Here is a 72,089-nt window from a genome sequence, read left to right as displayed (position 1 = left end):
TCTATTGCTGGAGCCCTATATTTTAACTATTATCTAGATACATATACACATTGATTTTAAAAACGTAAAACATATATATATATATATATATATATATATATATATATATATATATATATATATATATATATATATATATATATATATATATATATACACCGAAATCAATTGAAATGTTTTCTTCTCTAACAAGATCAGAAAATCAACCACCTTCAAATGATATTATAGTCTCCTCTGGTTCCATCTCTTCAAAGCTTGCAACTGACATTTCCCCTTTGTATTTAGTTTTGTATGTTGCCAAGGTTTTACATACATATTGTTTTCACAAACCTCATTGAAGTCCTTTGTGCAAATAGGACAAAGATAGTAATGTTTTCCTTTATCAAAATGCAAACACATTTCGGTAATCCTTTGTTTTAATTGAATGCAATTTTCGAGTCACTTTTACTGTTTCAGCTTCATATGTAATCGATCTATCTACATCCTTGACTCCAATATGCCAAAAAAAACTATTGTAAATTCAAACAACAATTTAAATATTTTATTTAAAATACAATCTATATATGTTGAAGAGAATCATTGTCATATTGTTTAAACTATATAATTTATAGATGTTTAAAATTAAAAAAATAATAAAAATTATCATATATTAAAACTATATACAAGTTAATTTGTACATATATGTACATACCTTCGTACCTCCCTTGATGGGTTAGTTTGATATCTTAGTGTAGCGTCGCACCATTGAAAAACTTGTTTAGCTGAAATAAGTCTGTCTACAAAGTGGTCCATTTGATATCTTCAAAGTGCTCATTTTATACATGACCCTCCACTATCATGTTCTCCTCTTCCATGACCAGTCTCAAAGAAATTCCAATGATGTTTAATGTGGGTTTGCTTATGAAGACGACACAACCAAAATAATGATCTTGAAGATTTGAATTGCCCTGCGCATCCATCTAACCATATCCAATGTTCATTTAATTTTATCCCATGACCTTTCAATGAGTCATAAATCTTATCAAAACAATGTTGTACAAAATGTGTATCATGTGTACGATCATCGTTGATATAAAAGTGATATTTTTTAATATCATGTCTATTCTCACTAGTGTTTTCCATATCATCAACATTTTGTTCAACATGTCTATATATAATATGGATAAGCATAGAGACTTGGTCAGAATGATAATATTCACTCTGTATTTCATTTTGTGCAACAAATTTTTAATTCTTTGCAAAATCAACGATTAACAAAATGGTCCTGGGTGGAAACATTTCATAGGATTTTTTGAATTGAAGGTCCTGCCATTAAGATCTATGTGAATTCTTGGTGTACTTATAAATTTCTATCTCAAATTTCTTCAAAGACTCTATCACGCAAATTTCTTCTTCTTGTAATTCAATCATTTTAGCACTTGTACTATTATTTGAACTAATCGATGTATGGATACATTCATATCTCTTCCATTTCACTTTTAGGTTAGACAATGATTGATCATTTATATCAATAGAATATTTGTGTGAAATAAAGTCAAATTTCCACAGTGATCACATTTCTTACCACCAACACATTTCTTTTGGTAAAATAATTCATGACTTTCCCTTTCACATAGAATTTTGGATATGAAACCATGGATAGTGGAAGGAGGAGGTGAATTTTTCAAAAATGTTTTACCAAAATTAAATAAGGTGTCATAATATAATCGAAATTCAACATAATAATGACAACAAGTGTCACGTACAGTGATAGGTTTCACATACCATGGTTTTTTTTGCACATAAGTACTAATTGAGACATTAATTCCACGATTCCCTTCTATGAACTTATTGAAAAAATCTATCTAAGTGGTGTCCAAGATATTCTTTGCATGTTCTTTATACTGATTTCCTACTATTCTTTGCCGCATCACATCTATTTCTTTTCGTGAAACACGTAAATTTTTCATCCAATATTCATGTATTATTTTTTTAACATCTTCTCCAACTCTATCTTTGTATGGTTTCCTACAAATCACTGTCAAACAAGCGAGTTCATCATTTACATATATTTGTAGTCGAAATTTCCTATGTTTGTGCAATGTTTTTCATGAGGCCCCTAATATTTTTGCCATAGATTTTACCAAATGATTTTCTTTAGTACTTGGTGAAACCACTACCATTTGTATTGCTCTATGTGCATTTATATTACTTGTCTTTCTAGATCTTCCAATTCATTTTAAAGCACTATTTATATTTTGAATCACATTTTCCTTCACCCTTTTATCTTTAGTTGATTTTCCAATACCCAATAGAGTTGTAGCATCTTTTAATTTATTTTAGGTTAAGGGACATCTCAAAATTTGAGTTTTAAATGTCTCACTTTCAACTTTGAAGAACTTCTCAATAATGATCTTAACATGATATCGTACAATATGGTTAGCTTTATTATCTCCATATATGTCAGTGTCAATATTTTCTAATATCTCATCATCGATATTGATTTCATCTCTACATATGAAAATTAAATGTAAATAGGTATAAATATTAATTAAATAATAAAATTAAAAAATAGAATTTGAATGAAATTGAGATTAATAAATATGAATAACTTCAATAATACACATGATATATATATATATATATATATATATATATATATATATATATATATATATATATATATATATATACTTGATGGTGATTCAACTTCTTCATTTGAATATCTTTTTCAACAACATCATCAATCATTGGTTCATTATCTTTTTCACTTTGTCTTTCAACATTTTCAATCTCATCATCAATGGTATGAGGAATATCTCTCTCTGTTTACATTGCAAAATATTTTTCAAATTAGTTCATCAAATAAAAATTAATCTCACAATACACTATTTAAATTTTAAATATCCTTTATAATATTTACATCTACATACCTGCTTTAACTTCTAGTTGAGATTGATTTTCCCTCTCAATATTTGTGTGTTCTTCTTTCTTTCTTTGTAATAGTTTATCTCGTATTCTCTACGTGCCTCAATGTCTCTTGTTTTATCATATTTTCTCTTGCAATTTCTTGTTTCCCGTGATATAACAATCTATGTAGATTTTTAAAATCCAACCAAAAAAAGTAAATTTCAAAAAATCCTACAAAAAAAATTCACTTTCAAAATTTAGAGTAAAAACTCACTTTAAAAATTCAGCACAAAAGAGTTAATTTAAAAAAAATTCACTTCAAAAATACAGCCAAAAAAAACTCACTTTAAAAATTCAGCGCAAAAAAGTCACTTTAAAAATTCAATGCAAAAGACTTACTTTAAAAATTATGCCCAAAAAACTTACTTTAAGAATTAAGCCAAAAAATCTCAATTTAAAAATTCAGCACAAAAGAATTACTTTAAAAATTAAGCTAAAAAATCTCACTTAAAAAACTCAGCTGAAAGAACCTACTTTAAAAATTAAGCTAAAAATTCCCACTTAAAAAATTTAGCTTAAAAGATATACTTTAAAAATTAAGGCCAAAAAATTTCCTCCAAAAAGTTCAGTCGAAAAAACTTCCTGCAAACAATTCAGCCCAAAAAAAGGATTTACCTTAAAAATTTACTCCAAATGCGGAAAGTGTGCGAAAATGAAGTTTCGGCTCCACGTATTTATATTGTTTCGCGCGAAACAATTTTTTGAAGGGTTGCATCATTTCATTTTTGCGTTCGACGAAAAATAACAACACATTTTCGGCCGAAATTTCAAAATTAATTTAGCCAAACTTTTAAAATAATTCATCCAAATTATTTTTCCGTTTATTTTAACGGGCATCGACAACAAACACATGTTCATCCGAATGTAATTTTAATTCAGCCGAATTGTTTTAACCTACAACTCTACAACAACTTGGCTCAGTCACGTTTTTCCAATTTCAAAATGCTTAAACTCCATCAAATATGATGAATCTATCGTCAGAACAAAAGCCGAAATTTGTAGAATTGAATCTACTTTCAGTAGATAAAATTTTTATGGAATTTCATAGAAATTTGCTAATTTTAATTAATTTTTGAAGGTCATTATGATTCAGTAAAATAAAAAAATTGTATCTTCCAAAATATGCTATAAAAATATGAAAAATTTATTGATCATTACATTGGTCCATCTTCTGTAATGGGTAATTTTTAGATTTTTAATTTATAACTAATATGTTGAAAAATTGGATGCTTAGCTAAACATCTTCAAAATCTATAGTTTTTTCATATTGGTTCAATTCAAAAAATTCTACTAATTATGATGTGCATCAGTTGGTTTCGTAAATATAATGATATCGAAGTAGCATATGTCTATATTGCTGCAACACATTTTATTTTTCAAAAATTCCAAGTTAACGAGGAATACATTAGTGCTAAAAAACGTGGCTTGTTATGAATCCCTTGATTTTTAAAGAACACATAATCAAACAATTTCTAAGTTGACATATCAAATGTGAATAATAAAATTTCAAAAAATAAGTAATAGAAAGCTAATAAAATTTCTGACAAGTTTCTTTTTTATTGTAAAATAAAATTCTAAATAGAAAAATTGCTTTGGCTTGCCGAAATTTGAAGAACTTCTAAAAATGATATTTTTTCTCAGGAAAGTGCAAAAAGTGTAACCCAACTTCACATTTTCACCCATTCATGTTCTAACATTTCCCTTTAATGATGGATAGAGGGATAAAATCATAGTTGGAGGAGGATGTCATTAACTGACACCCCCCTTTGATGACAACTTCCCACCTCTCCTAATAAGTTACAAAGTTGGAGAAACTTCACCTTAGTGGATTTGGTGAAGAAATCAATAGCTTGTTGTTTAGTAGGAAAATACTCTAGACAAATAACACCATTAACTATTAGATCTTGAATGTATTGAGTATCAAGATCATCTTGTTTAGACTCGGAGTGATATAGTAGATTGTAAGCAAGTTAGAATTCACCTTAATTGTCACATCTTAGAGAAAAATGGTCATTTTGAACTAGTCCAAGCTCCATAAGAACATGCCTAAGCCACACTACTTCTATAGTTGCTTCCTTAGCTTCCCTGTGTTCCACTTCACAAGAAGAGAGAGAGTTCTTGCAACTTCTTACTGGACCACGAAATGTGACCTAAGATAAGATGAAAGATATATCTCGCATTAATTATTTCTCAATAGTTTCTCCTACCCTATTAGAGTTGGTGCAACCAAGAAGTGAAACAAACCCTTGATTGAATATGATACATTATAATGGAAAGTTCCCTGAAGATATATGAGAATCTTTCTAGCTTCTCTCCAATGGCTATCACAAGGCTTTTGTATAAATTGAGAGAACAAGCTAACAACAAAGGAGAGATCTGGCCTATGGTTCAGAACGATCAAGCTCCCAACAAGTTGATGATAGAAGGTGGCATCATCAAGAGGAGTGTCACAATCAATAACCAATTTTAAGCCAAACTAAAATAAGTGGGTGAAGGCTTACAATCACTCATATGAATTTGAGCTAGTAAACCCAAAGGATACCTAGGATAAGAAAGGAGGATCCATTAGCCATGTGCCAGACCTAAAGATCAAGAAAATAGTTTTGAAGGCCTAAATATGTCATTTCAAACCACTGCTTAATATCATTCTTCAATTCTTGGATTAAGTATGGTAATCATTGTGAACCATATTCTTCCACTTAATCCTTGGTCAACTATGGTAATCATTGTTAATCATGTTCAACCAAGGACAACCATGGCAATAATTGTCAATCATGGTTAGCGGAGGTCAACCATGGTAATCACTACCAATCAAGTCCAACTAATGTCAATCATTGTTAATCGTGTTCAACTGAGGTCAACAATGGTCTTCCTTAACCAATAATGGTCAATCCTCTTCAACCATGATCATCCTCACCAACCACGATCAACCTCGTTAGCCCTCTTCAACCATTAATGTAACCATTTTTGTAGCTTTAATATGACATTAACATTAACATTAATGTAAGATTGCATAGTTGACCATTGTTAGCCATGGTGAACATTAATGTTAGATTAATTTAATATGTAACAATGGTCAACCATTGACAACAACGGTAAACCAAAGTCAACCTTAATATTTCATCTTAATCCCCGCTTAACCATTGTAATCATTATCAGTCATGGTTAATTGAGGTTAACCATGGTCCATCTTGACCAACAGTGGTCAACCCTCTTCAACCATGGTCAACCATGTGAACAATACACAACCCCATCAACGCATTTCAACCATTAATGCAACTAATTTTGTAAAATTAATTTAACATTAACATTAATATTTATGTAACATGAACCCTTGGAAACCATGCTTGATAATGGTCAATCATGGTCAATATTAATGTAATAGTTTAAAAATGTCAAATATAATGTAACATTATTAGATTGATGTAAAAATAATATATTTGATATAGGGGATCAGAGAGTTGGAGCGGCGTTCATGGCAGCTAGGGTTCAGGACTAATATGGAACGTCAGGTTGCAAGGTTTGCAGTAAACCCTGCCAACTCTTATAGCTACAAGACAAACTACAAACGGACAAAGGAGGTGAGCGAATCATGGGTAAAACTTAGGGGGATGGCACAGAGCCTCCCCCAAATGACAACGAACAGGTTCCAATGCAGGAGGAAGCCTGCAAACAAACAGTCCACGAGGAAATAGAAGAAGGACAGGACTCTCAAGGAGACAAAAAAATAGTTAACGAGGTCCCCAAAGTGACCTCTACTACATGCAAGCCAGTTGCGGCCACGAGACCAAAGATCGAGCTACCCAGTTGTAGGATCAACACACAAATCCAATATATGAAGGATCATGCCTTGATAGGGAATTTTATTGGCTTTTGGCCCACAAAAAAAGCGCTGCAGGGATGGATCACAACCAAATGGAAGCCGAAAGGTCACATTACCCTGCAGTTAGGCCCCAAGGGATTCTTCACAGTGGTTTTCAACTGTCTGGAGGATAGAAATAGAATCATTGATGGAGGGCCATATTTCTTTAATGTCGTTGGCCTGTACCTCAGAGATTGGGTTGAGAGATTTAACCCAGATATAAAGGATCTCAGTTGGGCTCCGGTCTGGATCCGCTTCTACTCCCTCCCTTTGGAGTATTGGGATGAGGCATCATTACAAGATATTGGCAATGGTCTTAGCGAGTTCGTCAAAGTTGCAGAGGAAACTAAGCTTAGAAGATACACCTCATATGCGCGTATATGTGTTTATATGCACCTCAATAATGCCCTACTGGATGCGGTAAGTCTCTTTCATGATGATTTTGAATGGATCCAATCTATCGACTATGAATATGTTCCATTCTGCTGTAGGAAATGTCATGTTCTTGGTCATCTATTTTGAGATTGCCCATCTAACCTGAAAACCTCAACCCCTCCTCCTTTCGGAAAATCAGACGCTGATGGATTCACCAAAGCCTCCCATCGCAGAAAGAATCTCAGAAAATCTGGATCTCATCCTAAGACCACTGCTGATAACCCCCCCAGACCGAGTACTAGGAATAGCTTCAAGTCCCTGGCTTAGCCAGATCTAAACAATATTGAAACCCCAGCTCCCCCTAAGGGGAAGCCCAAGTCAAAATCTCACTCAGCCTCCACCAGCACAGTGATTCCTCATAAATCAAAGCAAACGTTGACCTTAGTTCTCCATCTCCCAGTGATTTTGCCTCCTGGCTCACTCAAAGTATGGAGGTAGATAATGAGCAGACCGCTCTGAAGGATACAAAAGGAAATACAGAAGAAAGGAATGAAACCCAGAATATGGAAGAGGAACCAGAAAGCATAGATATAGGAGACCTAGATATTCTAGGCTTAGAGCAAGCCTGTAAAACAAAAAGTTATGACAAAATTCTAGAAAGACAGTTGGACAATATGGAAATAATTTTATCAAGAGCACGGAGACAACGAACCCTTGGAATACAGCCTGGAAGCCAATGGGATGGAAATATCCTCAACAAAGACAACAAGAAAAGAGGAAGGAAAACAGATCTTCAACGAACCATTCGCATCGGGGAAATGCTAGTGGAATCCGGAAGATACTCCAAGCTCATGAAGTACTATACCACCCTCTCTAATATCTCATCACGAAGCTCATATCATGGAACATTAGAGGGCTTAACAGCCCTGAGAAGTACAGATCGATAAAAAGCATGATTCAGCAAGAAAAACCAAGCATTTTCTTCATACAAGAAACCAAGTGTAACTCAGCAACTCTGGAAAAAACCACGGCCAAAGCTTGGCCAGGTTGTACTGCAATTGCAGTAGATGCATTAGGGTCATCAGGAGGTCTTGTAATCATCTGGAGCACACAGACAATCACACTCTCCAACTTACATGCGAACAAGCACTTCATTCAGGCTTCGTTCCATATAACAGGGACAAATATCCATGGGCATTTAACAAATGTTTACTTTCCCCATGAAGCTACTCAAAAGATAGACATACTGAATACTCTATCAATAATCAACACTGAAAGGACCCACCCACTCTGGATCACGGGGGGGGACTTCAACATGATTACCAAATTGGAGGAAAAAAGGGGAGGTAGAAGTAGACTAGATAAAGAAAGTTGTCATCTAAAGGACTTCATCCAGAATAACTGGCTCATTGATCTACCCTTCAATAATGGAGTTTTTACCTGGAACAATAAAAGAGCAAAGCCTCATCAAATAGCCTCACGATTAGATCGATTCCTTCTCTCTGATAATGCTATCCATTTAGGCGGAGACCTCTCAACCTCAATTTTTCCCCTCACAGGTTTTGATCATTGGCCAATCGCACTCCAATGGACCAGACCAGGCAACACTACACGTCAGCCCTTTTGATTTGAAGCCTTCTGGCTGTCACATCTAGATTTCAACAACTTCGTCAACACGATATGGAAAAGCTTAAAGCCTTTGGAGGGATAAAAAATGTTCCAATTCCACCAAAAGCTAAAAAGTCTCAAATTTCATATCAAACAATGGAACCAGTCTACCTGTGGGAATATAATCCAGGCACAAACAACACTAAATAAAGCAATGACAGAACTGTAACAGAAAATCATCATAGAAGGGAGAACAAAGCAGCTTTCAGAGTAGGAGACACACCTACAATCTCAAATCCTGGAAAGAGAAAAGCAAGAAGAAGTTTTTTGGAGGCAAAAATCATGGGTCAGGTGGCTAAATGAAGGTGAAAAGAATACAAAGTTCTTTCACCACTCTTCAATCCAAAGGAGAATGACCAACACCATTACCCATATATAGAACAGTCAAGGAGAAAATGTTGAGGACCATGCAACCATAGAACAAGAACTTCTGACATACTTCAAACAGGTTCATCATGAGACTCAAACAGATAGGACAGAGGCCATTGATAAAATAATCCAATCCATTCCATAGATCATCACTGAGGAACATAATCAGTTGCTCCTCGAGCCGATTACTTTACAGGAGGTGGAAAAAGCGATCCAACAGCTAAAAGAAGGAAAGGTGCCAGGTCCTAATGGGTTTACCTCTAACTTCTTTCACAATTTCTAGGAGATGATGAAATTGGAGATCTGGCAGGTCATGGAAGAATCTAGAGCCAACAGATGGATGCTCCCATCCATGAATGCCACTTTCATTACCCTCATTCCTAAAGAAGCGCAGTCTAGAACCCCTGACAAATTCAGGCCTATAGCGCTGTGCAATGTCATTTACAAAATAGTCTCCAAAGTCATTGCTTCAAGGCTTAAACCATTTCTCCCTTTACTTATCTCCCCAGAGAAATTAGGGTATGTGAAGCAGCATAAAAAAGCAGGTATGCTACTTAAGATAGATCTATCAAAAGCATTTGATAGTCTAAGTTGGAGTTATATTCAAAAAATGCTAAATGCCTTTGGTTTTTCCCCTCCATGGGTTAGATGGGTTATGAGTCTCATTTCATCCACCTTCTTCTCCATCCTCATCAATGGAATTCCTTCCTCCCCCTTTCATCCTACTAGAGGTATTCGTCAAGGAGATCCCTTATCTCCCTTTTTTTTGTTATCATGGTGGAAGGTCTGGGTAGATGCATCAAAGATGCACTTCACTCACAGCAACTACGAGGCCTCTCCTTTCCCAACTCCCCTCCCTTCACCCATCAGAAATTTGTAAACGATAAAATGCTTTATGCGCATCCTTCAGTCCAAGAAGCTCGCAAGTTAAAATCTCTGTTAAACATTTTTTCAGCTGCCTCTGGAGCTTCTATAAACAAGCCAAATCTCAAATTTTCTTCTTTCATACCCCTGCAGTTACCCAAGCCTCCATTGCTTGAATTCTGGGTTTCCCGATAGACACTCTTCCATCCAACTACCTAGAAGCTCCCCTTACTGATGTCACCCTGAAACACTCCTCATGGAATTTGCTCCTTGAAAAATTAGAGGCGCGTATCTCTTCCTGGACCCACAGATCCCTCAACTTGCCGAGTCGCCTCGTCTTAATCAAATATGTTCTTCAATCTATGCCACTGTATCTTTTCTCAATCTTAGCAGCGCCTAAATTGGTTCTCAAAGAAATTAAAAAGGCTCTAATGATCCTTTCTATGTGGTAACTCAGGTCAGAAACGCAAATGGGCTCTAGTTAAATGGGAAAAAGTATGTCTTCCTAAGAACTTAGGAGGGACTGGGCTCCATGATCCTCATTATAGCAATGCTGTTATGGGAGCACATATCTAATGGAACTAGGTCACTGCACCCCACACTCCTTGGGCCACTCTATGGACAGCCAAATATGCCAATAACAGACCTGCTGATGATATTATCCGACTCACTGATATAGGACCGGGTTCATTAGTCTGGAATGTAGCAAAGCAACATAAAAATCTAATTCAGCAGCATAGCTTCTGGGAGGTCAGGGGCGGTACTATTGTGAGATTCTGGGAGGACTCCTGGCAACAACAACATAGATTAAAAGATTTGATTAATCCTCACCAAATTCCCAATTGGGAAGCTCACAGGTTTGATAAGATCAATCAATATTGGAAGCCCACCCTATTGCATAGCTTTAGGCAATGGGTCAATCTTGATCACATTATCCAGAATGGCTTGGAGTCAGATCAGCTGATCTTGGGAACGAAACTCTCCAATCGGAAAATCAGATATTCAGAAAAGAAGGATGTACTTAGATGGGGATATGAAGACAAGGGAATTTTCACAACACATGAAGCCTACAACATAATCCTAAAAGAATCTGCATTCAAAGATCCACTGTGGACAGCTATCTGGGCTCCCAACTTATGGCCGAAGGTGTCCACTTTCCTCTGGCTGCTTTGTCAGAACAAAATCCTCACCTGGGATAATCTACAGAGGAGAAACTTTCATGGACCTTCCATATGCCCCAATTGCAATCAGTAAGAAGAAACCACTTTGCATCTCATGAACACATTCCCTCTGGCTCATAAGCTCTGGGAAAAAGTCAGTTTTAGATGTCAAAGGGATAGCAAAATCAAGGAAGACATCCCTACCACTGTTCGCAATTGGGTAAGAAATCCTTATAAGAGCAAGATTCTTAACTCCTTATGGAAGCTTATCCCTGACCTGCTTATGTGGACTATATGGAAGGAGAGAAACAAACACATCTTCAAGAATCATTCAATGCCTATGGAAATCATCTGGAACAATGTCTGTCAAAACCTCAAGGAAACTCTTCTACTCCAATCTTGGCATGACGATGACCTTCCCTCACTGCCACAGGAAAAGACTATTTGGGATAACTGGAATCTACATTGGAATCAAGAATTGAAAATTTCAGCCAAAATTGTAGCAAAAAGTCCAATCTCAGACAAATGGATCCCTCCTCCTCAGAATGTGTTCCAACTGAATTTCGACGGAGCCTCAAAAGGCAATCCAGGTAAGGCCGGGTTTGGAGGAATTTTTAGAGATCATAAAGGGGCCATCCTTATAACTTTTCTAGGCTCGAAAGGATGGGACTCTAATAACTCAACAGAGCTTGAAGGGTTATGGCAAGGAATCCTTTTAGCTCATTCACATGATTTTTTACCTCTCATCATTGAAGGCGACTCTCAAATACTAATAAATATGGTGAACAAAATTATGCAGGGGACTCCCTCAAACAAAATTGGCAACAGTTGGAGACTAGCTGAAAGCCTGGAACTTGTTGAAGATTGGCTCAGAGCCCACAGAGCAGTTAATTTCAAACATATTCGCCGGGAAGGAAATAAGGTGGCTGACCTTCTTGCCAACATAGGGGTGGATAGTAACACTACTATGAAAGCTAATGAATTAGCTTCTATCGCAACTGATGCATAGATGAAGGAATTCAATGAAATAGTTGAGAAGGAGAAGACTCAGGAAACAGGAGGCCACCCGGATGCGGGTGACACGTTTAGACAATAAGGATTTTACTGAAGGATGGCGGCGAGGGGATGGGCCACTTGTCTGATGGCACCCCTCCCCATACCACCCTGAAGCACCTTCAATACTCTCTGCAGGATGCTTTTAATACAGGTCCGGATCAACAAAAAGCTATGCATTGTTGGGATATGGAGGTACCTCGATTCATTCATTCACCCTCACCCCTGCTCTGCTGCATCTATCCGCCTCTGGCCTTTGAGCCCAGCCATCGCACTGCAATTAGCCATCGCTGCTGGATTGTATGCTGTGTGGATTTCAGTAATGGATTTCATCATTCACATTTGGCTCTCTACTTTCTAATCTCTACCCAGAACGACCCTTTTGCGCTCCACATTCCCTCTGCTAGTGCTCCCTCTGTCATTGCCCCTCCTGTCATTGATCCCTTGTAGCGCTCAGCCAACGACATCAGAATGGTGAGGCACCGTATGCGAAGTTGTAGGGGAGGAACCAAGGGTGGAAGTTCTCGTCCTCCAATTGAGTGTGCCACCTCCTCTCCTTCCCCTGAATTGCATCATCCTCCAATTCTTGGAGAGGGTCAATATCCTAACACCAGACGTGGGCAAGGTTGGGCTCGTTCTCTAGGCTTTGCTCATGGCGAATTTGCTATCTACTCAGAGAATTTTCTCATTCAACTTGTGCCCCATTTTTCCCAATTCAGGTTTTGTAGCTCCCTAAACAGGCATGCCATTACTGCCACTATCTCCATTTTCTTCTCTGAAGAAACCACTCAAACTGTCTCTCAGGATTACAATTCAATCCTACTGCAGGAAGGCGCTCCTAGTCGTAGTAATTGCAGGGATACTGGTAAGAATGTGATGGATAAATCCCTCTTCACCTGACATGGCCTATTCGGTGGCATTCAACATGGTGAAGGGGGCAGCTCTGCTGCCACACGCCCTTCTGGTGGTTCGAGTTTTGAAATTCCTACCATGCAGGTTGCGATGGCAATGGTGATCAGCGATTAAACAAGGACCGTTGATCGCGCACATGGATCGACGGCCCAAACCACATCGGCGGATCGCAGAATGGGGAGACCAAAGGGCAAGGCCTTTACATATAGCAATATTCGATTGTGATCAGATCGCATCGCAATATCGCATCGGGGGAAACCAAGGGGTAGAGCCTTTACATTTCATATGTGCGATGCGATGATGTGGACCCAACCGTATTCTAAATATTATTTGATAATATTTGAGGTCCGCAGAATGGGGAGACCTAAGGGCAAGGCCTTTACATATAGCAATATGTGATTGCGATTAGATTGTATTGCAATATCGCATCGGTGGAAACCAAGGGGGGGCGGAGCCTTTACACCTTCATATGTGCGATGCGATGATGCGGACCCGATGATATTCTAAATATTATTTGATAATATTTGAGGTCCACAGAAAATCGAGTTTCAATGCATTTTCATTGTATTTCGTTATATAATGAAATAACGAAGGTGGGGGAGAGACTCAGGGAGGTGGGGGAGAGCCACATGGCACCGCTTCTAGGGACGTGGTGGATGACATGGTGGATGAGTGTGCTTATCCAATCATCGAGGAGCCCATTCAAGAGGACCTCAACTAAGGTGACGTGGCTTCCAGGCAGCGGATGTGGCTGACGGAGAATAGGCAGGGGCTGCCTGATGATAGTTCGAGGCCGGCTGTGGCTGCCCAGGTGTTCATTATTTGGTCTTTTTGATTTTTTCTAGTGTTGCTTGGGTTATGGTTTCCTATCTGGACTAATCGTCAAGGAATCATCTTACTGTTTCTTTTGTGGGGTTTGGACTGGAGAAGTGATACCATTTTTGGGGTTTCTGCTCTCACTAGACTAGTTTCCCCAATGTTGTGGCAGTCCAGATTTTGTTGATACTCTACGATACCTTGGTCGAGGCCTTGTCCTCTTTGTATCTTTTTGTACATATTAATAGATTACTTTTACTTAGAAAAAAAATACATTTGATATATGAATGGGTGACCATGGTCAACCTTGTTCAACCATCTCCAACGTTGGTCAACTTCATCAACCATGATCAACCCCATCGATCCTCTTCAATATTGATCAACCTATTCAACCATAATCAACCTCATCAATCCCCATAAACCGTGGTAAACCATGGTCAATGATTCCACCCCACACACATTGGCTATCAACCAGCACAACCAAATTTACTAATGTGACAACCACGTTTACTAATATGGTTAATATACACTAATTGGTGACACTTTCCTCCTTTTATATGTCAATCGATGGCGATCAACATATATCAACTACATTAGCAAAGTGATTGTGCTAGTTATATTAATAGTTGAGAGGTGTAGACTATTTCGAAATATGACTTTCATAATATTTACCTTTTTAAAAAATAAATATGTATGAATGGTAAAGAATATTTATTTCATATACACAGATCAATAGTTTCTAAACAATTTTTCCATTTCAAAACTTATGTGATGATGGTTCATAAATTCAGTAGCACATAAATACTTTCATTTTGATGACTATGTGTTTATCAACCATTTAATTTTATGTTATCCTCTAAATATTTATTATACCTATCAGATGACCTATTTTGAAATAGGTCATCCAAAATATTCAATAGTTAAAAAGTAAAAAAGTATATATCGTATAAATTTAGTAATGTGAAAATATTTCTTGTCCTATACATTATACACAATTCACAATTCAACTGATGAAATTAAATATTTCTAAACAATTCTTTAATTTTCTACCTTTGTTCTTGTACTCACATTATAAATTATAATTCAATTTCTTACCTTTGTTCTTGTACTCACATTATAAACTATGAGTGTTAGTTGAGCTCCATTCCTATCATAGAACTACAAATTCTCAATCTTAAAATAACTTACCTATTTCCTATTGTCACTAGTTAGAGATACAATATTGTACGTGTAACCCGGTTGATTTTTTTGCCCGGAAAGTTATGGAAATTAGCACAAGTTTTTGATAAAATTTGGCAAAGATTTTTGTAAATCCATATTAATTTAGGTTATAGCTGTCAAATTTCAAGATTTTTGGAGTCTAAAAGTTTTTGATGGTACTAAATCTATTTCTACAATCACAAACATTATTCAAACATCTTAAAATTATTTTATCCTTATTCCAACCACTTTTAACCATCTCGCCAAGTTCGGTCAATTCCTCTGTTTGCTAGATGACGCGATAAAATTGAAGTGTTTACCCTAATGCAGTGTCTACAATGTCACCACGTTACGGATTCTACAATGCTTCTACGAGGGTATGATGTTTCTACAAGACTTGTACCATGCTACTTCGAGGCTACCACAGTGCAGTGTCTACGAGGTTTCTAGGCTCCTTTGTGACATCCACACTGGGGCACGATATAATTGAATGTCTGATAGCTAGTTTCTCCCAAATTCCATGGCTGGAATAGCTATAATTAACACCCGACAGTCAGTCTTGAGGAAATGCTATCATCAGTTAGAGATATTGTATCTGTTACAGAAATGATTAGTGACAGAACATCACAGACTATTCTATATGTTATGCCTAGATCCAAACCATAGAATGATAATGGGGCACTTCCTGACATGAAAATTACTTTGTTTTCTCTTAGGCTTTCCATTCTAGAGAAGTTAGCCAGTTGCTTGGGCAAGCTGGCCTTCATCTGGGCTACCGTCGTCCTCCTAGGAGGCTTTACATCAACTTTGGTTAAACCCTATTTAGCTCAAGGTCATGGCATGACTATTAGGATTTGATAGACGACCTATATTCATTAAACCCCCCTACCCTCCTTATAGTTAACAAGGCGGGGGGCGGGGGGTCCATTATTGATCTGAGTTGACTCAACTTCCAGATTTAGCCAAGATATTTTGCTTCCATGATGTAGTTAGAATATCATTTTATAAGAGCATAAATGAACATATATCCATTCTTAAGCAAATGGAAACATAATGATGATCAAAAAATCATAAACAAGAGACATTGATAACAGCGTTCGTCCAAAGTGGACTAGGTCTCCAGGCATGGTGTCAAGATGGTGTTGGGTGCTTCAATCAGTGTTGGAAATGGTGAATATGTACATGGAATATGTTTTCTGTCATATAAGGACATGCTCCCTCTACATGAGTGGCAAAGTCTCTCCACGAGATGTTCTTCTACAGGAACTATCACTCACAATAGACCTCCTATCAACTTGACATAATCTTACACATGGTGACAATGAGTATCCCACCATCATGGCAAGAAAGGGATCTCAATCTAAACATACATAACAATCCATGATGAATACATCTCACATGAAATAGACATAAATATTTTCCATCATACATCAAGCAGGAATCGAAACGACATAGTACATCTCACAACAAATGATCAAGAAGTACATGACAACAACACTTCATATACCCCAACTCTGATGTTGACTGAAGAATAGAATATTCAGCTGTTGGATCTAAATGAACTATCGAAATTGTGGCGTTGAATAGCATAGAATCAACCATCCACACACTGAAATCCGACACCATCACTCCAATCTAGAAAATGGCCAAAAAATAGAAGGCTTGGCTGCAAAAAATGACTGCACCACTGAATTTTTGTCATCGAGAGGTGTAAAATCGACTAACCATTTGTCAAATTTTGACACCGGCAAAATCTGGGCTTGTAGGAATATTTTAGATTCCCCCGTGTTTCTCCAAAGATTCCCTCTTCTGGGTCAACTTCAGATCTTGAACTCAAATCAGAAATATGATCCTGACATTGAGATCCTTGCGAAATTCTGAGAAGAATGAGTATAAAGTTGGTTGCATTCTGGATCTGGGCAGTTTCAACCTCCAAGGAATCTGGAAGATTCCCTCAAGATTCTCCTCTGCAGGGAATCTGCAAATCCACTGCTCAAAAGGTGAATCCAACCTCTCCATTGTGTTTCCTATGAAAATCTGAGAAAAATGACTGTAAAATTGATAACATTATGACAATGTAAAATTTTACCTCCTAGGGAATCTTCGGCATCAAAAGAACATTCCCTGTCTCAAAAAGCGTGCCAATCATGGTTCCATCCTTTTGCACTACATCATGATTCTGCCTTTGGCCTGGCTCGCAGTTCCACCGTTCTGCGTTTTTCTACTCGGTTCCTCTGTTGGTCTACTCCCCTAATGCAAATCACAGTGTGAGGGTATTTATACCAAATGGGAGGTGGATTTAACAAGAGCACCCTCTTGCTATGTTTGTTAAGGCATATTTTTGGAGGAGGAGAGGTCGGGGGATCAAATCTTGCCCCTCCTTAATATGGTGCATAGTTATATTTTGTTTGGCACACATTTATATTTTGTTTTGAACTCCAAACAGTGACAATGTTACATTTATGGTGTGGCGATTTGTAATGGTTTGTTTTGGCGTATTGCCACATGGGGCCGCCTAGTGGGGGCCGGCCCACCTGGGCTGGGTGGGTTCAATCCCCACCGGCTCCACTACATTAATGTGATATGTGATGGGGTGGGGGTGTGGGTCGGGTCCACTAGGGGTGGCCTGTCGACTGCCCACATATATACATTTGTTATAATATGAAGGTTTTGGAGGTTCAGCTGGGGGTGGCGGGTTTGGCCGCCTGCCACCCCAATCTTCATACATATATTTTTTTAAATACATATTCAACCGAATGGTGTGGATGGCGGGGGTGGTGGCTCACCACCCTTATTTTATATATATTTTTTGTTTTCATAACAAATATTAGTTGTTTTCAATTTTTTCGAAATTAAGGGATATTGGGCAATTTAAAGAGGCCACAATTTCACCCACTTTCGTGAGCTAAGTTTGCACGTCGGTTGATGGTGAATTTGTAGGACATTAAACCTGGCCCATTTCCCAACTTTGACCGCAACTTTCACTGGATCTATCTCCTCCATACGAGCTTGGATTTGAGTGTCATTCACACCGTTGGAATTAGGGCGACGAGAACTTTGATTTGGTGCTAGTTTGGGAGGAATCTGACAACTTTGAATTTTGACCATTTCTGAAACCTCTTGGACTTCTACATGTGTCTCAAGCCACCTGGATCAATTATTTGTTGCATATGCGACTAAACCTTTAGTAGGTTCCACCTTCTTCGTTCTCTCCATTTGGATACCTTATTATACTAGCAACATACATTAATTGCAAGCCTCCCCACCCACCCAATTGTTAGCGATCGAGGCAAGGGGTGGTAATCTGCCAACTATTGTACATTTAATGAGATACATATTTCCATTTTGCACATTTTTTCAACCACACACATACCCTTGAAACATCAGAATTAATATTGACACTAGAAAAAAAGAGTGTTGGAAACTTCTCTATATGTAGACCAAAAAACTTACTTTAAAATTCAACACAAAAAAATCACTTTAAAAATTCAGCCTAGAAGACTTACTTTAAAAATTAAGCCCAAAAAACTTACTTTAAGAATTAAGCTAAAAAACCTCAATTTAAAAACTCATCCCAAAAGAATTACTTTAAAAATTAAGCTAAAGAATCCCACTTAAAAATTTAGCCCAAAGAAATTCAGCCCAAAGAACTTACTTTAAAAATTAATCTAAAAATTTCCACTTAAAAAATTTAGCTTAAAAGGCTTACTTTAAGAATTAATGTCCAAAAATTTCCTCCAAAAAGTTCAGCCCAAAAAACTTCCTTCAAAAAGTTCAGCCCAAAAAAAAGATTTACCTTAAACATTTACTCCAAATGAGGAAAGTGTGCGAAAATTAAGTTTTGGCTCCACGTATTTATATTGTTTTGCGAGAAACATTTATTCAGAGGGTCGCATCATTTCATTTTTGCGGCCAAAAGAAAATATTGACACAATTTCGGCCGAAATTTCAAAATAATTTGCGCGAACTTTTAAAATAATTCGGCCGAATTATTTTTCCGTTTATTTTAATGAGCGTCAACGACAAGCACAAGTTTGGCCAAATGCAATTTTAATTTGGTCGAACTGTTTTAATGTGCAACTTTGCAACAACTTGGCTCTAGCCACGTCTTTTCAATTTCAGAATGCTTAAACTCCATCATATATGATGAATTTGTTGTCGGAACAAAAACCAGAATTTGTAGAATTGAATCTACTTTTAGTAGATATAAATTTTATGGAATTTCATAGAAATTTTGCTAATTTTGATTGATTCTCTAAAAAATTGTGTGCAATTTGTTTTTGAAGGTCATTATGATTCAGTGAAATGAAAAATATTTATCTTCAAAAATGCGTTATAAAAGAATATGAAAAATTTATTGTTCATTACATTGGTCCATCTTCTCTAATGGGTAATTTTTAGATTTTTAATTTATAACTAATATGTTGAGAAATTGGGCGCTTAGCTAAACATCTTCAAAATCTATAGTTTTTCCATATTGGTTCAATTCAAAAATTTCAAGTAGTTATGATGTGCATCAGTTGGTTTCGTAAATATAATTATATTGAAGTAGAGTCTGTCTAGATTTGGACAACACATTTTGTTTTTCAAAAATGCCAAGTTAACAAAGAATACACTAGTGCTCAAAAACATGGCATGTTATGAATTCCTTGATTTTTAAAGAACATACAGTCAAACAATTGCTAAGTTGACATATCAAATGTGAATAAAAAAATTCCAAAAAATAAGTAATAGAAAGCTAATAAAATTTCTCACAAGTTTCCTTTTTATAAAATGAAATTCTAAACAGAAAAATTGCTTCGACTTGCCGAAATTTGAAGAACTTCTAAAAATGATATTTTTTACTAAAAAAAAGGCAAAAAGTGTAACCCAACTTCACATTTTCACCCATTCATGTTCTAACATTCCCCTTTAACGATGGCTAAAGGGATTAAATCATAGTTGGAGGATGATGTCATTAACTAACACCCCCCTTTGATGACAACTTCCCACCTCTCCTAATAAGTTACAAATTTGGAGAAACTTCACCTTAGTGGATTTGATGAAGAAATCAATAGCTTGTTGTTTAGTAGGACAATTATCTAGACAAATAACACCATTAACTGTTATATCTTGAATGTAGTGAGTATCAAGATCATCGTGTTTGGCCTTGGAGTGATACATTAGATTGTAAGCAAGTTAGAATTCACCTTAATTGTCACATCTTAGAGCAAAATGGTCATTTTGAACTAGTACAAGCTCAATAAGAACATGCATAAGGCACACTGCTTCTATAGTTGCTTCCTTAGCTTCCCTGTATTCTACTTCACAAGAAAAGAGAGAAAGTTCTTACAACTTCTTATTGGACCATGAAATGTGACCTAAGATAAGATGAAAGATATATCTCGCATTAATTATTTTTTCAATAGTTTCTCCTACCCATTTAGAGTTGGCACAACCATGAAGTGAAACAAATTCTTGATTGAATATGATACATTATAATGGAAAGTTCCCTAAAGATATATGAGAATCTTTCTAGCTTCTCTCTAATGGCTATCACAAGGCTTTTGTATAAATTGAGAGAACAAGCTAACAACAAAGGAGAGATTAGGCCTATGGTTCAGAACGGTCAAGCTCCCAACAAGTTGACGATAAAAGTTGGCATCATCAAGAGGAGTGTCACAATCAATAACCAATTTTAAGCCAAACTAAAATAATGTGGGTGAAGGCTTATCATCACTCATATGAATTCGAGCTAGTAAACCAAAAGGATACTTAGGATAAGAAAGGTGGATCCATTAGCCATGTGCCAAACCTAAACACCAAGAAAATAGTGTTGAAGGCTTAAATATGTCATTTCAAACCATTGCTTAATCTCATTGTTCAATTCTTGGATTAAGGAAAGCTAAATTCCTATACGGATTAGATCGTCCACATAGAGAACAACATTGAGCTCAATATCTTCAAATAATTTAACATATATATTTGGATCATATCGACACCACATAAAACCAATTTGCAAGGAATGAGTATCGGTTTTCTCATACCAAGCTCTGGGTTCATATTTAAGACTATAGAAAGACTTATTAAAATTTCCTACCAACTTGATGTTTCTAAGATGATAAAACTATGTGGTTGTTGTGTATAAATTTCTTCATGAAGATCACCTTTTAAAAATGCACACTTGACATCCATTTGGTGTAATTACCATTGAAAATATGTAACAAAAGAAATGATGGCTCTAGTGGTGTTCGCTTTAGAAATAAGGGGAAAAGATTCAATATAACAAATGCCTTCTTTTTGAAGAAATCTTTTATAGACTAATCGTGTGTTATTGTTTTTACTTTGTCTTTTTCTAGTGAACTTTGTTTTATAAATCCATTTGCAACCAACAATATTCTTACCAGGAGGAAGTAGGAAAAGGGTCAACCAAGGTCAATTGTGGTAATCATTATTAATCATGGTCAATTAACGTCAACCAAGGTAATCATTATCAATCATGGTCAATGGAGGTCAACCATGGTAATCACTATCAATTTTTGTTTAATTAAGATTGACCGTTGTAATCATTGTTAATCATGTTCAACTATGGTCAACCATGGTCTCCCTTAACCAAAAATGGTCAACCCTCTTTAACCATGGGAATTCTCACCAACGATGGTCAACCCCATTAACCCTCTTCAATCATTAATTTAACAATTTTGTAGCACTAATATAACATTAGTATTAAGATTAATGTAAGATTGCATGGTTGACCATGGTAGCCATTATAAACGTTAATGTTACATTACTGTAATGATGTAACAATGATCAAGTAAACCATAATCTTTCATCTAAATCCTTGGTCAAGCATTGCAATCATTATTAATCATGGTCAACTAAGGTCAATACCATGATACCCTTGTTGGCCATGGTCAACCTCAATCAACTATGAGTTAATGGGGGTGACCATTATACCTCCATCAAGCCTCAATCAACGATGGTTAACCCTCTTCAACCATGGTCAACATTAATGTAACAATTTAACAATTGAAAACATTAATGTTACATTGTTAGATAATGTAAAATAATACATTGTTATATTTATGGTTGACCATGGCCAAATTTATTCAAGAATGTTAATACATAGTCAACACTCTACATCCTCAATCAACCTTGTCAACCATTTTGAGCCATATTCTTCCACTTAATCCTTGGTCAACTATGGTAATCATTGTTAATCATGTTCAACTGAGGACAACTATGGCAATAATTGTCAATCATGGTCAGTGGAGATCAACCATGGTAATCACTATCAATCATGTTCAACTAATGTCAATCATTGTTAATCATGTTCAACCGACATCAACAATGGTCTTCCTTAACCAATAATGGTCAATCCTCTTCAACCATGATCATCCTCACCAACTGCGGTCAACCCTATTAACCCTCTTCAACCATTAATGTAACCATTTTTGTAGCATTTAATATGACATTAGCATTAACATTAATGTAAGATTGCATGGTTGACCATGGTCAACATTAATCGTAATTACTATATAATCATGTCAAAATGGTCAACCATTGACAACAACTGTAAATCAAATTCAACCTTAATATTTCATCTTAATCCCTGCTTAACCATTGTAATCATTATCAGTCATGGTTAATTGAGGTGAGCCATTGTCCATCTTGACTAACAATGGTCAACCCTCTTCAACCATGGTCAACCATGTGAACCATAAACAACCCCCTCAACACACTTCAACCATTAATGCAACTAATATTGTAAAATTAATTTAACATTAACATTAATATTAATGTAACATGAACCCTTGGCAACCATGGTTGATAATGGTCAATCATGGTCAATATTAATGTAATAATGTAACAATGTCAACTTTAATGTAACATTATTAGATTGATGTAACAATAATACATTTGATATATTAATGGGTGACCATGGTCAACCTTGTTCAACCATCTCCAATGTTGGTCAACTTCATCAACCATGTGTTGGAAATAATACTGAGAGGGGGGGTGAATCAGTATTATCTAGCAATTTAACAAATCTTCCTTATTTGATCTTTTGAATTATTCTTGCATATCAGTACCATAAAATAATGAGCATGAACAAAGAAAATAGACAGTCACACCAAAGAACACAAGATGTAAGGTGGAAACCCAATGTGGGAGAAAACCACCTGCTGCAATATGTCTCTATCTTCTTTCAATTTAGAAACTTCTTTTACAATGATTTTGTACTGGTGCAGTCCTTTACCAGTACACAGGCTGCAACCTGCAGAGAGCTACAACTCTCTCTCTTTCTCGTTTTCCAGTCTACTCCTGGAAGGGAGCTACAACCCCCTACTTCTTTTCATAAAGCATCAGATGATCAACAAGTACATAACAGATATAGACCAGTACAGATATCAGATCAGCAATAACAGAACTAACCCAGAACACCTTATCAACAGAGAAATTCAATCAACAGAACATCTTAAAAACAGAGACGCAGTTTTTCCTTCTGTGGCCTGCGCCCAGACGCAATAAACCTTCTGCTATTCTGCATCCACATGCATATATCCTTCTGCTGCGCTGCGTGCCCACGCACTGTCCCTTTAACTGCTCTGCATTCTGTTGCTTCAGGGACGCACCCAAAGATACTATCGCGCCGCGTCTTTTGCTACAGAGACGCACCTGAACACACTATCGCGCCACGTCTTTTTCTTCAGAGATGCACCTGAACCTTGATCGCTCCGCGTCCGCACGTAGATCTACAGTCACTGTGCTGCGTCCCAGACGCACCTGAAATTCGTCTGCTCTGTGTCCCCACGCAGATCTCCAGACTCTGCACTGCGTCCCGGCGCGCTTTCCTTTCACTGAACCTGCGTCCCTTCAGATATAAATGATATGAAGACTTCAGGACTAACCCAAACAGTCAGATCTACAGATCTGATCATGCGCCATAGAGATCACAGTCCATTAGAAGATTCGCCCTCTTAGATCTGGACTAGATCTCACCAAATAAGATATTCAACCAAAGACAATGCTCAATCCAAATGAACTCCTTTGCTTTATATAGGCAAGCTCCTCCCCAAAACATGGAACAATACCACGAGCCGACACCATAGAAACACAAAACCGTCGGCTAGATACCACACAAGAAACCCCCACATGCTTTTTCTCTGCCTTGAAATGTGTGCACTGGGTGGACGCACCCCCTGAACGGCTAACCAGCGTCGCTGGACGCGGACCCTGTATGGTGTACCTGCGGGTACGCACCTCCTGAACTGGTTTCCTGCGTCCTTCTTAATTTTCAACAAACTGAGAGCCTTGCCACTGGAGTTGCCATCAAGTACAACATCTGTAACATACAGTCATACCAGAAAACATAATGCCAACAATCTCCCCCTTTGGACTTGATGGCAACCTTACAAACTTCAGCTTCATTCTCCCCCTTTGACATCAAGGGCAAAGGGTATGCTCCCCCTAAGCTCATGCTCCTCCAGATCTGTAACAAATAACCAGAGATCCACCATGAAAGAGATAGAGACATATTGCAGCTATTTCCAAGATCTCCTTCTCCATAATGCCAACAATGCATTATGTGCTCCCCCTGAGCCTGTACCACCAATAAGAAGATGTTCAACAATAAGATGATGCATCAACAACCCCCAGCTTTTGCCTGAGGTATTCAAACGTATCCCTGGGCAATGGTTTGGTGAGAATATCAGCAACTTGTTCCTTGGAAGGAACATACTCCAACTTGACTTTCTGTTCAAGCACTTGTTCCCAGAGAAAATGGTACTTGATTGGTATGTGCTTGGTTTTTGAATGCATAACAGGGTTCTTTGAGATGCTGATTGCACTTGTATTATCACATAAGATGGGGATTGGTGGTGTACAAGTGATTTGAAAATCCTGCAAAGTCTGCATCATCCAAAGAAGTTGGGTGCAACAAGATGCAGCAGCAACATATTCCGCTTCAGCTATAGACAAGGCGATCGAACTCTGTTTCTTGCTGAACCAAGATACCAGTCTGGAACCCATAAAGAACGCACCACCACTTGTGCTTTTCCTGTCATCCACGCTTCCGGCCCAATCTGCATCTGTATAAGCATGAAGAGTAAGATCTGTATCTCTAGGATACCATAAGCCATAATTTTGAGTCCCTTGAAGATATTTGAAGATTCTCTTTACTGCCTGAAGATGAGTCTCCTTCGGATTTGCCTGAAATCTTCCAACTATTCCAACTGCATGCATGATGTCCGGTCGGGTACCTGTCAAATATAGTAAACTTCCAATCATAGATCTGTAGGTTGGTTGATGTACTGCTGCAGATTCATCATTTGCACTGAGACTACATCCTGTGACCATGGGTGTACATACTGGTTTTGCATCTTCCATGCCATATTTCTTCAAAATCTGTTTGAGATACTTGGTTTGAGATAAAAAGATTCCTCCTTCCTTTTGTTGGATTTGCAAACCAAGGAAATATGTCAGTTCTCCTAGCAAGGACATTTCAAATTCTTTCTGCATGACCGAGGCAAAACTTTGACTCATAGCTTCTTCATTGCTGCCAAAAATAATGTCATCTACATACACAACAAGTATTAGCAATTTGTCATTTTCAACTTTTATATACAGATTGCTATCTGCTGAACCTTTTGAAAAACCTTGTTGATGAAGATATTTGTCCAACCGGTAGTACCAAGCCCTTGGAGCTTGTTTGAGACCATAGAGAGCCTTTTTCAATCGGCATACAAGATTTGGATCATTTCCAAGAATGAACCCATCTGGCTGTTCAACGTACACTTCTTCTTCCAAGTCTCCATTCAGAAAGGCTGATTTCACGTCCATTTGAAATACTTTGAAGTTTTGAAAACTTGAGAGAGCAAGGAACATTCGGATGGCCTCAAGTCTTGCAACAGGAGCAAAAGTTTCTTCAAAGTCTATTCCTTCTTGCTGCGCATACCCTTTACAAACAAGTCTGGCTTTGTTTCTAATTACTTCTCCATTTTCATTCAATTTATTTTTGAAGACCCATTTTGTTCCGATAACATTCTTATCCTTTGGTCTAGGAACCAGCTCCCAAGTGTTGTTCTTTTCGATTTGCTCAAGTTCTTCATCCATTGCTTTTACCCAACATTCATCTTTGCATGCTTCTTTCACATTTTGTGGTTCAGTAGAGGATAGTAATGCCAAATAGCTTGAGGCTTCTGCAACTGTTCTTCTTGTTTGTACACCTGCTTCTTTCTGCCCCACAATCTGAGATTCTGGATGATTCTTCTGAACATATCTGGATGGAGTTTTCTCTTCTATTCTTGTCTGCTCCTCTGGTTCTTCTTGAGGTTCTTCTTGAGGTTCTTCTTCTTCATCATTCTGTCTTTGAGGGTAGCCTTCATCTTCTTCGATATCTTCCCGATGTACTTGCCTAGGAATGTATCCCTTCTCATCAACCACCACATCAATGCTGTCAACAATTCTGCCAAGTCTTTTATTGTAGCACTTGTATGCTTTGCTATGTGGAGAGTAACCAAGAAGAATGCCTTCATCTGCTCTAGGTTCAAGTTTGCCAAGCTGCTCATCAGTATTCTTGATATAGCATTTGCTCCCAAAGATTTTGAAGTGCTTTACCGAAGGAGTTTTACCACTCCAGAGCTCATGAGGAGTTTGAGTGCTGTTCACCCGGACATTTGTCTTGTTGAGAATAATAACCGCAGCATGTGCAGCTTCACCCCAGAAAGTTGCGGGAGTTCCTGATTCATCAAGCATAGCACGAGCCATTTGTTGGATTGTTCTGTTCATTCTTTCAACAACTCCATTTTGCTGAGGAGTTCTAGCTGTAGAGAATTCTCTCCTTATGCCATGTTCATCACAGAAATCGAAAAATTCATTTGAAGTAAATTCCCCACCTCTGTCGGATCTGAGGCACTTAATTTTGTGACCTGATTCATTTTCAACCAAGGCTTTGAAGGATTTGAATTTTTCGAAAGCTTCATCTTTGTGCTTCATAAGTCCTAACCAGACAAACCTGGAGAAATCGTCAATAAATAATATCAAGTATTCCTCTCCTCTAGGTGTTCTTTTCCTGAATGGACCACATGTATCTGTATGTACTAGCTCAAGAGGCATGCTAGCTGATCCTTCCTTCTCTGGAAAGTTAGTCCTGGTTTGTTTTCCAAACTGACATGATCTGCATATGGTGTTGTCAGGAATTTTGATATCTGGAAGATCGCGAACTGCCTGATATTTGCATGCTTTCCTTATTTGTGAGAAGCTTAGATGTCCCAACCTTCGATGCCATAACCAGTGCTCTTCATCCTTGCTCAGATAGCATTGTTGTTGTCCTTCTTCAAATATGTACAGATTATTTGGAGTTCTTTTGCCTTTGAGTACTGTTTTACCTGTATCAAGATCACGAACAAGACATCCATTCGATCTGAAAATAACCTCGGTTCTTTGATCACACATCTGGCTGACACTTAGAAGATTATGCTTCAATCCATCAACATACAAAACATTTCCAGCCTTGACCTTTTCTTTTAAAGGAGCAATCCCTTTTCCTTTTATAGTTGCAGGAGTATCATTTCCAAAAGAAACTTTCTTTCCTTTTTCTAAAGTAGAATAAGATTCAAGTTTTTCTTTATCACCTGTCATATGTTTCGAACATCCACTGTCAATGTACCATAGATTTTCCTGTCCTTCTGCATAAAATGCTATCCCACATCTTTCTGTTTGAGGTTCCTTTATTCTCCATGTTTTGGTGCTTGTGGCTTGTTCCTTTTTCCGCTCTTGTTCCTTTTTCTCCTGAAACCTGCTCCTGCATTCAGAGTCTTCATGACCAAAATTATTGCAAATAGAACATTCAACTTCATTTTCAAGAGCCGAAAAGTTGTTATAGGTCCTTTTTGTAATCCCTGTCATACTTCTTTGTTTTTGAGCTTCCCTAGTCATGATTGTTTTATATGCAACACATTGAGCTGCTTTGTGACCAAAGTTATGGCAAGAAAAGCATTGTCCATTGAAGAAGCTTCTGCGGTTATCGAATCTACCAACCAACTGATTGTAATTTCTATTTTCATCTATTCTTGAACCAAACTGAGAAGATTTTACCTGTGGCTGGTTGTAGCTTTTGTTCACCCTTAAGATGGATTGCCCCTGATAGTTTTTGTTTGTAATTCGTCCTTGCTTTACCTGATTATCTTCATTGTTCTTCTGCTCATTTCTTCTTGCTGCATCAAGATAACTTTTTGAGGTGGATGCTTGAGAGGTTTCTCCATTATAGCCCAAACCTGTCTTGTTTAGAGGAGACCGCTGCACATTGATAATCTCATCCAAAGTTTCAGATCCTTTGACAAACTTAAGATTAATAGCTTTTGTTTTCTCAATTTCTTTTCTGAGACCAACAATTTCTCCTTCTAGTTTTTCAAGATGTTTTTCCTTTTCATCAATTTGAAATTGTAGAGTATCAATGATCACATTCTTTTCTTCTATACATCTCTTGAGTCTAGTAATTTCATCATAGAGATTATCCACATCTACAGCATCCTCATAATCATCATCTTCAAATGCCATTAACAGCTTATATTTATTACCTTGTTCATCTTCATCACTGTTTGATAAGCCATCACTATTTTCTTATTTGCACTTTGTTTCTTGTTCCATCTAGCAGGTTCCTTTCCTTTATCCTTATAAGGACATTTTGCAGCATAATGACCTACTCTTCCACAAGCAAAGCATTTAAAAGGTAGCTTACCTCTGAACCTCCCAGAACCCCTTTGAAGATTTCTGACAAAGTTTGATTCTTCTTCCTCTTCTTCTGGAACATGGCTTGCTTCATAGTAATCTTCTTTGCCTGATGCCTTAAAAGCAGCTTCCCTTCTGTCTGATGGACCTCCCTTTCTCATTTCATAAGCAGTTAGAATTCCATGTAGCTGAGACATAGTGAGAACACGGAGATTTTCCTTTTCTTCTATTGCAGATACTTTAGATTCAAACTTGGGGGATAATGATCTTAGAATCTTTTGAACTACTATAGCCTCTTTTATTTCTTCACCCAAATTTTTCATACAATTAACAATCTCATCTACCCGAAGAAAATAATTAGCCACACTTTCATCATTATACATCTTGAGAGACTCATATTGAATCCTGAGAGTTTGAAGTTTAGCTTGTTTTACCTGTTCATCTCCTTCATAGCTCGTGACCATTTTGTCCCATATCTCTTTTGCTGATTTGAAGTGCATTACCTTCATGAATTCTGTTTGGGATATACTTCCTAATAGAGTACTGACTGCTTTTGCATTTGTTTCATACTTCTTTTTCTCAGCTGGATCTGTAGGAGTAGCTGAAGGAAAAGCATAGCCTGTTTCTACAATGTCCCAAACTTCTGTACCAAGAGATTGAAGATATGCAGTAACTCTTACCTTCCAATAATTGAAGTTTGTCCCATCAAAAATCGGTGGCCTGATTGATGCTTCTCTCTCGTAGTTGCTCATGATGAACGATCTACCTTCAAGCGATCAAGCTTCTCTGAAGGACCTGCTCTGATACCAATTGTTGGAAATAATACTGAGAGGGGGGGGTGAATCAGTATTATCTAGCAATTTAACAAATCTTCCTTATTTGATCTTTTGAATTATTCTTGCATATCAGTACCATAAAATAATGTGCATGAACAAAGAAAATAGACAGTCACACCAAAGAACACAAGATGTAAGGTGGAAACCCAATGTGGGAGAAAACCACCTGCTGCAATATGTCTCTATCTTCTTTCAATTTAGAAACTTCTTTTACAATGATTTTGTACTGGTGCAGTCCTTTACCAGTACACAGGCTGCAACCTGCAGAGAGCTACAACTCTCTCTCTTTCTCGTTTTCCAGTCTACTCCTGGAAGGGAGCTACAACCCCCTACTTCTTTTCATAAAGCATCAGATGATCAACAAGTACATAACAGATATAGACCAGTACAGATATCAGATCAGCAATAACAGAACTAACCCAGAACACCTTATCAACAGAGAAATTCAATCAACAGAACATCTTAAAAACAGAGACGCAGTTTTTCCTTCTGTGGCCTGCGCCCAGACGCAGTAAACCTTCTGCTATTCTGCGTCCACACGCAGATATCCTTCTGCTGCGCTGCGTGCCCACGCACTGTCCCTTTAACTGCTCTGCGTTCTGTTGCTTCAGGGACGCACCCAAAGATACTATCGCGCCGCGTCTTTTGCTACAGAGACGCACCTGAACACACTATCGCGCCGCGTCTTTTTCTTCAGAGACGCACCTGAACCTTGATCGCTCCGCGTCCGCACGCAGATCTACAGTCACTGCGCTGCGTCCCAGACGCACCTGAACTTCGTCTGCTCTGCGTCCCCACGCAGATCTCCAGACTCTGCACTGCGTCCCGGCGCGCTTTCCTTTCACTGAACCTGCGTCCCTTCAGATATAAATGATATGAAGACTTCAGGACTAACCCAAACAGTCAGATCTACAGATCTGATCATGCGCCATAGAGATCACAGTCCATTAGAAGATTCGCCCTCTTAGATCTGGACTAGATCTCACCAAATAAGATATTCAACCAAAGACAATGCTCAATCCAAATGAACTCCTTTGCTTTATATAGGCAAGCTCCTCCCCAAAACATGGAACAATACCACGAGCCGACACCATAGAAACACAAAACCGTCGGCTAGATACCACACAAGAAACCCCCACATGCTTTTTCTCTGCCTTGAAATGTGTGCACTGGGTGGACGCACCCCCTGAACGGCTAACCAGCGTCGCTGGACGCGGACCCTGTATGGTGTACCTGCGGGTACGCACCTCCTGAACTGGTTTCCTGCGTCCTTCTTAATTTTCAACAAACTGAGAGCCTTGCCACTGGAGTTGCCATCAAGTACAACATCTGTAACATACAGTCATACCAGAAAACATAATGCCAACGCCATGATCAACCCCATCAATCCTCTTCAATATCGATCAACCTAATAAGCCATCATCAACCTCATCAGTCCCCGTAAACCATGGTCAACCATGGTCAATGATTCCACCCCACACACATTGGCTATCAACTAGCACAACCACATTTAATAATGTGGTTAATATACACTAATTGGTGACACTTTCCTCCTTTTATATGTCAATCGATGATGATCAACATATAAAACATATATCAACTGCATTAGCAAAGTGGTTGTGCTAGTTATATGAATAGTTGATAGGTGTAATCTATTTCGAAATATGACTTTCATAATTTTGACGTTTTTAAAAAATAAAGATATATAAATGGCAAAGAATATTTATTTCATATACACATATCAATAATTTCTAAACAATTTTTCTATTTCAAAACCTATGTGATGATGGTTCATAAGTTTAATAGCACATAAATATTTTCATTTTGATAACTATGTGCTTATCAACCATTTAATTTTATACTATCCTCTAAATATTTATTATACCTATAAGATAACTTATTAGTCCCTGCCGGGGACTATATGCGATCGATCGATCGCTGACCGTTGGTTGACCGACGTGATTTTTCATTATATGAACAATAAAACCTTAGTCGAACCAAAGTTTTGGGGGTGGAAAGGTTTTGGGGTCTTATTGCCGGCTTCGCATCGTTCGAGGTGAAGGGCACGTGGTCCTGCGACTCCCAAGCGGACAGCATGTACTGTGGTGGTCTTATCGGCGGACAACTGTCCCTCCTCGAGATGCTGGAAAGTTACTCGGCTTGGGTTTTACCGTGTTCGCGCCCTTTGGGTTATTATTGTTACTTGGTTGTTTAGCTCTGCAGTCTCTGTGATTTTTCCTTTGTATTTGTTGTATTGTCTGCGGTGAAAACACAATGCAGTTCCTGCCTGCTCGGTTAACTGTATAGCAAATGTTTGGTTGCGGTTCTGTTGTTCCAGGTCCGGCTTGTATGGCTTGACTGTCTGGTGTCGCTTTGGTAAGTTCGGCTATTGTATTGTTTAGATGTTTGTTCCTCTGTCGTTTGGCGTTTTCCAGTGGCGTTGATGTTTGTCACAGTATTGTCTGAGCATTATAAGTTAATGGCATTCTGGTTAAATACTGAGGGTTTCTCTTACCTGCATGGGTTTTATGGAAATTTCTGTAAATGTCGGTTTCGACCACCATGTGGCTTGGGTTTTACCCTGTTCGCGCCCTTTGGGTTATTATTGTTACTTGGTTGTTTAGCTCTGCAGTCTCTGCGATTTTTCCTTTGTATTTGTTGTATTGTCTGCGGTGAAAACACAATGCGGTTCCTGCCTGCTCGGTTAACTGTATAGCAAACGTTTGGTTGTTGTTCTGTTGTTCCAGGTCCGGCTTGTATGGCTCGACTGTCTGGTGTCGCTTTGGTAAGTTCGGCTACTGTATTGTTTAGATATTTGTTCCTCTGTCGTTTGGCGTTTTCCAGTGGCGTTGATGTTTGTCACAGTATTGTCTGAGCATTATAAGTTAATGGCATTCTAGTTAAATACTGAGGGTTTCTCTTACCTGCATGGGTTTTATTGAAATTTCAGTAAATGTCGGTTTCGACCACCATGTGACTTCCTTATCATTTGGGCCGAGACGACCTGGGTGAAACTATGATTCTTAGTATAGATTGAGCGACACGTGGTCCCACGACTCCCAAGCGGACGACATGTACTGTGGTGGTCTTATCGGCGGACAACTGTCCCTCCTCGAGATCCTGGAAAGTTACTTGGCTTGGGTTTTACCCTGTTCGCGCCCTTTGGGTTATTATTGTTACTTGGTTGTTTAGCTTTGTAGTCTCTGCGATTTTTCCTTTGTATTTGTTGTATTGTCTGCGGTGAAAACAGAATGCGATTCCTGCCTGCTCGGTTAACTGTATAGCAAACGTTTGGTTGCGGTTCTGTTGTTCCAGGTCCGGCTTGTATGCCTCGACTGTCTGGTGTGGCTTTGGTAAGTTCGGCTACTGTATTGTTTAGATGTTTGTTCCTCTGTCGTTTGGCGTTTTCCAGTGGCGTTGATGTTTGTCACAGTATTGTCTATTCGTTTCCCTCAAGAGTCCATGGTTATTTGAGCATTATAAGTTAATGGCATTCTGGTTAAATACTGAGGGTTTCTCTTACCTGCATGGGTTTTATGGAAATTTCCGTAAATGTCGGTTTCGACCACCATGTGACTTCCTTATCATTTGGGCCGAGACGACTTGGGTGAAGCTGTGATTCTTGGTACAGATTGAGCGGCAGTCTTTTGTAGTTTGAAGTGTTTTTGCACATGAAGATCTAAATAAATTGGGGTTTTTGAACTGTTTGAACTGTTTGTGGCGCATATTGGGTTTTTAATGGAATGTATTGTGGTTTGGAGAAAGAAATAAAGACCTGCAAGTATTTATGTATGTATGTGCCGCATATTGGATTTTTTTATTATTAATGGAATGTATTGTTATTAATGGAATGTGTTATGGTTTGGGGAAAGGAGCGTTGTTTGCCTGGTACTCCTCTGTTAAATTCAAGGGTCTGGTTTCACGATTTGTCAGGCTTGAGCGGACTGCTTCGGCTTCGTTGCAGGTACGGCGTTATTCTACTAATTGCTTTTTGTCAATTTTTCTATTAATTGCTTTTTGTCAATTTGTTAGGCTTTTAATTTTTGCATTGTGTAGGTTTATGGTCCACTTACTCTAGGTTTGTAGTCGAGTTACTCCGTCATCCCTGCCGGGGAATATATGCGATCGATCGATCGCTGACCGTTGGTTGACCGACGTGATTTTTCATTATATTAACAATATAACCTAAGTCGAACCAAAGTTTTGGGGGTGGAAAGGTTTTGGGGTCTTATTGCGGGCTTCGCATCATTCGAGGTGAAGGGCACGTGGTCCCGCGACTCCCAAGCGGATGTGTAACGCTCCTATGAATCGGACAGTATACAATTGATTTGGTAATAAATTCAGATTGATTTACAATCAACTTGGGTTACGGCATGTACTGTGGTGGTCTTATCGGCGGACAACTGTCCCTCCTCGAGATCTTGAAAAGTTACTCGGCTTGGGTTTTACCCTGTTCGCGCCCTTTGGGTTATTATTGTTACTTGGTTGTTTAGCTCTGCAGTCTCTGCGATTTTTCCTTTGTATTTGTTGTATTGTCTGCGGTGAAAAAACAATGCGGTTTTTGCCTGCTCGGTTAACTGTATAGCAAACGTTTGGTTGCGGTTCTGTTGTTCCAGGTCTGGCTTGTATGCCTCGACTGTCTGGTGTCGCTTTGGTAAGTTCGGCTACTGTATTGTTTAGATGTTTGTTCCTCTGTCGTTTGGCGTTTTCCAGTGGCGTTGATGTTTGTCACAGTATTGTCTGTTCGTTTCGCTCAAGAGCCCATGGTTTTTTGAGCATTATAAGTTAATGACATTCTGGTTAAATACTGAGGGTTTCTCTTACCTGCATGGGTTTTATGGAAATTTCCGTAAATGTCAGTTTCGACCACCATGTGACTTCTTTGTCATTTGGGCCGAGACGACCTGGGTGAAGCTGTGATTCTTGGTATAGATTGAGCGGCAGTCTTTTGTAGTTTGAAGTGTCTTTGCACATGAAGATCTAAATAAATTGGGGTTTTTGAACTGTTTGAACTGTTTGTGGCGCATATTGGGTTTTTAATGGAATGTATTGTGGTTTGGAGAAAGAAATAAAGACCTGCAAGTGTTTATGTATGTGCCGCGTATTGCCTTTTTATTAATGGAATGTATTATGGTTTGGAGAAAGGAATAAAGACCTGCAAGTATTTTTCCAGGGGCTTGTGAAGACTTCGTTAACCAATTTCTTCATTTGCACATTTTCTCATGGTACTCGTACAGGCTGTGTTGTGCATGAATATGGTCTAGACGAGAAGGAATTCGAACCCTCGGCTTCGTTGCAGGTACGGCATTATTCTACTAATTGCTTTTTGTCAATTTTTCTATTAATTGCTTTTTGTCAATTTGTTAGGCTTTTAATTTTTGCATTGTGTAGGTTTATGGTCCAATTACTCTAGGTTTATAGTCGAGTTACTCTGAGATTGTTTTAAAAAATATAGATATTTAAGCTGTATTGGCTCATTTATATTTTTTCTCTCATTCAATTATATTGGAATTCAAATCTGGAATCGTTGTTGTTTATTCTGTGTTTACATTAATATTAATATTAATATTATTAATTATTATAATCATAACAATAATATTATTTGAGATGATCCCAACAAGTAGAAGTTGGGTAATGCATCCAACTAGCTCCGTATAATGATGTATCAAGACATTTTGTCTATTTAAACCTTAGATTAAAATCTCATGTTAACTAGTTATAACCAGATTGGTTCTGATATGATGTTCAACTACCTTATTCTCCTCAGAGAGAAAAAATAATTTTATTATGAAAACAAAATTACATTTACTATATATGTTTCTGCATTTCACAGATATCCTTAAGCATAGGAAGTGATAAAATTATTGCTGAGAACATATCTTGCTTCATAAACAGTTTTCAAAAATGTTAATATGACATCCCTATCATAGTCATTCTAACATATATCAGAGCTTTGAAGCCAGTTTTGTCTCATAAGAAATTAGCTCCTAGATATGTCCATAAACAGTCCCATAAAAAAATATACATATAGAGATATCCTTAAGCATAGGAAGTGATAAAAGTATGGCTGAGAAGATATCTTGCTTCATAAACAGTTTTCAAAAATGTCAATATGACAGCCCTATCATGGTCATTCTGACATATATCGCAGGTTTGAAACCAGTTTTGTCTCATAAAAAATTAGCTCCTAGATATGTTCATAAACAGTGCCATAAAAAAATATACATATGGATATTCACATTTAAAGAGTCCCATGATTATATGAAAAGTGTGTCAAGACATTCCATGAGCTGCCCTTCCACTTTCTCTTGAATGATCCAAGCTCGTGCTACGAAGTGTAATCTAGCTTTTGACAGTCCATCAGTTTCCATGTTTCTGTCTTTGTAGACATGTTGAAAGATAATGTGTTAAATACTCTGTTCAAGCAAGTTGAATCTCCTAAAATATAGGCTGAAATTTATAAGTATCCAATGAATTTGTTCCATTCATCCAATTCACCACAATTTGTGAATCATCAAAGATCTGTAATTTTTGGGCATCTTTTTTCACGTGCCACAATTGGCAACAGTCTTGGGACAATTTGCTCAGGCAGATTGTTGTTGTGTTTGCCAAAGTTGTCCTTTGAACATATTACATGTTCATCATTTATATGAATCATACCTCCAGCATCACATAATGATGGATCTTCTTGACAAGCCTTATGGAAGTACGCTTATGCACTACTCGTATCTGGTTCTTAATGCCTTGTTTGGGTTCCTTGATCCTTGAATTCTGTTTAGATCCATATAGTATAACCATACTCTGATACCGAGTAGCAGGAAACTTTTTACCTTGAAATATATTGGAGTTGCAACCTAGCACAAATTGGAGACAATACTTTTTATATTTTGACAGTTGAATTGGTGCACCACTTATGTAAAACTCATAAATAGCCTCACAGTTATTTTATTTCACAAATTCAATTGACAATGATGTTAACTTTCAGAAATATTCTTAAAGTTATGCTGCATTTGTTCATTTTGTCTTTCCATTGCTTCCTTTTGTTAACTTCATTTTGTCTTTCCATTGCTTCCTTTTGTTAACTTGCACAAATATTCTTAAAATTATGCTCCATTTTTTCATTATGCCTTTGCATTGTTTCCATTTCCAATTTCTTTGTTATTTATAAATATGGCTTCTTGCTAGAAATTTGATATTTGTTTAGCAACATAATGCAATAGCCTTTTTTTTTAATATACATACATTTTGTTCAAAACAATAATGTTCAGTTTTTGCTAACTTCATCAATATTTTTTGCAAAGCTGTACAAGACAATTGCAAAAGGCAACTCTGGTAAGCAATTGCAAATGATGGAAGAAATAATAGATGTTGACAATTACAAATTCAGATTGCAATGAATTTTACCTGAGAACATTGATATTGTATTAAAAAGAAATGGTCTTTTTAGACTAAATGCATTTTCATATACTGTAGGAGATTGTCTATTTGACTCATTCGAAATGCTTCTACATTTTCGTTATACTTCAAATGAATTGCGAAATGGGTTAATAGACCACTTTCTTTTTTGCTTAAAGAACAATGACGTTGAAGCAATACAATCATATCAGTATGAACTAGCACCTGACTTCCTATACGAGTTACATGGTGTTAATGATATTGGTACATATCTTCATAAAATGCGTTATTCTGCATCTACAAATATAAAGGAGTCTGACCGAGGTTTATGGGGTGATACCTTTTGCATACGTTGGTTAGCTAAATGGCTAGATATATCAATTGCAGTTTGGTCATTGACAAGAAAAACAAGATATTTGCTCTTTAATCAACATGAAAATGCAATTCCATATTGCATTCTCTTTCATGATGCAAATCCTGTTAGTGGTCATTATGAACCATTGGTTTACCAAAAGTTTCCAATTTGCATTTGCAACCAGTCTAATATCTACCTGTCACCTATTTGCAAAGATATTGAAAGCCATTGGATGCACATTGCAAATAATATGCTTTTAAATGGACTAACAATTGCAAAGCAAGTGACATCTAATTGTGGTGACAGTCTCTTTAATGCAATTTGCTATTTAGTAGCAACAGAATTCAATGCAGAGTGTTTGCGACTTTACATTGTGCAATCTTTTTGCAATGCACTTATGCATAAGAATCAAGAGGCATTGCATTGTTTAGAGCAATACCTAGTAGTTGATGCGATACACTATACAATGAATAGCAACTGGCAACAATATCTGATAAATATGGCAATGCCATATGAAAAAGGACAAGTGGAAGGCGGACCATTTTGTCTACAATGGATATTTGTGATATTCAAAGTCAATATCCAAATATGGTCCTCTATTGCTAATAACTTTGTCAATTACAGTTCCGCTTATTCGAGATGCAATGATATTGTTAACATCTTGTCATTCATGACAAATACATCACATATTCACTACCACGCAATGATACAAGAATATGTTCACAATTCTCAACAACTGCACATGGAAGCAAATGACGTTTGTAATCAATTGCGTCATAAGCATATAGTAGAAAAAGAGCAATGTATATCTCAAGTACATTTTAGCAATAATATTGCATTTGAGATAGCATGTCATTTAGATCAAATGCAACCAACTAAGGATTGTAGGCTGAATTAACACAAGCTAAAGCAATTCATACGTACAAAACGCAAATGCAATGACAAATGCAAAAAACCATTTTCTAATAAGAAGTCAAGAATTACAAGCAAGAAAAATGCAATACAAATTTATATGGAAAAAGTCGAAGACACGCCTAGGAATACATGTGCAGTTTGCAACAAATTGCATTTTGCAAAAAATATTAGATTCTTCACTATAGATTTGCAAGAAAAGCATATGAATTTGGCGTTGAACAATAGGACCTTTAGCAATGAAAACATATGTGTTTCTTGCAAGAAAGCGCTCGAGAATGGAAAGCTACCATAATTTGCAACACCTGAACAAATAAGACGTAACATTTCATTGCCAACTGTAAATATACTTTCAGACCTAGAAGAAAGATTTGTGTCATTGAGAATTGCATTTGCACAAATCAGACAATGGGGACATAGACGATCACAAATTGGCTTAACAGGATCAATTATCAATGTACCAGTTCATATGGACATTGTGCAAAAAGCATTGCCACAATATCTAAATGATACAATGACAATTGCAGTTGCATTGAAAAGACGATTGCAATACAAAAATGCATACCAAACAGGTAAAGTACGTCCAATTATTGTCATGAAAGCATTGAATGAACTATGTTCTAGAAGTCTTTATAAAGCTAGCAACATTTGTATAAATGAGAATTGGGCCCATGTTTTACAAGAGAATAATGAATACATTGTACAAAATTCAAACAGTGACAATGAAAGTGATACAGATAGTGATGCAAATAATGAAACACCTACTCAAACATTGGTGCATGGATTAATAGAATCACAACACATCTACGATTTGCAAGACAAGATTATTGAATTGGCACCTGCTGAAGGACAACGACCATTAGGCATTTTCAAGGACAAATATGCAGAAGAAATGAACTTTCCAACATTATTTTATGGCAATGCACGTGATCATGACATCACAAATAGGTTTAGTTACCAAAAAATTGTACAATGGGAATTGTTACAAGCAAGTTGTGACTTCCAATATCATACAACAAATTTGTTTTTCAAGACAATGCGAATAATAATTGATAAAGTGCTTTCTTGCATATGGGTACGAATAAGAAAAGGACAACTAAAAGGCAGGAAAATATTAGCAAAAGATGTCAAGTATCGAGCAAATTTGGAAAAGTTATTGAAGTCTGACATTGGATACATAGATTTCAAAAACATTCGCATATCTTTTGACCATTTGGAACAAATTAGGAAAAACATATTTGCAATGATACGACAACTGGGGCCTCCAACTTTCTTTGTGACATTCACAAGTGCAGAACATCGATGGAAACCATTAGTAGATACACTCGTCACATTGTTTAGAAATAAAGCAAATAAAAATGCTATTGATATATTAGAAGATGATGACATTGACTACCTTATAAGAAAATATCCAGTCACATGTAGCCAATACTACAGACATAGAATTAATGCTATAAAGCGATTGATATCTCAAGATACTACATTCTTTGGAAAAATATCTGATCACTATTTCGTAACAGAATTCCAAAATAGAGGAACTGAACATGAACATGGACTGTTATGGATAGAGAATGCTCCAATATATGGAAAAGAAAGCAATTCAGAAATTGAGAAGTTTCTTGACAATTACATCACTTGTAATACAGATCATTTGGAGCCAGATGTTGCTAAATTGCATAAACATCACCATAAAAAAAGTTGTAAGAAGCGAAAAAATTCAAATTGCAGATACAACTTCCCCATGCCACCAATGAAATCAACAATGATCATTGAACCAACCAATGTAGAAAATAAAAAAATCGTAGAGAAATCAATATCGTTTTTTGCATTCTTGGAGCAAACAAGCTACAATGATTCAATAACACATGACAATTTCCTCCTAGAAATAGGGCTATTAGAAAATGAGTACATAGAACTATTACAGCATACAATAAAGCAACCAACAATTTTCCTGAAACGAAAACCTTCTCACATTTGGAATAACAGTTTTGCAAAGGCTATGCCTACTTTATGGAATGCAAATACAGATGCACAATTTGTGCTAAATGCATATGTTGCAGCGTCATATTGTAGTTCATATATGACCAAAATTGACAAGTCTATGACAAATGAATTTAGAAGAATACACAAAGAGCATCAGAAAGATGAAATTGATGCTATGCAAATGATTCGTAAACTTGGAAATACATTACTCAATCTACAGCAAATGTCAGCTCAACAAGCAGTGCATATAGCACTTTCATTGCCATTGAGTTGTAGTTCAAGGGAATGTATATTTGTAAACATGTCTCCAGTTGATGAACGCACATTTATGCTTAAACCGCCTATTCTTCTGAAACAAGAACCTGATGATTCAGAAGATGTTATGTGCCATTCCATTGTTGACTACTACATTGGACGACCAAGTTCCATTAGCAAAATCTGCCTTGCAGAATTTGTATCAAATTACAAGAAAGATGGCAGACCCATATCTAAAAGGAAAAAACCAAATGTTATACGATTTGTCAAATATAACAAACATAATGATATTGAAAACTTTTGTCGAGAGAAATTATTGTTATATATGCCATTTGAAAATTGTGAAGATACATTGAAACAAGAATTGCCTACATGGCTCTCTGCATATACATTACATGAAAAAACAATTCAAGTCAATGAAGCCAAATTTACATATAACATCAATCCAACATGGGGTGATTTAGAGACTGCAACAAATGAGCAAATTAGTTCTTTGAATGCTAACCAAATGAATATGAAAAACCAAGAGAACAATTCCCATTATGAGGAATATGATTTGCAATCGGACTTGCAATTTCCAAAACAATTTGAAATGAAGAAAAAAATCAATCTTGGATTTCAAATTATTGCCCATCCATTTTTAATGGAGAAAAATGAATATTACAAACTTAGAAGAATCTTGCACAAAGAGCAACAAGCAATTGTAAAAGACATTGCAATTAAAAAAAAAAAAAACCCAAGGAACCAATTTACCTTTTTATTACAGGTGGAGCAGGTGTAGGTAAAATGCTCACAGCAAAAGCGATTTTCCAAATGCTGATACGAATTTATGATTCACAAAACACAACTGATCCTATGAAACCAAAAGGTCTAATATTAGCATACACAGGAAAAGCTGCATATAATGCAGGTGGAACAACAATCCATTCTGCATTGCTAATGCCTTTTAACAAGTCTCAACTGTTCTCATTGAGCAAAGAAGTATTGGACAACTTATCAAAGCTATATCAAGAATTGCAAGTAGCTTTCATAGATGAGATCTTGATGATTGGAAGTCGGTTCTTATATTCTATTGACAATAGACTCAGAAACATAAAACATGTCCAAACGAAATACTTTGGGAACATTGACATCATATTTTGTGGTGATTTCTATCAAGCACAACCTATTCAAGACTCTCTTATTTTTGAAAAACCAACAATCAACAATCAAACAATAACACATGATTTCTGGAAGGATAATGTCAAGTGCTTCCAATTGCATATGACGATGCGACAAACAAATAAGAGATTCATATCAGTGTTAAATAGAATGCGAACAAATTGTCAAACATCTGACGATATAACATACATGAATACAAGTTGCATGTGCCCTGTACCAAATGATCCAACATTTCCCTATTTATTTTACAAAAACAAAGATGTTGCAATGCATAACACGAAAATGTTGATGCTGATGTCTGGCAAAGAAATTTTAATTAATGCAATTGACGAAAATGAGGAGAATAACGACAATTTCCCAACTCATCAACATACGGCTATTTTGCCTCCGCACCTTTTGATAAAGTTGAACATGTTAGTTGAAATGTATGCTTGCAATTATGATGCACCAGATGGGCTAGTGAATGGTGCAGATGGAATAGTTAAAGCATATACCCATACAGATAAGGTCGATGTTCTATGGATTAAGTTCCATGACCCTAATATTGGTCATCGACAATCTAGAAAACTAGCTCATTTGTATACTTCAGAGATAGCACATGATTGGACACCAATATTGCAAATATCAAAAACAATTCCTATGACATCAAAGATGGCCCCATTGAAAATACGAAAACAATTTCCAATTCAACTTGCATGTGCACGCACAATACATAGATCACAAGGCTTAACCTTGGATAGGCTTGCATTCGACCCTACTGGAGTACAAGTGCATGGCCTAGTATACACAGCACTATCACGTGTCAGAAACATAGAATCATTGTATTTGCTTAATCCTCTTAAACATAATAATTTCAAGGTCAAGCAAAAAGTAAATTGTGAAATGCAACGTTTGCAAACCACTTCAAAATGGCAATTAGAATATGACTCTTCATCAATACAATCATTGCGATCCATCTTTATTCTTTCATTGAACACTCGCAATCTTCATGCGCATCTTACTGACATATGCAATGACCATGACACAATGCAATCTGATATCTTGTGCTTACAAGAAACACATAAGTTGCTGTGTATGGAAAATGAATACTTCAAAAATTTCAATTGCATCTCAAGTTGCATTAAGCATGGAGTAATGATATTGATAAAGAAAAATATCATTATCCTTGAACATACCCATTTTGAAGACTGCTTTGTAGAAGCATTGCTCGCAAAAATAAAAGTTCACACATTACAAATTGCAATACTCAATATATATGCATCGCCACATGCAAACCTAAACAATATCCTCAATGTCATTGCAAAAGCTTTATACCACTTAGATCTAAACAATATCATAGTTATATTAGGGGACTTCAATATTGATATGGTACATTGCAATCAAAAAACAAAGCAGCTAGAAACCTACATGCAAAACTACAATCTTCATTTCCTAGTTGACAAAACTAATAGCATGCACAAATCATTGATTGACCATGTTTGGGCAAATCTAGCTAATATAAAATATAGAATTTTCGTATTGGATACATATTGGTCTGACCATGATACAATATCTCTTGTCCTTCAGCTATGATATACACATGAAACAGTTTACAAAATTCCAAATTTTAACATTTTTGCAATACCTCATTGGTTTTACCATATCTATTTTACTAAAGCATACTACAATATCCTTTTTGTACTAAACGAAGTGATAACAGCATACATACTATGCATTCTATTATGCATTTACATATATGGCGTTCTGCATTGATCAATGCAAGTTATGCCAAAGACAGCCTTTTCAATTAACCAACACAAGTATCCTATCATAAATTTGCAAATATAACCTCATCTATTTATGGATGCAGATTCTGCTAGTAAAACCCTTTTCAATTGAACAGAACGACCAAGAAAAAAGAACAACAACATGCAACATAAACAAACAGAGTATATTATTTTTGCTTTTCCTTTCCTATGGATCTTCTGTTCTTGTTCAAGTTTTACTTTTATATGTTCTTTTGACTTGCACTAAATATGTCTTACTATTCTATAACATAGCATAAATCTTGAAAAAGGAAATGAAACAATTGAAGAAATAGAATGCGTAAGCCAATTAGAAAGCGCAACCCAACCACTTGTTTTGCAAAGGTATGTCTATGAGAACTACACAAATATGCTAATTTGTATTTAGAATATTAATCTTTACTATATATGCATTCTATTTTTATTTTTACATATGTATGGTTCTATGGTTTTAATGTTCTTGTTCACTTTTTACTTCTAATTTGCACTAAATATATGTTACTATTCTATAACATAGCCTAAATCTTCAAAGATGAAAAGAAACAATTGAAGAAATAGAATGCATAACCCAATTAGAAAGGGCAAGCCAACCACTTGTTTTGCAAAGGTATGTCTATGACAACTATACAAATATGCTAATTTGTATTTAGAATAATAATGTTCACTAAGGTATGTCTATGACAACTATACAAATATGCCAATTTGTATTTAGAATATTAATGTTTACTATATATGCATTCTATCTTTACATATGTATGGTTCTATGGTTTTAATATTCCTTGTTAACTGTTTACTTCTATATGCTCTTTCAAATTGAACTAAATATATGTTGCTATTCTATAACATAGCATAAATCCTGAAAAAGGAAAACAAACAACTGAAGAAATAGAGCGCATAACTCAATTAGAAAAGGCAAACCAACCACTTGCTTTGAAAAGGTATGTATGACAACTATACAAATATGCTATTTTCTATTTAAAATATTAATGTTTACTATATATATCTTCTCTTTTTACATATCTATATTTAAATGTATATATATCAGATTAATGTTTACTATATATATCTTCTCTTTTTACATATCTATATTTAAATGTATATAAATTAGAAAATCTTGGACGAGTGAAGAAAGCACTAGTAGTAAGTCCCCCCAAACAATGCAGCAAGAAGACATGTACAGGTTACATATCACAATTTCTTTATTGATTGCTTATCACAAAATACATGTGATAATATCCACATCATATTGAACCATGCGTTTGCCTGTGTTAGTCCAACTGAAACAATCGCAACCAAACTTCATTCAACAAATGTACAAAATGATACATCAAAAAGGTATGCATATGAAACACAACACTCTAATCTATTTCTACTTGTTCAGTCTTTAGGAGAAACATACTATTCTACAAATGTTTATAGCAATTTCTAACTAAGCAATTTTAATAGGCAAAAACAGATACTGCCAATTAAAGTATCAATTGAAGATCTCAATAGTCATAAAATTGGGCAGCTATTTGTTGGAGACATAATGGTTGTCTATACTGCATTCCTTGATAAAGCAAACAAATCACGTCAAGTATTACGAGCTGATTTGACAGATGCTCAAGGAATGATGACTATAGCGTTGAGTGTACCTGCACATTTGGTGGAGCGACATGAACACAAAATTTTCCAAGGCAACAGCATCTCAATTACAAATTTCAGGATATTGCCTAAAACTGTTTATGATCGCGGTGACTGTGACAAAATAATATTGCTTAATGAATCAAGTATCATAGAAACTATACCTGAAGTTTGCAAAGAATATTGCTTCATTCCCAATACAACCATTAGGCAATTTGCAAACAAAAAAGAAATGTACCCAATTGGCACAATCGTTGTCGCCGTTACACTTGCCAAACGAGTTGGATTGCATTACATACTTCATATCAAAGATGGAGATTCTGAAAACGACAATGCAACTGTATGTATTCAGATGTTGCTTATTCCTAATTTTCAGTAGATAACGTGCATCACTTCAATACATAGTTGTTGTAATTTGTCTATAGTTTTTGTAATTTATCTAGTGCAATTGCAATTTTTCAATGCATACGAACAATGTATTTGCATATTACTTTTTGTATTTTTCAATACATAACAATTTCTGTTTTACAGTTGCAACTCTTTGACACATATGAACAATTTTTCCTTTCAATGGAAAAACAATTGCAAAAAGGACACTTTCCGCTCATCCTTTTCAAAAATTTAACAAAAAAGGTAAACACAAAAGAAACAATGTTCAGAGCATCGAAGTCAACGTTCATGACTGAACTTAACACAGATGCACTCAACAATCTCAGAAAACTAACTACATCTACCTATGCTGTAAGTATAGCAATAATAATGTTTTTTCTGCCTTTGCATTTGCCATGTAATAATGTAAATTAACACTTGAATGTTTTATAAACAGGTCGAAGGTATTCTGATTGCAACAAATCCATATTCAACTCCTTTCGAACCTGTTTGTGCAATTTGTAACTCCCCAGTGAATTCATCCATAGCAATAGCCAATGCAACAATTTTTTGTTCACAATGCAATGATAATTGCCCTTTCCTCTACAAGAATTGTATAAATGTTGTAATAGAATCCATTACAAATAACTTTGTCCAGTGCATTATCAGGGAGCCCTTATTACATGACTTTCTTCCTGATTTAAAATCAATGTCATATGAAACATATTTGCAACAGAAAGCTACCACTGTTTACATCTTACGTGACTTCAAAATTCAGAGCAAGTTCACACTCAATGAAGATAGTGAGCTATTACATGTCAACTAACAAATGGAAGGTACATCAACATATGCCTTAACATGTTTTCTCTCAAATATGTCCTCTCTTCAATTTACAATGTTATCATTTTGTTCTAACTAACCATTTGTTATACAGATTACAAAATCCAGGAACATGGCAGCCTTCACATCCACAACAAATGCAAAAGTAATATGAATATGTTTCTTCATATTATGCTCTTACTATAATACAAGTATTTGACTTGCAATTTTGACTGATTTACAAAGAATATGTAACGCAACGGTTGATGAAAAAAGGCTAGAAAGTCTTTATGCATCTGTGTTTGTATTGTTTCTGTTTCTGTTCTCTATCTCGAATGGAACGCATTCTGCATCATGCTTCAAGCTTGACAACCAGAGATTGTCTTGCCACCTTTTGTATTTATATTTTTGCCGCATCTTAAAATGTACCATGTTTGGTTTAAATTATATCATTGAATACAGCAAATGCAACATCAGATCAGCAATAATTTTGTATCTACAGCTGCTGAATGCAAACAACAAAGATTCCATAGATTGATTAAACATGGCACTTATTATCTACTCAAGTTAAATGACAAATTGTATATTGAATCGGCTAGTCATTTCTGTTTCTTCCTATGTTATGGCTGAATGCTATGTTAGTTTTTGTTTCTTGCATAGTGTAGGTAACGATTCAGGAAAGAGGGCTAGAAAGTCTTTATACATGTCTGTTTGTACTGTTTCTGTTTCTGTCCTGTATTTGAGATCAAACGCATTCTGCAACATGCTTGAAGCTAGACTTTATAAATAGCACCAAACTATATGGACTTTAAAATGAATATATGTTGTTTGAAAATGGAATTATGGCATAATGCATTTGGTATTATTAGTCCTTCCCTGGGACTATATGCAATTGATCAATTGCTGACCGTTGGTTGACCGACATGATTTTTCATTATAATAGCATTATAACCTAAGTCAAACGAAAGTTTTGGGCTCGAAAGGTTTTGTTTTATTTTACCTATGTTTCTGTTTACTGTTACCTGTACAATTTGCTTAAATTTTTTCCATGTTCCTAAACACATCTGATTCAAAGTCAAACATAGAGTTATATTTTCGAAACGAATGCTACAGGGTAACTGCTTTGCATAAAATCTGGTAACACTACCAGGAAAGAATTTATCCCATAGACCATCTGAATATGCCATATATCTGGAGACTGCTGACATGATTTGCAGTTTACAATCTGAAGAATGGTCACATGGTTTCCAATCTACAAAGCACGAAGGACACAATGGCTGATATACATTTCTGGTAGCTTCCACTCATTCCATTGGTATTCTTGCTCGGACTCAATGCTGAATTTCAAACCAGTAAGTTTATCTCAACCCATTTCATTTTTTATATCATTTGAAGTCCACTTCACACACAGAGTAAATTTATCTCAACCCATTTCATTTTTTATATGATTTGAAGTCCACTTCACACAGAGTGTCGTGTATCAAGAAACTACCTTTGGAGTTCTTCGGCAAGGGGACTTAAAGGTTTTTATGAAACCCATGCCTAGAATTTCTAGTCGGCTGTTTGCATTTTCTTGCACCATTTTGCCCCTTTGTTGTATACTAAGACAATGGCAATCTCATAATTGCCTACATCCTCAGCACTGTGGAATATTTTGAGGCAATGTTTGTATTAGATCTCGTTGAAAAGCAGGCACTCCAAGCCTTATTTCAGAAGTTTATGACTTTGTAGCCTCATGGTTTTGATCTCTCCTTCTGCATTGTCATGTTTAGCTAGTTAGCGTGAATGTGAAGTTTGATGACACATACAGTTCTGTAACCAATAATAGGATTGCATGTGATAAAGTACCTTTGAACAGCTTGATCTTATTTTGAAATTTTGTTGTCTAATTAGCAGCGCTGCTGCAGTGACTTATGAAATGATGCACACAACAGCTGCCAATATTAGAATATTACCAAGAGAAGACCTTCCTCGGTGTGCTTTCGAAACTGATCAGTTGGTTCAGGTATATACAATACTCAGTTTCTAATAAATTGTTTTTGCAAATTAAAAGAGATCTCGTCAAGATTGGAAAGCTGGAACAAGCCATGTTAGAGATCTGTTTTACTCTTATACAACTTTAGTCAATCAAATACTCTTTTTAATGTTAAACAAGCTTTTGACACATTGTACATGATATAAGGATTGCACAAGAAGCTTTAGTTCACATAACTCCTTAAGATGTTTTGTCTCAAATATGTCCTCTCTTCAATTTACAATGTTATCATTTTATTCTAACTAACTATTTGTTATACAGATTACAAAATGCAGGAACATGCTGGCCTTCACGTCCAGAACAAATGCAAAAGTAATATGAATATGTTTCTTCATATTACGCTCTTACTGTAATACAAGTATTTGACTTGCAATTTTGACTGATTTACAAAGAACATGTAACGCAACAGTTGACGAAAAAAGGCTACAAAGTCTTTATGCATCTTTGTTTGTACTGTTTCTGTTTCTGTTCTGTATCTCAAATGGAACGCATTTTGCATCATGCTTCAACCTTGACAACCAGAGATTGTCTTGCCACCTTTTTTATTTATATTTTTGCTCCATCTTAAAAACTACCATGTTTGGTTTAAATTATATCATTGAATACAGCAAATGCAACATCAGATGAGCAATAATTTTGTATCTACAGCTGCTCAATGCAAACACCAAAGATTCCATAGATTGATTAAACATGTACTTATTATCCACTCAAGTTAAATGACAAATTGTATATTGAATCGCTTACTCATTTCTGTTTCTTCCTATGTTATGGCTGAATGCTATGTTAGTTTTTGTTTCTTGCATAGTGTAGGTAACGATTCAGGAAAGAGAGCTAGAAAGTATTTATACATGTCTATTTGTACTGTTTCTGTTTCTGTCTTGTATTTGAGATCGAACGCATTCTGCAACATGCTTGAAGCTAGACTTTATAAATAGCACCAAACTATATGGACTTTAAAATGAATATATGTTGTTTGAAAATGGAATTATGGCATAATGCATTTGGTATTATTATTACCTCCCTGTGACTATATGGGATCGATCAATTGTTGGCCGTTGCTTGACGGACATGATTTTTCATTATAATAGCATTATAACCTAAGTCGAACAAAAGTTTTGCAATGGAAAGGTTTTGTTTTATTTCACGTAAGTTTCTGTTTACTGTTACCTCTACAATTTGCTTAAATTTTTTGCATGTTTCTAAATACATCTGATTCAAAGTCAAACGTAGAGTTATATTTTCGAAACGAATGCTACAGGGTAACTGCTTTGCATAAAATCTGCTAACACTACCAGGAAAGAATTTATCCCAGAGACCATCTGAATATGCCATATATCTTAAGAGTGCTGACATGGTTTGCAATTTACAATCTGAAGAATGGTCACATGGTTTCCAATCTACAAAGGACGAAGGACACAATGGCCGATATACATTTCTGGTAGCTTCCACTCATTCCATTGGTATTCTTGCTCGCACTCAATGTTGGATTTCAAAGCAGTAAGTTTACCTCAACCCATTTAATTTTTTATATGATTTGAAGTGCACTTCACACACAGTGTCGTGTATGGAGAACCTACCTTTGGAGTACTTCGGCAAGGGGACTTAAAGGTTTTTATGAAACCTGTGCCTAAAATTTCTAGTCGGTTGTTTGCATTTTCTTGCACCATTTTGCCCCTTTGTTGTATACTAAGACAATGCCAATCTCATAATTGCCTACATCCTCAGCACTGTGCAATATTTTCAGCCAATGTTTCTATTAGATCTCATTGAAAAGCACGCGCTGCAAGCCTTGTTCCAGAAGTTTATGACTTTGTAGCCTCACAGTTTTGATCTCTCCTTCTGCATTGTCATGTTTAGCTAGTCAGTGTGAATCTGAAGTTTGATGGCAGATACAGTTCTGTAACTAGTAATAGGATTGCATATGATAAAGTACCTTTCAGCAGCTTGATCTTATTTTGAAATTGTGTTGTCTAATTCGCAGGGGTGCTGCAGTGACTTCTGATATGAGGCACACAATAGCTGCCAATATTAGAATATTACAAAGAGAAGACCTTCCTCGGTGTGCTTTCGAAACTGATCAGTTGGTTCAGGTATATACAACACTCACTTTCTAATAAATTGTTTTTGCAAATCAAAAGAGATCTCGTCAACATTGCAAAGCTGCAACAAGCCATGTTAGGCATGTGTTTTAGTCTTATACAGCTTTAGTCAATCAAATACTCTTTTTAATCTTAAAGAAGCTTTTGGCACATTGTACGTGATATAAGGGTTACATAACAAGCTTTAGTTCACATAACTTCAACACTGCCCGAAAATTTAAACCATGAAAAGTCCAATTATTCCTTTCTCCAAACTATACAGTTAACCGAGCACGCAGGAACTGCATTGTGTTTTCACCGCAGACAATACAACAAATACAAAGGAAAAATCGCAGAGACTGCACAGCTAAACAACCAAGTAACAATAATAACCCAAAGGGCGCGAACAGGGTAAAACCCAAGCCGAGTAACTTTCCAGGATCTCGAGGAGGGACAGTTGTCCGCCGATAAGACCACCACAGTACATGTCGTAACCCAAGTTGATTGTAAATCAATCTGAATTTATTACCAAATCAATTGTATACTGTTTGATTCATAGGAGCGTTACACATCCGCTTGGGAGTCGCAGAACGACGTGCCCTTCACCTCGAACAATGCAAAGCCCACAATAAGACCCCAAAACCTTTCCACCCCCAAAAGGACTCCCATCTGTACCGCAGTAACATCAAACACTGAGCCAAAGCCTGCCATTCACCTCGAACAATGCGAAACCCGCAATAAGACCCCAAAACCTTTCCACCCCAAAACTTTGGTTCGACTTAGGTTATAATCGCTTGGTTCAATGTATCATGTTTCAATTTTAGAATTTTAGCAAATGACAGTTTCTGTCATTTTTAGAATTTTGTAGTGGATCAATTTTTGACAGGACCTGTTCTGTATATTTAAAACTGTTGCCACATACTAGTTCCTGTATACCTTATGACTTTTCTATTTTGAATATTCTTTTGCCCCAATGAAATAACATGGCAGCAGTATCAGATTAGCGATAAATTTGGCTTCAATGCTAGAGCAAATAACAATGTGTTAAATGGCTAGTGATTGAAGCTCGATTGTTGATACCTGCACGTATCCTCTGGATGTTGTTAGACGACAAATGCAGGTTGAACATTTTATTTCCTTGGTAACTGGAGTCTTGGTTTACTGTATTCATAATTTTAAGTCAAAGATACAAGCTATTTAAGTCTATGATACTGAAAATTGACCATTATGGTTTGAGTGGCACTACAGGTACATACATTATCAGCTAACCAAAATAGTGCATCTTCTCTTCAACAAATGGAACCCAAGTTCAAAGGAACATTGGATGGTCTTGTTACCATTGTTCAAAGACAAGGCTGGAAGCAGATGTTTTCTGGGCTAAGTATTAATTACGTAAAGGTAAACTTTATAATCTCGTTGCATAAAAGTAATTTATTGCTGCATGTATTTTAAATTTCAGCATCAGCCACACAATTATTGAGTTGCTTAACTCCTGTTTGATTCTCTAGCCAACATTTCGTGATTCTCTGTTGTCAATGTGGCCTATTAATGTTATGCATATGCTATGGCATATAGTATAACCAGATAAGTTTTTGAAATAGAAGGATGCCCGAGCTGGCGTTTGAGCTTTTCATTGTTTATGGTGATGCCAATGGTTACATGACATTTTGGGTTTTTATTTTCTACAGAAGGGAATTAAATGGTTTAGCAAAACTGACATTTGATTAGTAATAATTGCCATTCTGGTCTCGGCAGGTTGTACCTTCAGTGGCAATTGGCTTTACTAGATACGATGCAATGAAATCCTTGCTTGGAGTTCCATCTCGAGAAAGAGGGAGTTCCATCTCAAGAAAGAGCACATAGTGGAAAATATAGTTGAGAGAGACAATGCCGGGTATGATTGCATTTTGTTGCCTCGAAAGGTTTATGCATATGTGATGGCTTATCTGATATACCTTGCTATGAAGACCCTTTATTTACTGATCATGTTTTCTTTGTATGGACAGATTTCTCATGCCAAAGTTAATCTTCTTGAAGTTAGACCAGGAACATCTGAAGCACTGGTTCAAATTTCAGGCACTCCACAGCAAACAAGTGCACCCATTTTGTATGCAATTCTTGATTTCCCTCCGACATTTTCCAACATTTGCCAACAATTCCTCTACTGTCCCTCTGTTGCTACATTTTGATTTTGATTTCTTAGAATAAAAGCAGATTCCTTGCTGCAATTAAATTTCTATTTAAGATAATTAAGCATAAATCTGTCTGCAAACACCAACCCCTGTAGTACTAACTATATGCTTTGTTTCAAAATTCAGTCAAATCGCGATATAAATAGTATTGGCAATTTCTCTGAGTTTGAGGAGCCAATTCTTCGTCAAGGGAGTTCTGCCAGATTTGGAAGGTACACAAGATTTGCAAAACTTTGTCGATTGCTGCTATCATGGGGGTTTTGCTGATCACCATTTCTGTACTAATGTCCCTGGCATTGTATATCACCTTTGGCAGTGTCAGAGCAGCTGGTGAGCTTATCACAAAAACTGCAGTTGAAGTTGTAATATCTGAACGCACAGTTGCAGCCATTCTAGGACTTCAACTGAAATTTTTGAAACATGGAGACTTGGAATGAAGTGCTGTCATTGCTGACAAAATGACATTGTACTGACAGAATGACAAAATGTTACAGCACAAAATTTGACATTGTACTGACACAATACTTCTTTATCCAGCCTATAAAGTGCCATTTCTTTGACTTGACATAAATGTATTTTGCAACAAAAATGACAGAACGATTTTGATAAACATGAACTGCATTATATTTTGAATTTGGATTCTACTGCCACTGCTTATGCTCCAAAACCAATGTTCTCTGTGTAAAAAATATATATTTTTTATATATATTCAATATATTATTACACAATGTATTAGCTTATCAGTTTAAATTATAAATTATATTTTTTAATTCGAATACTATGATATTGCAAAAAGCAAGAGTATAGAACACCAAAAGCTAATGAATTTTTTCTTGGAGATCATGATCAATTTACATTTCAACTCGTAAAGTTTAAATGTTTTTTTAATTTTAATTTGTTTATTTTAATTTTTAATTTATAAAATAAACTTATCAAAATTATTTTATTATTGTACTTAGATGTTATATTTACTAACCCAAAACTATAAAAAAGGCCAAAAGTCATGTCCTTTTGCATCACAACAAATTATTAATTAAATGCAACAAATTACTAATTAGAAATTAGATGCAGGGTTTATTTTCTTTGCTAATTAGTAATTGCACAAATTTAAAGTTCACAATAAAGTTATGATAAACAATATTTTTAAATAAATATATCTTTTGTTCTTTTGACCATGGAATAATTCCTCAATCATTGATATGTAATCTTTCAATCATGGGTTCAAGACTCCATAACTATAATTTTTAAATGCTTAAGTTCTTCTTTGACCTTCGAGAATGATCTATGTAAATATTGAACACTCTCCACCACGAATTTAATTAACAAATTTATATTATTGCACAAATTTAAAGTTCACACTAAAGTTATGATAAACAATATTTTTAAATAAATATATCTTTTGTTCTTTTGACCATGGAATAATTCCTCAATCATTGATATGTAATCTTTCAATCATGGGTTCAAGACTCCATAACTATAATTTTTAAATGCTTAAGTTCTTCTTTGACCTTCGAGAATGATCTATGTAAATATTGAACACTCTCCACCACGAATTTAATTAACAAATTTATATTCATAATAATGTTTATTTGGTCATTATCAATTTATGAATATTTCCATAATATTCAAATGTAAAAAAGTAAGAAAATTCTATGTTTTGTGCACCATGGTTATTAAAATACATAACTTACTTTAACACCTTCCTATTATTTTAATATGTTTTGTGCACCATGGTTATTACAATACATAACTCACTTTAACACTTTCCAATTCTTCGTACATTATAATTCATTATTATGCATTTAAATATATTTTATACCTCGTGCTTATTAAAATACATAACTTAATTTAACACTCTCTAATTCTTCATACATTATAATGCATTATTATTACCTTTTATAGTTTTTTTCCCTCAAGTTTTCTATGATTCACTGTTAAATTTTATTATATTTTAATTATTAATCTAAGCGTTTTTTAAATCATGAAACATTGGAAAATTATATCTAAAACTAATCTTATTTTAAGAAATACAAACTCAACATTACAAGCATTTATCAGTTCAATGACATTTATGACAATTCTTACTTAACAAAGGCAAAGTTCATTATATTTCACTCTTCGCATAAAGTCAAAAAGTTCATACAACAACTCGCCATCCAATTCATTAAATCTTAATACAAGTAAGCATGCCTACAACACACTAGTAATGGAAACCAGCTCTCATGATAACGCAAATTAAATCTCATAATAATAACTGACCAAACTGTTCTGTTAACCGGCAGGGACTAGCGCCACAACAGTGGCTCCTTATTTTGAAATAAGCTATCCAAAATATTCAATAATTAAAAATTAAAAAAATATATATGATATAAATTTAATAATGTAAAAATATTCCACTCATAAAATTAAAGATTTCTAAACTATTCTTCTTCAATTTCCTATCTTTGTTCTTGTACTCACATTAAGCATTATGATTCAATTTCTTACCTTTGTTGTTTTACTCACATTTTAAACTATATGATTCAATTTCTTACCTTTGTTCTTGTACTCACATTATAACCTATGATTCAATTTCTTACCTTTGTTCTTGTACTCACATTATAAACTATGAGTCTCAGTTGAGCTCCATTCCTATCATAGAACTACAAATTCTCAATCTTAGAGTAACTTACCTATTTGCTACGGTCACCCGTTAGAGATATTGTAGGTGTAATTTGGTTAATTATTTTGCTTGAAAAATTATGGAAATTGGTGTGAGTTTTGAATAAAATTTTATAAAGATTTTTGTAGATTTTGTATTAATTTAGATTATAGTTGTCAAATTTTAAGATTTTTAGAGTGTAAAAGTTTTTTAAAGTACAAATCTATTTCTACAATCAAAAATATAGATTTTTAGAGTGTAAATTTTTTAAAATACTGAATCTATTTATACAATCAAAAACATTATTCAAACACTGCAAAATTCCTCTAACCACTTTTAAACCTTCCCAATTCCTCCCCAATTCCTCCCCGTGATAGACGACGCCGATAAAGTTGTAGTGTTTACCCCGCTGCAGTGTCTACCATGTTACCACGCTGCTACAATGTTACCACGCTGCAGAGTCTACGACTCTTCTACGAGGCTACGACGCTGCTACAAGCGTTGTACCACGCTGCTTCGAGGCTAACACAGTTCGGTGTCTACGAGGCTTCCAGGCTCCTTCGTGACGTCCACGCTGGGGCACGATATAATTGAACGTCGGACAGCCAGTTTGGCCCAAATGCCATCGCTGGACAAGCTATAATTAACATCCGACAGTCGGTCTTGAGGAAATTCTATCATGAGTTAGAGATATTGTATCTGTTAGAGAAATGAGTGGCGACGGAACATCACGGACTGTTCTGGATGTTATGGACGAACCACAGAATGATAATGGGGCACTTCTCGACATGAAAATTACTTTGTTTGCTCTTAGGCTTGCCATTCTGGAGAAGTTAGCCAGCTGCCTGGGCAAGCTGGCCTTCATCTGGGCTACCGTCGTCCTCCTAGGAGGCTTCGCATCAACTTTGCAAACGGTGGACTTCGGGTTTGTCACCATAATATTATTAACTGAAGGAGCTCGCATCTTCATCCGAAGCCAAGAGGTCGATTGGCAACATAAGAAAGTGCTAATACCCAAGCAAACTCTCGGAGACATGATAATTTGCAAAAGAACTCTCACGTTGCTCTTATGGCTGCAATCGTTGTCCGCTTCAACATGCGTCAGTTTGTCTCTCTATCGGTTAGTAACGCTGCACTACGGCGTAGATTCATGTAGCGATACCAATAATCCGCAATCGGCTCTCAAAATGTTCTACGGTCTGTCTTTCGCCCAAGCGTTTCTCTTTCTGATCGAAAAGGCCTACTGGCAGTGGAGGATCGTTGCATGTAACTTGCTTGAGGAGGTGAAGGACGATTATGGCTTCGGCCAATCTGAGATCGTCACACTCCAAGGATTTCTCTATGTCACATATTCACGGTGCCTTGATGGTAGCGTTTTCGACGGTTTGAAGATGAGATTTCTGTCACACAGCGTGGGTTTGCTGCAGTCCAGCAGTCAGGATGGACAGCTCAGGGGTGCTCGGGTAGTATCAGTGCTTGTAAAGAAAAATCGGTTTTCGGAAGAAACTTTGAGGGTAATCGGAACCATGAAAGATGTGGTGGAGAGGTTGATCGAAATGCTGAATTTCAAGGGCGATCAGGAACGGGAGATTCGAAATGCGGCTGCAGAGATAATCTCCGAATTGATAAATAAAAACCGGAATTGCATTCGGGTGACCGCCATCGCTGGTTCAATGGAATCTATAGCATCTTTACTCTTCTCTACGGAGGACCCAAGTAGGGCTGACTTTAAGCCTGTTTCTATGGGGCTGACCATACTAAAAAAGTTGGCAGAAGACCGCTCCAGCTGCGCTAAAATTGGAAGCAGCAAAGGGCTACTTCCTAAAATTATTGCACTGACAGACATAAATCACAACGAGACGACAAAGCTCGCTCTGGAGCTCGTGGAAAAGCTAGCACGTACTACCGGATCGGCGGGGAAGGACCTGAGGACACTGATCCGGGAGATAGTCTTCACCATAAGCAATCTCAGAGGCGTTCTTCAAAAAACAGAATTGAACTCTAGTCTACAAGTCCTGGCGATAGACACTCTGACAAGTCTTGCTCGCGAACGGGAGGGCCGTGAGAGCATCGGCGCTACAGGCGAAGTTCTGGATATTCTCTTCTCTCTCTTTTTCAGGGATATACATGATAATAACAATGAAACGGAGGAACTCGTCAAGAAGGCAGGAGAAGCTCTGGGTTTTCTTTCGCTCGATAATGAACACAACTGTAAAATAATGATGAGTATTAAGGTGGATGGTCACCCCAATTTAATCGCAGGTATGACCTCCGTGCTGTACGACACTGTGCGGGGTAGTCATCCACCAAGAATTCTTCGAAATCTGCTCGCACACGCAGAGGCAGGTGCCGTTGAACTGAATGAAATCAATGCACTCCTAGAGCAGGTAGAAGATTGTATTCAATTCTTTGCCTTTAGTTTGAAAATTAAAGTGTTCCATTGCAGTTCCATCTTAAAAGAAATTCATCTGATCATTTAACTTCTTTGTGATGTGTTTTCAGGTTCCTAATTTTGTGAGGGAGAGATATTCCTGCCTTCCCTATGAACAGGAAGATGCCAGAAGACTGGGGGAGCCTCTGGAAGCAGCGATAGGATTGGTTGCTCAGTTCTTCAACTTTATGACGAAATCAAATCTCCGTTTCGAGTTCCAAGAATCAAGTGGTGTCTCAACAACATGGTTGATTTCTAAAATAGTGGAGGCTTTCCAGAGTCACCCAGATCCGTTGAAGATAGTTCCGAATATCAGGCGATACAACATCGAGCTTTTGATCGCTCTTATGGAGAAGGACAAAGCTGCTTTAGAGAAGGGATCGGAGTTGGTGACAGCTTTGGAGGCGGCTTTGGAGGGAGTGATAAAGACAACGTCGGACTGGGAATGTTACAACGCCTTCTCGGGCAGTGTGGGGTTGAGTAGGCACGGCACGTCTATCCGCTCTCTCGCAGAGAAGGCAATGAAGTTGCTTGCTAGATAATGGAGTCTGGCCATTCCGGATCCAGTAATAAAAGGAGATAAATATGTAAAATCAAAATATTTGGTACCGTCCTATGTTGTGGTCATTAAGTCTGTGGTTCTGGGTTCAGCGTTAAATCGATTTCCATTACATCTGATCTTCGAAGTCTTGTTGTTGTTAGAATTCACCATATTCGTAGAAATATCACATTTAAGAAATTAGTGTATGATGTTTTTGTAGTTTAATTTGGAAATAATGTTTACATTATAAACCACCGATATTTGCTTTGTTGAATGGGTTGTGTTGTTAAGATATTTTTTCAATGAAAATTTCTCAGTTTAAAAATGGTTGGATCTCTTCAACTTTATATAAACCTATATATATTTGATGTAATTGTATGATTTAAAATATAATAAAAACAAATATTTGTACATTTTTGTTTATTTATTTATATATATTTGATGTAATTGTATGATTTAAAATATAATAAAAACAAATATTTTTACATTTTTGTTTATTTATTTATTTATAGATTGGTATTTTAATTATAGAAAGAGCTATGTGAATAAAATAATTTGGTTTATTAATGATATTATTTTTGTTTTCTTCACATTGGTATTTTAATTATAAAAAAAAAACTATTTCAATAAAATAAATTGGTTTATTAATGATATTATCTTTGCCACATGTATTTTTTGATATTAGATCTTCAAGAAAGACTGAACTATATTTTTATTTAGAAAAATAAAATTAATTATTTATAAAAATGATTTAATAAAATTTATTTTATATTTTATATTTCAAATCAAATTAATGGGAGTGAATAGTTTCAGATTAGTAAGCCTTGCGATTAAGTTATACTAGAACGAACAGTTTTTTAGAAACTAATGATCTATCTACGCTTAAGTGATTCTCGGGGGCGTTAAGCCTGCAACGGTAATTTCATCAATGAGTTAGCCTTTGATAGGTGAATGCCGGAACGCTGGGTGTTAAACAAACCCATACCAGTGCTTGTGCTAGCCATTCCTTGTATTCTGATCTATGCCTCTAAATCCTTGACTGTGTGTTTAAAACAAATCACTGCTTCTTCAGCAACACAAAAAAAACTTTTTGGAATACCTGAATCTTATGTTTACTGTCTTCTGTCTACCTGAGAAGTTTTGCTGCAGCAACAACCTTCTCCCTTCAGCTTCTTTAACTTCTTTAAAGAGCCTAAACCTGCTCTGATACCACTGTTGGGTATTTTTGATGGGGAAAATACCAAAAACCAAATATTCAAACACACAGAGGCAATGCTCTGTTTCTTTTGCTCCAAGATCTTTTGTGCACACAGAAGACTTAAAAAAAATTCACTGAGGAACAGAGGATTTCACCATAAAATATTTCTATTCATTAAAACAAAAAAACATTCACTGTGTCTCCATATGAGAATTTACACTGCTGGAAAAATTCCCATTAACATTTACTGCTGTAAAACCTCCATTCACATTTACTGGTGTAAAACAATTTTACATACTGCTGTAAAAGCAAAACTTACACAGGCTTACAAAATTTGCTCCACCATTTTCCTTATGCACTGCTGTGCAAAACCACACATGGTTTTTCGCTATGGCCAACACAAAAAAAAAAAATTACATCGCCAAAAAAAAAACTCACACCCCTGTTCTTGTTTTTCTACACACTGCTGTGTGTTTTCCCTTTTTTCAAAAATACAATGAGCAAAAACTCAAGCATATATGTTTTGCTCGCTATATAAAACATAATGCGTAAAAACTCTATATTACCGTGGCCCCTTTTTTTTTACATTACATATGGTCAACACTTAAATAAATATATGCCGTATATATAAAACTAAATGCATTACGTGCCCTATGTAAAAAACTTAACTATTCACCTAAGTTTATGACAAGCATTAATGAAAGGTATGGTCAACCATGCTTTTAATTTACTCCACGCAAAACATTGAATTGATGTGGGTTCGTATGCAGCTCCAGGTGATCAACGGCGCAGAACACGGGAGCAAATCCAACGGTGGAGAACAATATCGGAGGACCAACAAGTGTTGAACTTTATCCTCCGAGAAAATGACATTGCGTTACGTCAGGGCTGAACCACGTGTCAGCTCCACATTTTCTCGGGCCCTTGTGTACGAAAACCATTCTCTGCAGGTAGGCGGTCCGAGAAATCTTTAAACCGGTTTGTGGGTTTTGCTGGCGGTTTTGGGGAGCGTACGGCTGCGTTGAAATTATATTTCAACACTCCCCTTTAATTTCAACAGCTGGGCATTCGGTCATACCGAGACACTTTCTCAAAAATTCAAAGCTCTTCTGATCAAGTGGCTTTGTCAAGATGTCTGCTACCTGTTCTTGAGTCCTGCAATGTTCTAGGACAATTTCTCCATTGTTCACCAATTCTCTGATGTAGTGAAACCTGGTATCAATGTGTTTCGTTCTCTTATGAAACACTGAATTCTTTGACAATGCAATAGCTGAGCTATTGTCACAAAAGATCACTGTCGCTTTTGCCTGCTCTTGGCCTAAGCTTCTCAACATTCTTCTCATCCACACTGCTTGACATGCTGCTGCTGTAGCTGCCACATATTCAGCCTCTGCTGTAGACAATGCTACAATGGACTGCTTCTTAGAAGCCCATGAAATGGCTCCTGAACCCATATTAAAAACATAACCGGAAGTGCTCTTCCGATCATCTACACTTCCAGCCCAATCGCTGTCAGTGTATCCAACCAAATCTGAATGTTCTGAGGCATGATATAAAATTCCAAACATTTTGGTACCTTTGACATACCTCAAAATTCTCTTTGCTGCCTGCCAATGTGCCTCCTTCGGCCTCTCCATGAACCTGGAAATTAAACTAACAGCATACATTAAATCAGGCCTAGTTGCTGTTAAATACATAAGGCTGCCCACAATACTTTTATACAAGCTAGGATCAAAATCCTTGCTGCTGTCCTCTCTGCTGAGTTTTAATCCCATTACTGTGGGAGTGATGGCTGCCTTGCATTCTTGCATGTTAAATCTGTCCAAAACTTGATTTACATATCTTGCTTGAGATATAAAAATTCCTTTTTCATTTTGATCTACTTCTATGCCTAAGAAGTATCTCAAGAAACCCATGTCAGTCATTTCAAATTCATCCTTCATGACTGATTTAAAATTTTTAATGAGCTGATCATCATTACCTGTGAAAATCACATCATCAACATACAAAACAACAATTAAAATCTTACCATCCTTTTCCTTGATGTAGACTGTGGGTTCTCCTTCACATTTGTCAAATTCATTATCTAATAGATATGAATCTATCCGGCTGTACCATGCTCTTGGCGCTTGCTTCAGCCCATAAAGAGCTTTCTTCAATTTGCACACTTTGTGCTCTTCACCTTTCTTCTCATATCCGAGAGGCTGTTCCACATAGACCTCTTCCATTAACACTCCATTTAGGAATGCTGATTTCACATCCATTTGGTAGACTTTCCATTTGTTTTGTGCTGCTATGGACAGCACTGCTCTCACGGTTTCCATTCTTGCAACCGGGGCGAAAGTCTCCTCATAATCTCTCCCATACTGCTGCTTGTAGCCTTTGACAACCAGCCTTGCCTTGTGCCTTTCAATCTTGCCTTCAGCATTGCTCTTGGTCTTATAGACCCATTTTACACCAATGACTTCTTTGCCTTTTGGTAACTCAACCAAATCCCATGTTTTGTTTCTCTCTATGGCATTAATTTCCTCATCCATAGCTTCTATCCATTTCTTATCTTTAATAGCTTCTTCAAAATGAATAGGATCATCAACATGACAATACAAGGCAAATAAGGAATTCATTCCTTCTTCATAAATTTCACTTAGATTTCTAAACTTCTTACCTCGTTCACTTGGTGTGCAAGTGCTTGAAGATGCACTTGAATTTCCTCCTTGTGGTGTGCTTGGAGAAGCACTCTCATTGATCCTCAATGGTGTACCTTGCTGTCCTTGTGTTGGCGCTGTTGTTTGGGGATTCATTTCAGCCACCTCCTCTTCATCTTCATCATGAGACAAACAGTTCTTGACATTGACTGTTTTCTCTATGCTTCCATCCCAAGCTTCCTCTTCTATGAATTGAACATCCCTGCTGACAAAGAACTTCTTGGTAGATGGAATGTACAGCCTGTAGGCTTTGGATTCATCACTGTATCCAATGAAGATGCATTTCTCCCCTTTGCTGTCCAACTTCCTCCTTAGCTGATCTGGAATGTGTGCATAGGCCACACATCCAAAAACTCTCATGTGGGTGACTCCTTGCTTTCTCCCACTCCATGCCTCTTCTGGCACTTTGTTCATGACTGCTTTTGTAGGACACCTGTTCAATATATAAACTGCACAATGTACAGCTTCAGCCCAATACTCATTTGGCAAATGTTTTGCCTTCAACATGCTCCTCGCCATATCCATGATGGTCCTGTTCTTCCTTTCAGCAACTCCATTTTGCTGTGGGGTGTACCGAGTTGTAAATTGTTTATGAATTCCATTTTCTCTACAGAATCTTAGGAATTCCTTGGAGATATACTCACCTCCTCTATCAGTTCTCAAAACTTTAATGTGCAGCCCACTTTGGTTTTCAACAAATGCCTTGAAGTTTTGGAATTTCTCAAACACTTCACTTTTGTTTTTAAGGAAATATATCCAAGTCTTTCTTGTACAGTCATCAATGAATGTTAGGAAATATTGGCTGCCTACTAATGATGGAGCTTGCATTGGCCCACACAAATCTGAGTGGATAATCTCTAAGGGTGTCTTTGCCCTTATACTCTTCCCTGATGGAAAACTTTCTCTGTGTTGTTTTCCCAAAATGTAGCCTTCACATAGGCTGTCCGGTTTCTCTATCAATGGTAATCCTCTTACCATTCCTTTCCTACTCAACAAGTTTAGACCTCCAAAATTGAGATGACCAAATCTCAAGTGCCACAACCAATTTTCATCCTTTGGCACGCTTTGGAAGGCCTCTTGGGTAACTGCTGCCATTTCATTTTTGTTTTTCAAATCTGCCCTGATCCTCAAAGGGAACATCCTGTTCCTTGTCATCTTCACTTCAGCAATGCATCTTTTGCTGGGTGGTATATCCATGATGGTGCACACATCATTTTTAAAGAAAACATTGTAGCCCTTATGGACAAGCTGTCCAATACTCAAGAGATTACATCTCATTCCGGGGACATAGTATACATCTGCTATGGTTTTCCTTTCTCCTTGCTTTGAAAGTATTTTTATTTCTCCTTTTCCCATAACAGACACTTTACTATCAGTTCCTAGTGTGACTTCTGATTTCACATTTTTATCTAGGGCAGAAAAGAAGGCTATGTTTCCGGTCATATGGTTGCTGCAACCTGAGTCTAAAAACCATATGTCTTCACTATGTGTTTCAGCCATGTTACAAGCTAACAGGACATTATTTTGACTGCTGTTTTCTCTTGTAACATTTGCATTTTGTCTGTTGTTCATATCATGCTGTTTCTTTCTACAATCACTAGCATAATGTCCATACTTTTTACAATAATAGCATTGAACATTAGATTTATCATACCTTTGTCCTTGAGCATGATGTTGTCCTCCTTGTTAGCTGCTGCCTTGGCCTTGGTTCTGATTTGGATTGTTGCCTCTTCCTTGTGCATTTGATGAGTTGTTCCTTCCACCTCTATTCTGGCTTCTGCCTCTTCCTCTTTTGTTTCCTCTGCCTTGACCTCTGCCTCTTCCAAAGGACATCTGGGTCTTGAAGGCTTGCTCAAGAGATGAGTTTTCATTCCTACTCAACCTCTGCTCATGTGTTATCAGTGATGCATGTAGCTCATCAACTGAATAACTTGAGAGATCCTTTGTCTCTTCGATGGTGGTGACTATGGCATCAAACTTTGAGGGTAAGACCCTCAATATTTTCTCCACAATCCTTCTATCTTCAATGGTTTCTCCATGAGTTCTCATTTGTGTGATTACACCAATCACATGAGTGAAGAATGAGTCAATGTTATCTGACTCCTTCATGTTCAAGTTCTCAAAATCCTTTCTCAGCAATTGTAGCTTTGCTGTCTTCACTCTCTCCATGCCTTGATAAGCTGTCTTGAGGGTTTGCCATGCTTCATTTGCTGTCTTAGCTGCTGCTAACCTTGGAAACACACTCTGGTCTACTGCTAGATACAACAACATACGGGCTTTTGAGTCCTTCTTCCTATTGCTCTTCAGCTGATCTCTCTCTCCCTGAGTTAGTGCATTGAACTCAGTTTCATCTGCTGGTTCTTCAAAACCTTCCTCAACTATTTCCCATAAGTCTTGAGAGGCAAACAGGGCTGTCATGGTTATTGCCCAGTAGTCATAGTTCTTCCCATTAAACTGTGGGAGCTGGGTGTTAAACAAACCCATACCAGTGCTTGTGCTGGCCATTCCTTGTATTCTGATCTATGCCTCTAAATCCTTGACTGTGTGTTTAAAACAAATCACTGCTTCTTCAGCAACACAAAAAAAACTTTTTGGAATACCTGAATCTTTTGTTGACTGTCTTCTGTCTGCCTGAGAAGTTTTGCTGCAGCAACAACCTTCTCCCTTCAGCTTCTTTAACTTCTTTAAAGAGCCTAAACCTGCTCTGATACCACTGTTGGGTATTTTTGATGGGGAAAATACCAAAAACCAAATATTCAAACACACAGAGGCAATGCTCTGTTTCTTTTGCTCCAGGATCTTTTGTGCACACAGAAGACTTAAAAAAAATTCACTGAGGAACAGAGGATTTCACCATAAAATATTTCTATTCATTAAAACAAAAAAACATTCACTGTGTCTCCATATGAGAATTTACACTGCTGGAAAAATTCCCATTAACATTTACTGCTGTAAAACCTCCATTCACATTTACTGGTGTAAAACAATTTTACATACTGCTGTAAAAGCAAAACTTACACAGGCTTACAAAATTCGCTCCACCATTTTCCTTATGCACTGCTGTGCAAAACCACACATGGTTTTTCGCTATGGCCAACACAAAAAAAAAAAATTACATCGCCAAAAAAAAAAAAAACTCACACCCCTATTCTTGTTTTTCTACACACTGCTGTGTGTTTTCCCTTTTTTCAAAAATACAATGAGCAAAAACTCAAGCATATATGTTTTGCTCGCTATATAAAACATAATGCGTAAAAACTCTATATTACCGTGGCCCCTTTTTTTTTACATTACATATGGTCAACACTTAAATAAATATATGCCGTATATATAAAACTAAATGCATTACGTGCCCTATGTAAAAAACTTAACTATTCACCTAAGTTTATGACAAGCATTAATGAAAGGTATGGTCAACCATGCTTTTAATTTACTCCACGCAAAACATTGAATTGATGTGGGTTCGTATGCAGCTCCAGGTGATCAACGGCGGAGAACACGGGAGCAAATCCAACGGTGGAGAACAATATCGGAGGACCAACAAGTGTTGAACTTTATCCTCCGAGAAAATGACGTTGCGTTACGTCAGGGCTGAACCATGTGTCAGCTCCACATTTTCTCGGGCCCTTGTGTACGAAAACCATTCTCTGCAGGTAGGCGGTCCGAGAAATCTTTAAACCGGTTTGTGGTTTTTGCTGGCGGTTTTGGGGAGCGTACGGCTGCGTTGAAATTATATTTCAACATCTCGGGGGCGTTAAGCCTGCAACGGTAATTTCATCAATGAGTTAGCCTTTGATAGGTGAATGCCGGAACGCTGCGATCAAAGCATAGATGGGTTGATATACGATACTGCTTTTAATAGAGAGGTATATGGTACTGCCACAGGTACATTAGTGAGAAATAATAATATGTTTAGTTAGGACTCAGGACTGGGTGACACAAGCATCGATTGATTAATAGGAACGTCCTTTATTTGTCCGGCCAAAAACGGGGTCTGCTAGGTCTGACTGCTGCCTTGCTAAAACAGTATCGACTTGGTATGTTTCTTCATCCGTCTTTCGATTAGTGGAAGATATCTTATTTATATTATTTAAGGGGCCCTTCCCTTTCATAATTAATCTTTTTATGAAGGTAGATCAATTAATTGCATGAGTCACTATCGAGTAACGTGGTGCTTACTCGCATTAGAAGAAGGTGAGGGTACATTCATGTTTCAATATCTTATGGTGGGTAATATGGGAAGGTTAATTAGAGGAAGGCACTTACTAAGCTGGTACTAGATCCGTCTTTGAGCACCTCCTGCTTTCTTTTAGTTATTGGCGAAAGACAGGATTTGTTAGCTGATTCACCAATTATGGCATCATGAGGGTTAGGGGTAACTAGCCCTATTCTACATCAATTATCAATCGGTCCCAGTGCTGGTCCAACGGATAGTTCGCTGGTTTAGCTCAGGTAGGAGCAAATTTTAGTGATTTTATTGGATGTCCGACCTGCCCCGCCTATTGGATGTCGGACTGCTTTAGCTACAGCTTGATAGGTATGACATTGATTACTACGACCCGACCACATTGGTTGGTCTGGTAAGTGGGGATGGATAAAAGGAATAAGCACCGCTGATTTGTAGGATTGAACCTAGAGAACTGGATCTTTTAGGTGGGCCCAGGCCTGGAATTTCAAATTCCTTTTCCTTGTCAAATTAAAATTTGACGACATTTTTGCATTTTTTTACTCTTCGTTGTAATCAAATATGTGAGTGTCATGGAAAACTCTATTTTAACAATTTTTGTAATTTATTCCACAACACACAATAAGTCATCAAATTGGAGGCTGATAATCACTGTTATTTATAATGATTCTTATTAGATTGACATTGCAGATTTGTAGTCTATCATATTTATAGCTCAGATTTATGATGGGACCATTTAAACAATAAAATCTTTGCAAAACTTACAATCCATGGACTATAAATAAATCATCTAGAGAAAATACAGAAAAGTTATGCAATAATAAACATTGATTATACTTCATTAAAAGTCAAACTTTCTGGAGAAACTACAATTTTTTTTATCAATATGAATATCTCAATACATAGATCCTCTATTAAACATAAACTAGAAGAATTTTCAAAGCTCAAGAATCCTTCTTGACTTTGTATCTGTCCATATCTCATATACTGCATACCAATCAACATTAGATGATTCAGGTCCATTCAAAGATACTCTCATTAGAGCATCTAGTGTATCCAACCCAAGCCTCAATTTTCTAATGTCCTTGATGATGTTTTGCTTAGAAAACCCCTTTCACAATCCACTGTACTTGCAGGAATAGTGAGGACAGCTTTCCATAATTTCATCATATTAGGAAAAGTTTTGTGCCATTGTTTTGTGTTACGAAAGACTTTCCATGCTTCTTTCATAGAAAACCACTCACAACCCAGATTTAATGAATCAACAAAAGGGTGCAACTCTCTTTTACAAGCTTTAACATCAAATAAAGCTACAAATCCAACATCACTTGATATGGTATATTGCAAATGTTGAAAAAGCTTTAAAAACCAACACTCTGATTTTTTCTCACGACTACGACGCTCTTCTAAATAATAACAAGGGCTGAACAATTTTGCTGCATTAAAAAGATGAAGGTCTGGAAATCTTTCATTCAAAGAGTCTATGAGAGTCTCTATATAACCTTCAGTGAGTTGCTCACAACTCTCTTGTGTACCTTCAATACAAGGTTTCATAGATTGTTTCCTTGCTTCATTGGATTCAATATCCATGGCTGAGATAGAGATGTATCGTAACTCATGTCTATCTACAAATTTCCCTTCATCTTTAATATCAATGTATCCATTTTGAGAATCATTTAAAAGATTTGAAAGATAAGTTGTGCCTTCTGCAAATGTCTCTTTTCTCAAAAACCATCTAGATAATGTGCTTATAGATACTTCAAGAGCCAACCCAATAGTTGTATTGTCTACATTTTCTTCTTGAAAAGTCACATTCAACTTGTTCAATTCCCCTAGCACATCAGCAAGCATATGTAAACAATACTGGATAGAATATATTCTCGTCTTATCATACCAAGATTAAGTTTTTTTTTCATTTTTCCATAAAGTTAAAATTACTGGCATAAGCTTCACAAGCCTTATAATAGCTCCCCCCTAACTCTAAGCAAATCATTAAGTTCGTTATTTCTCTTTTGAGAGTTTTGAACCCATGAATACACTTTGTTTGCAATTTTTTCAACAAATAATAACTCAGGTAATTTCTTAGAAGCATCTACTGCTGCTAAAGACTCACGATGAGCCACATAATGAACTGTAATAAGGTTTGGATTGTTCTTTTTCAAAAATGAAACAAAGCCATTTTCATGTCCAGTCATTGCTGAAGCTCCATTTGTAGAAATAATTATCAAATATTTATATTGAAAGCCTCTAACATCTATTAATTGATTGACACTATCATATATTGTTTTTCCTTTCCCATCTACTACATCTTTGAGCTTCATAAATTGCAAGATAGGTGGCCCGAGACCCTTTGAGTCTAAATATGTTTCATAAATAACAAGGTGTTGCTCTAAGGTTCGATTAATGCTTTCATCAACCATTAATGAGAAGAAATGACTTTCCAACATATTTTTTATCTGAATCTGTTCAAGATGTTTTGATATGCAATATATAAAATCATTTGTGGACTTACGATTTGTGTATGAAGAGTACTCTTGAGACTTTGGCATATTTGGAGTTTTTGCATCCATTAGAAATTTGCAAAGCTTCTCATACGTTGATAGAGATAAATCTTCTTGACAAATGAAATATGATATTTTCATTGCAGAAATCACTCTTTCCTTATTGGCATCTCTCACCTGTCTAATATGATCTAGAATTGGTTTCATCTTTCCCTCTAATGCATTAATCCATCTTTCCTTAGCATCTTTATGCACCTGTGATTTTTCATGAGTAACAAGAGCATCATGTTGTAATGTGTTGCAACCATTCCCTAAACCCCATGGTCCATTCATCCTATACTTCTCACAATAGTTACACTTCATAGTTATTTTATCATCAAACCTCACATAATTCAACCAAACAAACATATCTAACCATTCCATGCGAAATTGTCTTTTTCTTTGCACTTTCATTTCTGAATTATAACCAACCTCTTCTTCAACTTCATTTGTTTCTTCATCTACATCATGTTCAGAAAAACTTCCAAAAATTTCATGTAATTGTTGTTCCACATGAGCATTATGGGTTTCTTCAAGTGTTTCTGAATTCTGTTGAGTCTTAGAAATTTTCCCTTTTGTCCATCCATACATTTCCCCAATTGTAACTTGTATCTTTCTCTTTTGAGACATTTGTAGGTTTGTGACCACCTGTATAAAATATATATATGAAAACTAAAATTCATTAAATCAAACAAATTAATACTTTCTAATAATGCATATTTATTTATTACCTAAAGAAATATAAATATTGTATAACACCATTACCAATAAAAACATTTATTAAAAAAATGTTAAATCACATGAAAATAATGATACTTGTACTATATATTATTTGTGAAAAATATAAAAAATATACACATAAATTAATGAAAAACCTACATATTTTGATTCAATATTATTTGAATTAAAAAGGTAGATGCTTTTATAATTTCGACGAAAGAAAACTTGATGCTCTTCATCGTGTGACATATATCATATGAAGCACATACACCCGCATATTCATACCCACATTCAAAATATATTGACAGACGTTACAAATACAAATCATGATAAGGCCATAAAATTCCCATACATTGCTACATCACCATAAATTCAAAACTGATGACGAGAATGCAAAGAGTTGAAACTCAAGATATTAGAAGCCCACTGAGCTATGAGAATCACCAGTCTATAAATTATTTTTTGGTTTGCAGTTGCGGACCCTCCTAAGACATAGTGATGACGTAGGTATATGAAAAGCACAGTGTTTTATGCCTTACCAGTTAAAAATAAAATATGCAGCAAGTGTATAACATGCAAACAAGAATAATGTAGGGCAAGAAAGTAGAGATATAACAGTACATGGCAGATGTTATTGGACTAATACACAACAACAAAGTGATTATAACAATTGACAACATTGTAGAATAAATAAGCAGAATGTAAACATACCTGAAAATGAACTTCAGCCTGCTAAAATTTGCATCCCAAATATGCAACACACCAAACAAAGACTTCAACACTAAGTATAAACAAAAGCAATAACTAAACTGAAGCTAGTAAGAACTTTTAGGAACTTATCTGACTGAGAATGGTTGTTGGAACTTGGGGTCAACCCTATAAGACCAACTTTCCCGTTTTGTTTGAAACAGGTATATTGCCTATTTATATTTATGTATATTGGATGTCAATCATCAAACTGCATTTCACGCATCACAAAGCTAATTGAGTATGTCATCCTGGTACGTATTTTGGTACTGATTCGCAATTCTGCATGGTTTTGTCTACACAAATTTCCATAGTAGTGACTTAGAGAAACCCTTTTCTATGAAAAATTTCTATTTTACACTTGTTTTCATGGCGTTACTGCTTTCTTGTGTGCAAAGTCTATTTTCTAGTGGCTTTCATTATTAAAATAATAAAGAGCAACACGCTTGAAGCACACAACTTTCAGTGAAGCCTCTTTAGCACTGTCATTGAACGTTGTCATTTTCTAAGTGTTTTGATCTGTTCTTTCTTTTACATTATACGATAGTTTTGTGTGCTTGAGCTTTCTAGAGATAAACCCTCAACATGGTTTAGTCTTGTTGTAGCTGGTAATATTTTCTTGGTCTTGTAACTTCGAAACTAGAGGAAGTACCACTAACAGTACTGTTTTTCTTACTCATGTTGGAGGAAGATTCTGAGGAATTTTTTTAGGGTTTTCCTAAAATTCTAGTGTATTTTTTAGGGTTTTTTTGGTATTTTCTTTTCAGATTTCCTAAAAGTTTGATTTGTGAGGTTTACATAATTTAGTTTGTTCTAGTTTTCTAAAGTATTGAAATGATCAGTTCAATTCATGATATATCAGGATTGGGGTGATACAGTGGATATTGAGGGTGATCTAGGTGATACAGTGGATATGTTGAACATGTAGTTTCGTCAATTTAAAAAAAAATAAAAAATTTGCTAAATTCTGACAAAAAAATTTAAAATGTAAAATGATTAGACAAGAAATGAAAATTTGAATTATACTTTCAGTGTATTTTATATTAGTAAATCTATTCCAATATTTATATTTGTAGCCCTTAATTTATTTGTTATAAATTTTGGAAGTTTTCCCTGCTTATTTTCCAATCTAATTTGCTCATAATAAAATACAAATTTTAAATATTTTCTCCCTTTATTTTCCAATCTAATTTGATCATAATAAAATAAGAATTTGTTTATAACTTATAAACTCTCCACATTCTAATCCTCAAAAAGATTTTCACGATAATATAACTTTAAAAAAATTACCAGATTTCTACCAAAAACTCTGAAACAATTAGTTAGTACCTATCTCTAATGGTTGCGTTTTATCCAAAAGTATTTTACAGGTAATATGTTGCTGACATATGCCTACTCTAATTCATTTAGATCTATGAAGTGTTTATTTCGTTTGTAAATGCGTCGGGAATAGAGTTTGAAGAATGATAGAATGATTAGAAAAGGTTTAATGAGAAATTGAATCTTATTTTTAGTGTCTTTTACATTAGCAAATATGTTACAATATTTATATTGGTAAGCCTTAGCTTATTTGTTACCTATTTTGGAAGGTTTTATTTTTTATTTTCTTATTTAATTTTACATCAGCAAATATGTTACAATATTT

General features: G+C 36.3%; 2 protein-coding genes across 2 annotated transcripts; both read left to right on the top strand.

Annotated features, from left to right (window-relative positions):
• Window positions 1–6,601: 6,601 nt before the first annotated feature.
• Window positions 6,602–7,333, top strand: LOC149230956 (uncharacterized). The gene has a single exon (XM_089381485.1). The coding sequence runs from the start codon at window positions 6,602–6,604 to the stop codon at window positions 7,331–7,333; it is 732 nt and encodes a 243-aa protein (XP_089237611.1).
• A 48,662-nt stretch (window positions 7,334–55,995) lies between these two features.
• On the top strand, window positions 55,996–58,469 carry LOC149230955 (uncharacterized). The gene is made up of 2 exons (XM_089376173.1): window positions 55,996–57,763; window positions 57,879–58,469. The coding sequence occupies exons 1-2, from the start codon at window positions 56,087–56,089 to the stop codon at window positions 58,347–58,349; spliced, it is 2,148 nt and encodes a 715-aa protein (XP_089232299.1). The 5' UTR covers window positions 55,996–56,086; the 3' UTR covers window positions 58,350–58,469.
• Window positions 58,470–72,089: the final 13,620 nt, after the last annotated feature.

Source organism: Pinus tabuliformis, chromosome J (assembly GCF_031772625.1).
Source record: "Pinus tabuliformis cultivar Carrire ecotype Pingquan chromosome J, CPIR1, whole genome shotgun sequence".
NCBI classification, from domain to species: Eukaryota; Viridiplantae; Streptophyta; class Pinopsida; order Pinales; family Pinaceae; genus Pinus; species Pinus tabuliformis.
This window is presented reverse-complemented; position numbering and strand designations above follow the sequence as displayed.

What these genes read in the sequence shown, in the direction of transcription:
- LOC149230956 (XM_089381485.1), top strand. Translation starts at nt 6,602, where the DNA reads ATGCAGGAGGAAGCCTGCAAACAAACAGTCCACGAGGAAATAGAAGAA.
- LOC149230955 (XM_089376173.1), top strand. Translation starts at nt 56,087, where the DNA reads ATGAGTGGCGACGGAACATCACGGACTGTTCTGGATGTTATGGACGAA. An exon ending in TCAATGCACTCCTAGAGCAG is followed by an intron (nt 57,764 to 57,878) that starts GTAGAAGATTGT and finishes ATGTGTTTTCAG; the next exon opens with GTTCCTAATTTTGTGAGGGA.